This window comes from Stegostoma tigrinum, chromosome 34 (genome assembly GCF_030684315.1).
Source record: "Stegostoma tigrinum isolate sSteTig4 chromosome 34, sSteTig4.hap1, whole genome shotgun sequence".
Classification (NCBI taxonomy): Eukaryota; Metazoa; Chordata; class Chondrichthyes; order Orectolobiformes; family Stegostomatidae; genus Stegostoma; species Stegostoma tigrinum.
In genome coordinates, this window is record NC_081387.1 from 10,329,646 (window position 1) to 10,401,734 (window position 72,089).

General features: G+C 39.3%; 2 protein-coding genes across 2 annotated transcripts; both read left to right on the plus strand.

Annotated features, from left to right (window-relative positions):
- The first annotated feature begins 9,744 nt into the window (after positions 1-9,744).
- LOC132206203 (muscarinic acetylcholine receptor M2-like) lies at positions 9,745-20,724 on the plus strand. The gene is made up of 2 exons (XM_059639453.1): positions 9,745-9,855; positions 19,276-20,724. Exons 1-2 carry the CDS (start codon positions 9,774-9,776, stop codon positions 20,721-20,723), a joined length of 1,530 nt encoding a protein of 509 aa, XP_059495436.1. The 5' UTR covers positions 9,745-9,773; the 3' UTR covers position 20,724.
- A 21,506-nt stretch (positions 20,725-42,230) lies between these two features.
- On the plus strand, positions 42,231-43,652 carry LOC132206214 (muscarinic acetylcholine receptor M2-like). The gene has a single exon (XM_059639519.1). The coding sequence runs from the start codon at positions 42,231-42,233 to the stop codon at positions 43,650-43,652; it is 1,422 nt and encodes a 473-aa protein (XP_059495502.1).
- Positions 43,653-72,089: the final 28,437 nt, after the last annotated feature.

A 72,089-nucleotide genomic window follows, 5' to 3' on the forward strand; every position in this document is an offset into this window, starting at 1 on the left:
TCAGAGCATCATTCCCCAGCTTATCTCACATATCTCTCCATGTGATTGTATGGTATTGGTCATTCTGATTTTCCTCTGGAACTTAGTGTCAAGGAAGTGGGGAGGCAGAAGAGGACTTAGTCAGGCCAGGAGAATAAGGTAAGGTTTGGCAGATAACACACAATATGGGAAACAGCAAGACTACACACAACTTCAAGACAAAGCTCCTGTTATGCCTGCCACTGCTAAGGCTTTTATTTATTTTGATGCAACCACACCACATTTTTAGGCTCTCTGCACTGGCAACTTCTGCTCACAGGCATACATTTAAGAAAAAATCTAAGTGCAGGCAAAGCACATATTTCTTAAGGATATCACACATTTTAGCTTTTTGCCTTCCACTTCACAATCACTCTGACCAATGTTGTAACACCTCCAACCTTAAGAAAACAACCATCATTATGAAAATATGGATTTTCTTTTCTAAATCTCAGCAGTAATACCATGAAATACATAGTTCAGTGTTCAAAGCTTATATCTTTCATACAAATTCAAATATATATAAAACTGGACAGCACTGGTTGTATCTTATCTTCACATCGTCTTTAAACTCACAAAAATGCATCTGCAACAACATTTTATCCACCCTCCAACATGTACAATTTATAAGTTAAGAGCCTCTGAAATAAGACTCCAATGAAATAGTCTCATAATTTTGTCCTCAATTTAGTCTAAAAAAATGAAGATGTTTGTAGTCTGTATACACAATAGTCTCCAAAATGTTGTTTGTAACAACAACATTAAAGTTTTTGTTTTAAGGCCAAGATAAAACACTAAAATTCTTTTTCAAGAGTCATCTATTTTCTCTGATGAATATTAAGTTTCTTCAAAAAATATCCAAATGACTTTTCAGTCCTGCCATCATCCTCCTGCATCAACACAGCTCCATCCTCATTACCGTTGATATTGATTGTGGCTTTAAAGGCTTTTGATAAATTTGGTGTAGGTAACGCTGGTGCAATGGTTAATACTGCTTTTAAATCCTCAAATGGCTCTTAGCATTGTTCTGTCTACCGAAATATTGTGTTCTTCTTTCGCAAATCTGTCAGAGGCACCAACACACTACTAATTTTCATCATAAATTTCTGGTAGAATCCGTACAGTCCCAAAAATCAAAGTACTTCTTACCTTGAGGATGATCTAGGAAACTCGTTGATTGCCTTCATCTTTATGTCCCTTGGGGCCATCCTTCCATGTTCAATGTTATATCATAAGAACATCACTGATGCCTTCATGAATTCAGTTTTTGATTTAACCTGATTTGTCTCCTGCAGTCTTTCAAACAACTCTGCCAAATACATGTGATCTTTCCATGAATGGCTAACGATCATGACATCATCTAAATAGACAGCACCAATTAGTCAATCTTGCCACAACTCTGTTCATAAGCCTTTCAAATGTGACTTATGCATTCTTCACGAAAAAGGACATTGTTTTAAAATGATACAGCCCATTTGGAGTTACAAATGCAGTAACTTATTTTGCTCTCTCTGATAAAGGCACTTTTAAGTAACCATGGAATAAGTCCAACTTGATAATATAAGTAGATTGTCCAATTCTTTTTTGTACACAGTCTACTAGCCTTGGAATTGGGCATGAGTCTGATTTAGTAATGGTGTTGACCTTGCAATAATCTACGCAGAACCCTCGAGTGCCATCAGGCTTTGGAACCAACATGATTGGTAAACTCCATTCACTTTGACTCGGCTTGATTCTGCCTTCTTGCAGCATCACTTTCACTTTTGTCTGTGTCTGTGTGGCTTTGAGAGATTTAAGCCTGTCGGGGTGTTGTTTTGTAGGAACAGCATTCCCTACTTCAAACTCATGACATACCCAATGCAGGTTCTTTCTATCTGGCAGCTTTACCAGAAAATTCATCAAACTCAACTTCTTCTCCATCTGGTAGAGAAGACGATACTTTACTTTGAAGTGGTCTCCTACCAGTGTTAATGGTACCAATACATTATCCCAACTGGAAAATATTCAAATTTTAGGTTTCTTAACTGCTTCTTGCTCATAAGACGCTGATCCACCTTCAGACGTTGTCTCGCTAATTCACTGACTCTATTTAATATTTCTCCCACTTCAAACTCTGAGATCTCTGATTTCAGCCCTATCAACTTTTCATTAATTAATTTTAATTTATGCCCGAGTATTGACTTAAGTGGATTCAATCAAGTTATTTGGGAAAGCTGTAATGACGAAAATAAATAAATAAATACATGGGATACCTTTATTCCAAACATTACAGTCATCATGGCAATAAACCCTTAGCATAGTTAACAGGGTTAGATGCCACATTTCTAATGCTTCCTGGGATTCTGGATGGTGCTCAAGTGAAAGGGTTTGATTGTAAACTATCTATAACCTCCTTGAATAGCTTGGCAGAAAAAATGGACCCATGGTCTGAGTGAATCTCTCTGAGCAGGCCATAATGTGTAAAGAAAGCAACAAAATCTTCCACAACCCTTTTTTTGTCTTGACAGTCTGTAATGAATGGCCTCCAGAAATTTGGTAGACACATCCATTAGTTAACAAATATTGGTTCCCACTTTTGTTTTAGGGAGGGGACCTACACAGTTAAACATTACCAGCTTGAAAGGTTCTTCAAATGTAGGATATGGCAGCAAAAGTGCTGATTGTATTATTGCCTAAGGCTTTCTTGCTATCTTACATGTATGAATAAAATGACAAAATTCAACAACATCCTTTTGCAATCCAGGCAATCAAAGCACATTTGTATTATAGCCTGAGTTTTCCACACTCCTAAATGTCTTCCAATTGGTAATTTGTGTGCTGTCTGTATTACTTATTGTCTTTATGCTACCAGCAACACAATCTTGTACACTTCAGTCAATTTCTCCTTTGCACAATCTGCTGCGTTCTCCACTTTCAATTTAGGATTATGTCCTTGAGATAATAACACTTGGGAATACATTCTGATTTTTTTTCTGAGTAAGCTTTATGATATAGATCCTTTTCGAGCTAAATGCCTCTGCCCACTCCTTTACCTTTTTAGGCTCTTCCTTTCCCATTTTGTGCGGCAGGATGTCAGCTAACTGCACCTCAACTCCTTTGTCTTTCTCTTGCTTTAACCTTTCGCCATGGGAACTTGTCATCACACAGTCTGGAAAAATTCCAGGTTTACGCTAAAACTCCTTAGTTCCCAGGTTTTCGTTCGGCTTCTCTATTGGAAGGAATGTCACTCCTACTTTTGTTCCTGCAGGGTCATTTCCAAGAACAAACTGTATTCAGGGAATTAACATTCCTTCAATCACCAATAATACGGTGTGAAGCTAGATGAACACAGCAGGCCAAGCAGCATCAGAAGAGCAGAAAAGCTCGACATTTTGGGTCAGGATCCATCTTCAGAAATGGCGGAGGTGAAGGGAATCCTGAGATAAATAGGGAGACAGGGGGAGCCCACTTTCATTTCCACAGTCTTCATAGGGCTTCCCAACCTGACCCTACACAAGGGAATGCTAAATCCTTATCCATCTATTCCACAGATTACTGCTGTCTTGGCTAACATTACAGAAGGACTGCAAATGCTTTAATCTCTTACTATTAGAAACTGACCAGCTTCCGTATCTCTCAATAATGCAACTAGTTTGAGTTCTCCCCCTGTATTACTAAGTAAACCTTACCCACGGAGGTGAAGTATTTTTTAGAGATCAGATACAGTCTCATGACCCAGGCTGTGAACTCTCCCAAGTTTAGTCAATTTGTTAAGGCTAAAAGTGTACCCTTGTTCTGTCCTTCCAAACTTTTTTGGCAAACTTAGGAAGCATCTTCAAACTCCAAACATATTTTGCAATGTTAAGAGTAATTTCCCTCACTTTTAATTTATCCTACCACAAGTAACCAGAATTCAACAGATTTACTTTTCACCTAAGTTTAATTAAAGCTCTAGGACACCCTTCCCATGTTTGTCAAAATGTATCCAGATACCAGACTTGAGCCCCCAACTGTTTGTTACAATGGGAAATGGCTGAACCATTTTGATAATTCACAAAACACAAGCTCCAATCTTCGATGACACTATTAGAGGCTCCCTTCTAATAGTTGCACCCAAAATACCCAGAAAAACTCACCTTTCCACTTGTGATCTGTTAAAAGAATGGCTAATGGGAAGAAAATCCCTGATCTCCACTTTACATTTTTTTTCTTTATTCCCAACAGTGAACAAATTAACAGAATTACTAAGAAACTAAATGATTCCCCCCCCCCCCAGACTACTATGAGTCTACATTCTACTAGATTGCTGATTGAATAAAGACAAGTACCACTAAAGTCAACCCAATTTAAAAAAAACAATAAATTGTAACTTAATCTCTCCAAATTTGCACAGACTATCTTCTGGAATAATTTGTCCTCTCTGTTCTCTTAACAAACACCTTGCTCCCATGAATTCCCCTGTTGCAGAAGTATTATCTTTGTAATTTCTTCAAAGAGGACTTTGAGCTAAAATACTGTGGTACCTTTAATTAATTTGATGGGTTTTCTCTAAGAGCTGAATGGTGCTAAATCTGGCAGATGGCAGTTGCCTCTCTCTTTCAGATGGCAGTTGGCTCTCTCCAATTTTCTAAATTCACAAGAGAAAAGGAAGCAACAATCAAATTCCATTCCTAGATGGCACGGCAGAACGAGTAACGAATGGAGAATTCCAGTCCACAGTTTACAGGAAGGCAAAACACACTGACCAAATCTTCAATTTCCACAGCAGTGATTTCAACTTCTACGAACAAACTTGTGTAAGGACACTATTTAATGAGTCACAACCCACTGCAACACACCTGAACTTCGCAAGAAGGAGAAAGAGCGCCCATGTGAAGTCTTTGCTATCAGTGGATGCCCTACCAACTTCTTCGGCAGAAGCATACTAGATAGAGAACACAAAGGGGACACGGTATGACCTAATACACTGGCCACATTACTGCATGCCCATAACATATTGAAACTGACAAAGAGACTCCTATGACCACTGGAAATCAAGATAGCCCACTAACCCACAGTCACGCTGCAACAAACATCTACAGAGACCAAAGCCCCATACCCATGACATGCAGGTCTAATGTAATGTGCAAAATACTGTGCAGCAATTTCCATCAACGTTACATCAACCAGGCAGGAAGAAAACTAGCCATCAGGATACACGAACACTGGCTAGCAGCAAAACAACATGGCAAATTTTCCCTCATTTAAGTACATTTGGAAAAAGAAGGCCATTATTTTAAACAGGGAAACTTGACCACCCCAGCTCAAATCAATCACGGACATGCATGGGAATTCCCAGAGGCTGGTTCTCCACGAAATTATACAATCAATAAACATGTGGAATTTGACCCCCTGTACAAATCCTTGCAAAGAAGAAGTGGAAATGAGACAAAACAACTCCACACACTGTAACATGTATTTACTATCTGGAGAAGAACAACATTCCTTTATCAGAGGCCGCATTGATGAGATTACCTGTTAAGGTGACAAAATGCCTGAACGCTAATCAGCCAGTTCAGTGAGCAGAACAATCACCTCATGACCTTTTGAATTTGCCTGTGAGCTCTGGCCTCTCATTGGCACACACTCATTCGACCTGAAAATCAAACTGGTGCTTTAATTGATACACCATTCAGAAGGCAATATTCAAAACTCCATCTGAAAGTGTGTTGACTCGCAGAGAAATGCATATGGTGTTTACTCTATCTTCCAATGTGACCTTCTTTCAGCAATGCAAACTGCCCATCTTTTCTTAAAGCAAAAATGACTACGTCTGGTAGGCCTGTGATTATTAAGAATGCAGCACACATCACATGAATTTGTTCTGTTAACATTAAATTAAACAACGAACATCCAAATATTGTAAGATCTATTTTTTCAAACAAATATGCTTTGCTTTATTTTTCTGTTTGAAAGTGCTTTGAATAACTTTTTAAAAAGTCATGTATTTCTATTCTATCTTTTTTTGTTGCTCAAAATTGTATAAATTTTCATTTTCAATGTATTGTTTCCTCCATTCTGCTCAACAAAATCTAGCAACAAATGAAGTACCTGTCTTAAATCTTGTGCAAATATTTTCAGTTATGAACTATTGCACATATATTGCAATATTTTGCTGTCTTCTCAGCATTGATCGTCAGTCTTAATCCCTCTCAACTTGGTATCATCATAACATAAATATGTTACACTCCAAATTGCAAATCTACATTCAAGCTGTGACTAGTCACGATTTATGTACTGAACGATACTTTCAACCATTTTATGATTTTATCATCAATTTTCCAATGAAACTGTTATAAAAAAAACTTATATTTCGTATGTGATATATGACCTCTGCCGCTGTTTTCCGTTACTTTGCTAAAAGTTAATAAGGATAATCGAATGAGGTTTAATTAAAAAAAAAACATGCTTACTCTTCGTTTTTGTAACTTAATTTTCAGATATTCTTCTCTTTTGTACTTCAAAGAAGTCTTTTTTTTCAGTTGTTATTTTGGTGTTTTTTTTATTCCGTAACTAATGGTTAACTGCTAGATTTCTAATTCCATGGGCTTGGTCTCTCCTGCAAATCAGTCTAAGAATTGTATTAGTTTACCATCCATCCTCCTTTCTATACATTTACCAATGAAACAGTAATATGAATCATATTGTCATCATTAATTAACTTGTTTAAAAAAACGCTTAATAATATATTTATAAAACTCCTCATGATTCACTTAAAGCTGTTGAACTTTACTTTCATGGACCAAGGAAATTGCTCTCTTTCACCTTGCTTACCTTTTACAACACATACTATTTGGTTGAGTATAAATTTACTTGGGCTGCTGATAATCGTGCAAACTTGTGGTTACCTGTTTCAGCACCTGAATAAATTTCGAAATCAATTGTTATTTGTTCTAAATATCTGTTACCTTTAGCATTACTCTATAAAAAAAAGTAACAAAGGCTTCATAACTCTGAGTCATGATTAATTACTAAGCATGTTTCATTTAACCCTTCATTTAAATTTCCATTTGCACTCATTGTTCCATTCTTCATTCTTCTTTAATTCTTTCCAGCTCTAATGTCTTATCGCAGGCATTGTTGTATTTCTGATCATTTTAAAACATGTTAAACAGATCGTCTCTCATTCCGAGTTTCAACAATCTTTTCAGATTCCATTTCAGTGGCACTAATTCTTGTATCATCATTTGGACCTTATACATAATTTTAAACTGTTTGCAATTCTTGTGCGTTACTCTTCGCTAAAACATGTAATAGTTTCATTTTATTTTTTGTGATTTCCGAACTGCATTTAAATATGTCTCACGCGCAGCTCAATCGTCAGGGAATTCATGTTACTGTTCAATGAGAAATCATAATCTTCACTGCAGCATCAGAAATGTAGCTATTCTTTTTATTTTTTGGGGGGTGTGGTGGTCTTAAACATCGAATGCTCACGTGTGAACCACAATATTATCAGAACAAACAGACTATAAGAGCTAATATTTGAATGAGTATGAGACGCACGTCAACATGATGCATGGTATGCAAAACTCCTATTGTTTCTCGCTACAAATCATGTTATCCAGATCGTAATAAATGAGCATGCTGTTACTCGTTCTCTTTGTACTTTCTAATGTTCGATCCTTAAGATTTTTTTCAATGGAACATCGTGAGGAAAGAAGCTGCAAAGTCTATCTCATCAAGACTGGGGATCAAACAGATTGAATACCGCTTCCTCTGCCCCCTAACCAGAATCCCTTCATTCCCCCAAACTCACGCTACTGACCTTTGGTGAGAAAAATGACAATTCTTCAATACTTAGATTGCTCTTGTCTTTTTTTTTCACTTTATGGATAGCATCTACACCAAAAAGGAAAATCAAAAGGCTTTCTGCAGTGTACGTTGGGATGGAAAGAAAATGTTGGCCCGAGATGGTCAGATTACATAAAGGAATAAAAAAGTAATCAATTACTTGTTGAATAATTCATTTTATTTAAATTATAAATTTACCACAGGACAGAAATGTTTATGCATAGTTCAAGTATATTTTCGAGTATAATGTAGGTGGTCAAAACTTTAAAATGCATTAAGCAATGTTTACACATTCACTGCATAAAATGCCTCTGGACTTCATTTCTCAGCAATGTGTGTCTCAATATCCCTTACTCATCACACCTGTGATGGATAACAAGAACTTCATAATTGTATCAAATTCCCTCCACCATTTTCCTGTCTTTAAGATGTGCTCGACCCACTGCATTTCACCCGACTACCTAGTTAATGGTTCAAGCCAATCTGATACCCATTATGCAAGTGAAACTAAAGAGAATGTACAAATAAATCAACAAAGTAACGTCAGGTATACAACTGCAGCGATTGTACCCACATGGCTGTTGATGATTGGGGTTGTTCATCCGGGTAACCAGGAGGGCCGGGCCGTCCGATATAAGCAGGAGATTAACGACCTTCTCAATTCTGGTGGACTGATTGCGAGCTAGAGACAGTAAGGAATGCAGATACTTGGAAGCCGCTCATTGACTCTGAACTGGCCGGTGGCAGCCAGTGTATTATGCACACGTAAATGGAGGGGAACTTGGTGATGCGATACTGGCCTCTGTGCAGTTATTTCTACAATTTAGGATACCAAATATCAAACAACTTTAAAAAAAAGATGCACGATACCTGTGCAAAGGAATGGGAAACTTGACAACTAAAAATGAAGAGATGGACGTTTGCATGGAGAAACCAAGAACTGTTCCAGTCCAAACGTGAAAAACTGATGCAAAAAAACCCAAAAACACCAAGAAGTAATAAGTCAAATAAATAAAAACACGATTACATTTAAGATTGAATGCAAAGTTGAATCAAGAGTGTGTAATGTGAGTATGCGAAAGACCCAAGGTTGTAAAAAAAGTTGGCATCTGCCTTTTGACCACCGTACCTGTTTCAAAGAATTCAATGGAACATACACACCATTGTTCCACTGCCTCGTTATGCTTCTCAGCAAGCCCTCACTGATTGTATATTTTCTTATTTTATTTTGAGGCCCAAACATTTTTTGCTCTCACATTCTTAGATTTAAAAGATAACCACTTGGCTCTTTTCAGCCCGCCAGGCCAGTTCGCTAATCTTCCTTGTATTTTTGACATGTACTTTCACTAATAGCGCTCAACCATTTTTTGTTCATTCCGTATATTCAAGTCCAAGTAACGTTCAATTAAAATGATGATCAAGATGTGGACAAATGTCGAAGGTTTAGAATGCTAAGACAAAAGAGTTTTTTAAAGGGGAATTCTTAACTCTAGATCACAGGTCAATGAGTGTGCTGAGTGAGAGATTTTGAGACAGATGTAGCTGAGAAATGAAATCCAAAGGCATTTTATGTAATGAATGTGTAAATATTGTTTGGTGAATTTTAAAGCTTTGACGTCTTGTTTTATGCGTGAAAATACGTTTGAACTATGCAGAAACATTTATGTACCATGGTAAAAATATAACAACTGCACAAGTAGGACTTTGAAAAATATGTCTGGCACAAATTTCACTCAGCTAAAATACATGCTGTGAAATGTCAGATAGAAAGGGGTTAACTGATCGTACTTGCTCAGTGACGTAATTAGTTTTGGTCTCCACGGAACAAAACAGTGCGACTGGGAATTACACTCTCTATTGATAAGTTAGTAATGAAGTGTGTTTTACTTCTCAGTGTCAGCATAAGGATCAGCTCTGACACAGAAGTAAGCTGCAGCCCATAAATGAACCGTGGGGTTGCAAATCATTTCAACTTTGCAGTAGAAAAGGTTTACCGTCCTCGCCTTGCCATTGTTGGCGTTCCCGGTAAGTTAGTACAAACAGCTTCTACAACAAAACGGACCTCACTGAATATCTATTCCATTCGTTTCGAGACATTGAATCCAGAAAATAGGTTTATTCAGTGAAGACATTTTCGTCAGTATCTGCCAATGCTTCATTTTCATTGATTATTGATCGATATATAACATTGCATTCATTCTGAACTCAGTGAATGTTAAATCTCCAACTTTAACAGTTTCTCCAACTGATGATTCCTTGTGTCTGTCAAACAAAAATCACAGAAATCTAACACACATTAGAAATCGGAAACCCGATTCTGTCAGTTGCATGCAACAAGGCCCAGAATTTGATAATTGACCTGTGCAGATTTATTACAGAGACATGGTAAAACATTCTTGATTCAAGTCACTCCTTCATTTTCTCGATTATAGAGGAGAAAAAATATGAAGCGTACTCAAGCATCATTTTATACAAACAATTGCAATTCAGTGATCTGTTTTTGCAAATTTTGATTCATGACCAATGAGTTCTGTGCAACAGACATATGGATCCATCTCTCAGTCAATGCCACTGGTAATGTTTCCCCGGATCATGTTCTCCTCTATTACTCTAAACTGTCGTCTTTAACATTTGTTGCAAATCTCACCTCTTTTTGGTGGAACAGACCATAGCAACCATTCTTCTGATTCTCCCCCAATCAATTTTCCTGTGCATTAATTAATTACAAATATTATTTTTCGTGCAATTGTTTTCCCTACTGAACAATGGTCGTTACATTCAGCCCATAATACGGCCATAGGTGCAATTGGATATGGTTTCAATTTCGCTACCGTCCATCTGCAGGAGATGATAGAAATGCCACGGCAGACTTTTGTTTACAACCGACGATAGCGACTGTCGTGGGTATTTATATTAACTGAATTGGTGACTCTGGAAAGTTTGGTCTTAATTGTCACTAATGTAGTTAGCCGCTTTCATTAGCTTCAGATGATCACAATTTACAAGGCTGGCGTCTGCTTTTACCCTTCTCAGGCAAAAATGCCACGGTCAGAAATGCCTGTCTGCACTCAGACTGTAACAGTTTGTATCAATCTCTATTGGAAATTTCCACTTGCTTTTACTGATGTTGAGGACTTCCAGGTATCATTTGAATATATTCTCCAATCTGATTTTTGAATGCACTGTGATATCTGCATATGAATTACCTTCATCAATGGCATATCATTGCAAATAATTCGACCGTCAACAGTGTTCACGCGCCCAAATTAGTAACGTCTTCTTTGTCCCACTAATGACAGCCTAGTTTTTGTGTTAACCCCACAAAATCTATAGTGCTTCTCGATCTTGCATTTCCATGCAAAGCCAAAGTTGTGTAATAGAGAACAGATTTGAAAACTAATCGGCTTTTTCTTGCTTACGACAGGTTTTGCAGAATTTAATGCCATATAGCATAACGGTGGGGTTACTGACATCTTAACAACCTATGTTGTTCCTACAGGTGGTATTGCTTGTTTATTGACGTTTGCTTTCTTAATTGGTCTATGCTGAATTATCAAATAATAGACAGGAAATTTCACAAACATAAAAGCATTTTCTCTCTTTTCAAGTGTTGCTGTTGAATGAAATATATAAATGCCTGGTAAAACAGTACAGGTCTGGTAGCATCAGTGAGATGAAAACAGAGTTAATATTGCTCATCTAGTGACTCTTGTTTTTGATTCTGAGATACAAAATCTTGTCCCAAACTATTTATGGGTTGGATTGGTGAATGTGGAAAAACTGTGGGAAGATGATTCAAACACATTCAAGTCTTGCATCAGTTCAAATCATTCAGCAACATCAGGAGACTGACCTTTGATTTGAACATGACCACTTTTGTTTCATGCATATCATTTTTGTATCGAAATGTTTACTGTCAGTATCCTCAATCTTTCCGAGACAACGGAGTAGCAATAAATTTGCATTTAAAATGTGCTGAGCAGAGTAGCACTTAATTTTACCATCATTAATTGTATTTTAAGCAAATTCATATTGGTATAGTTATTAATTGATACTGTCAACATTATTTGAAATGAAATGTAAAGGTTAAAGGGTATATAATGCCCATATTTATATCTTCCTTGCAGTTAATGTATTGAAAGCTTTCAATAGCAATACTCGAGATAGGGTGGTCTTTCATTGTGTTACACGCTACCTGATGATCACAACAGGGGCATACATATTATTTGTTATTATTCACTTAATTTTGCAGCACATTTTTATTATTCATCAGATATATTTTGTTTTTCTGTACTCCATCATCGAAAATATCCGAGCAATCTTGCTTCATACAGCCACAGACTGTTCAATCTGATTCACTGAGTCCTTCATTATTGATCCATGGCCCAGCATTGTCTGAGACTGAAAGAGTACTTTTTGAATAGTTACTGAGCTGAAAGCTTCTTGAAGGATCTCCCCTAGCATTTTATGTCGCTATCCCGTTATACTTCTACCAAACAGAAGTATTAAAATAACGAATCTGAAAAAAAAGCCTGATGAAATAGCTGTGTTGTTTTTGTTCCAAGTGTCCTACACAGGATGATGGTTAAGTAATATAATTGTGATAGTGGAATGTTTGGGGATGGACTTGTGTTAATGCTATTAAAGACTGCAACAAATGTTAGGAAGCAATAATCACAGTTATAGAGTGGACAAATTATTGACTGTTGATATTTAATTGAGCAATATCTGATATGTTAGAATTGAGTAGTCATAGTAGGGTATTTGTTGATTAGTTGGCAATTACAGAGAAAGCAACGCTAGATGAACAATGTGTAGGACTGGATGAACACAGCAAGCCAGGCAGCATTAGAGGAGCAGGAAAGTTGACGTTTTGGGACTGGACTCTTCTTCAGATATTGGGGAGGGGAAAGGGACTCAAATAAATAAAAGGGGAGGTAACGATGGAAGGTGAATAGAGGAGCAGATGGGTGGAGAGAAGATGGACTGGTCAAGAAGGTGGTTTGGAACCAGTCAAGGTGAGTATGCGAAGGGAGTTGGGATGGGGCTTGGTCAGTTGGGAGAGAGGGGCACGTGGGTGGGAATGAAGATGGACAGGTCAAGGAGCCGGGGATGGGGCTACCAAGTAGGAAGAGGGGGTGGGGGTTGGTCAGTGAAGTGGGAAGAGCAGATTGGTGGGAGAAAAAATGAGCAGGTCAAGCTGGACTGGTCTTGGGATGAGGTTGGGGTGGGGAGATTTTGAAGCTTGTTAAGTGCATATTGAGACCATTTGGCTGCAGGGTTCCCAAGGGAAATGAGGTGATGTTTTTGTAGCCTTTGGTTGGCATCGTTGTGGCACTGGAGAAGGCCGAGGATAGACATGTCATCCAAGGAGTAAGAGGGGGATTTGAAATGGTTCGCGACTAGGAGGTGCAGTCATTTGTCATGAACCGAGCGTAGGTGTTCCACAAAGCAGTCTCCAAGCCTTTGTTTGGTTTCCCGGATGGAGAAGGCCTCATTGGGAACAGCGGATACAATGTGCCACATTAGGGATACGCAGGTGACCAGCCATTTGATATAGACGGTTTTCTTGGTGCCAGGGTTGAGGGTGAGGGGGGAAGCATAGAGGCATGTGAAGCACTTCCTGTGGTTGCAGGGTAAAGTGCCAGGGGTGGTGGTGCAAGTGGAGATTGTGGTGTGGATAAGGGCGTCACGAGAGAGCAGTCCCTCCAGAAAGCAGATAAGGGTGGGAAGGGAAAAAACGTCCATGTTAGTGGGGTCAGATTGCAGGTGACAGAAGAGGCGGAAGATGATGCATTGAATCCGGAGGTTGGTGGGGTGATACGCTCCCCCATTTCTGCAAAAGTGTCCACACCTGAAAAGTCAGCTTTCCTGCTGCTCTGATGCTGCCTGGCCTGCTGTGTTCATCCAATGCTATACCTTGTTACCTCAGACTCCAGCATTGGCAGTTCCTCCTATCTCAAGATGAACAATGTGTTTCGAAGTGAAATTTTGTTCTGCATGATCAGATCTCGACTGCTATGAATCACTGAAATAGGATCTGAATATAAACTTCTAAACTCCACTTCAAAAATTCATCAAACCACAATAGTATCTAGGTGACATTATCCTCCATTTGCTGTCACTCAAGCTTCTGGTTACTTACCTTTCTAATGTCCTGGTTATTCCATAAGCTATAACCTTGCTAAAAGTTTGCTCATTGGAACTGCGTCAACACCTTTCAAAAATTCCATTTGCAACACTTTATGTTGTATCATCAAAAGATCTCCAGAAAGTTGGTTAAAACGATTAACTCACGAAATCACCATGTTGAATTTCTTTAATCAACCATATTTGTCACTGTAACAATGAATTCTCTCGCAGTTTATTGTCTCCAGGCATTTTCATTTCCGAAAATATGATTGACTTGGATGTCCATGCATCCTCAGTTTAAATTTTGTGACCGATCTTTTACTATTCACTTACTTACAGAAGACTTTGTAATTGTCTGTTATCTGTTACACTGTTTTTTTTTGTTTAAATATACCCCATGTGCTTCTCATCCTTGAATTTTAACTACCTCTGCACATAGAATCCCTACACTGTCAAATAAAACTCTTTGGCCCAAGAAGGTCACAGTAAACCTCCGAAGAGCATCCCAGCCAGGTGCAGGTGCCTATGCTATCCCCACAACACTGTGTCTCCCATGGGCAATGCACCCAAATGACACATCCCTGGATAATTTAGCATGGCCAATCAACCTAATGTGGGCATCTTCGGTCTGTGGGAGAAAGGCCCATGCAGATACAGAAGTGAACATGCAAATTCCACATACACAGTTGCCTAATGGTGGATTTGAAGACGGGTCCCTAGCATTGTAAGGCAACACAGCTAACTACTGAGCCACTGTGTCCTCCAAACAGAACCTGAACAGGAACTTGAGCATGTTTTATCCAGTTTAGTTCTCAATCATACATTCTAACTGGAAGACTACATAAACACATTTATTGGTTTTGTCTTCATGTTAATATCTATTTCATTGTTACTTGTGGAGACTCAATTCATTTACTCTACTTTTCGTGTTTGAGAGAATTTATCTTGACAGTGTCAATGTTGCACCAAACTTTTGACTCAAGCCTATTTGACCAAGTAGTATTCTTGCCAAAATGTAAATGGTTCTCCAAATTGTTAGTTCAGCTATTTAACTTATTATTTTCAAAGCAACATTGATCTGCATTCCAGACCTTTTTCTTTTGGTGCTGGTATCCTTGTTGTATAGTCTGTCCTGCATCCCTCACTCATGCAAACTCGTGTGTTTTTTTTTGTTTTTGGCGAAGCCAACAGCAAGAGTAAATGTTGATACAAGGATATCTGCCTCAGTCCTTTGCAGGAGTAAAAAGTCAAACCAGTATTGGTGTAAAACCCGTTCAGTTCTCCAGGAGTCTGCAGCACTCTCTGCTGCGCCACAGTTTCACCCATGCTCTTGCGTGCCTGATGCTTCTAATTCTATTTTCACTTGCACATACTGTTGGCAATAAGTCGGGAAATACTACGTTTGCTTGCTGTTAGTTAGTTTTCCAATGGCTGCCGAAATTTTGATTGCAGGTCGACTTCAAACTTTGTACCTGGCAAATTGGCACAAATGTAGAATATGAGTGGTGGCTCTTTTTTGCTCCCCACTCCCCCACCCCCACCCCCACCACCTCCGACAAATGGTCTTTCAGTTATTCCAGTAGAGCACTGGAAGAAATTCCCACATTTTCTAGAGTAATCACAAAAAGTAATCAAGTTAAATAAAATGCGCAAACCTCCCGACCATTTTGGAACCACTTCATCAGAAAGCATGAACTAGATGTTTGTCTTTCATAATACTTATTTCTCACGCTAAATAAATGGGTTTTAGCTGCAGAAAAATAAACAACTATGGAATATCAATAAATAACTCTACTGTTTAAATTTCCAACTTTGTTGTGAAATTTCCAGACTCTTAAAGACAATAGACATAGACAAAAATTTTGAATCATTCGGACGGAAGTTGTGTCTATAGGATCCGTTACGAGATCCTTTTCCTGATAGGGTTTGCTTTCTGGTGATTTCACTTCCTCAGCTTTTGTTTGCTTTATCACGGGGGCAGTGTGAAAGCAGTTCACAGCCTTAGAATGTCTAGTGCTCATTTATTAAAATATACAGCTTAAAACAAGTGGCGAGGGAAACTGAATTGAAAGCCTTCAAGCTTCATTTCTTTTTCTGACAGAAAGATGGACCTAGCTCCCCTTCTGAGGTCTGAGGGACTTGCTGTACATTGTTCCCATCCAAAGGTTACTGAGCTTCCTTGGAACATTCACATAGTTGTTGGTGTGCAGAAGGCTGTTATCAGTGATAACTAGTCACCGCACCGCAAGCCAACCTCCTATTATGTTGCTAGCTGGATTCATTCTCTACACATGCTTCATATCAGCTTGACTGCAACTGGCCTACCAGCTGTCGAAAAAAAAAATTATGAAACTTGAAAGGGGTCAGAAAAAATTTACAAAGATATTTGTAATTTTGGAGAGTTTGAGCCAAAGGGAAAGGCTGAATGGGTTGGGGCTCTTTTCCCTTGAGCATCAGAGTCTAACGGTGACCTTATAGAATTTTAGAAATCATGAGGGACATGGATGGGATGAAGAGTCATGGTCACTTCTCCAGGATAGGGGAATCCAAAACTAGAGGGCATAGGTTTAAGATAAGAGTTGAATTATATAAAAAGGACATGAGGGGCAAATGTTGCATGCAGAGCGTGGTGTATGTATGGCACAAACTGCCAGAGGAAATACTGGAGGCTGGTACAATTTCGACATTTCAAAGGCTTCTGATAGAGACGTGAATATGAATGCATTACAGGGATATCGGCCAAATGCTGGCAAATGGGAATAGGTTTGTTTTGGGTGTCTCCTTATCATGGACGACTGGGATCAAAGAGACTGATTCCATGCTGTACATCTCTATGACTCCGTGATTATAAATCATCTTTCATGAACGATCAAAACAAAAAAAAAACGTTGTGCGTCCACCACTTGTAAAATGTCTTGGTAAAGTTCTTTTAATAGGTGCACCACTCTCCCATGCTTCTTCATTGTTTATGTTCTTAAATCGTTATTTTCACAATTCATGAAATTTGAAAAATATGGAGCGGGAAAAGGCAACTCAGCCACTTAAGTCCTCCTTCTCATTTGATTTGATCATGGTTGGTCTCATCTCAGTCTTCGTTCCACTTTCCTGCCTGGTTTTCTGTCAGAATATACAACATAATGACTAGAATATAAAATCAAAGCAACAACAACAACAAAAGAAATCTCTAACAGCCGCTTTATTTTGTATGTGAATACTTTCCAATGGAAGTCATGTGAGTACAGTTCCTGGCATAATATTCGAGCCAACCAGTGTACATGTTGAAAGTGTACAGAAGAAAATAGCGAGCCGTCATTTTGCATTACGTTAAATTAACTTTTCAGCACACGTTACTTATTGAAGCACCTCTTTAATCACCACTACAATGAATTTCCATTATGAAACAATTCAGAGATGCACCGCCTCATTCAATCGGGCGGTGTCTTTCTCAGTCCGATTTTCCATCGTTGTTGACCAGGTGCTTTAATAATCTCTCTCTTTTGTAGGGATGCATGAGCCTTTTAGTTTTAGGCGATACCTTGGCTTTTACTCTACAATTTAATTTAAAAGAATGATTACTAGCCGTATTCCCACGTTAAAAAAAGATATCCGGAAATATTCACTCAGCCTCTGGGCATGTTGCCCTCACAATATCCATGTCTTCTTTTGACGCATCAATTACAAAGACAGCAAGTAAAACTATCAAATCATTCCAACTTAAAATTCCATTACAGGGTGATTAAGGTCAACGTTTAGAAGTTACCCTTCCCATGGAAGCTGAAGCACAAGAAGCACAGGTGACAAATTTAACAAAAAGTTAATTTCTTTTCACAATAGTGATACCTACATGCTACGTTTTTAAAGAAAATGCAGTCAGACACACACATTGAGGAGGTCGATAATTCAAATCACGGGTTGTGGATTCTGCTGCAGAAAATTCTTCCCCTTTATTGTTAACATTGCCGATTCTTCCTTCAAACCAACTGTGAAGATTCTAATAATAAGGTATCAATGCACTGGTGTGAAGTGGTGAATCGATTCAAACCATAATTTCTTCATATAAAGATAACAATGTATAGCCTCCTCTGAAAGGTGTTTGACAGAATTCCAATAAATATTAAAAGCTGGAGTGAAGTATGTCAAGAATGTTGAAAATGCCGAATTACCACACAGTAATTACGGAGAGAAACAATACGATAATAGTAGGGTTTATTTTTCCTGGAAAATGCTTCAATTATTTCATGTCATTTCATAAATTACCAAACATCTCCTGCCACAGTAAACTGAACACGACTGCGGTGCAGCTACTCCGAATTCTTGGTAAGAATTGAAAACAAAAGCACAGGAAGACGTTGTGATGTAATGCTAATTCTGAAAGTTTAATATCACGTATTTGCTTGTACTCTAAAAGTAAGCTCAGTATGAGTAAACTTACAAAAGCTATGCTTCCAGCACGCACAGAAGAAATACACTAAAGCAAGCTGCTTGCATATTCAGTCCTAGCAGAAGTTCAATGAATGGCTATGTCATTTCTGACTCTGAGGATGCATTCCATACTAATAAATTTCAGTTTTTGCCATGAAGTAAAACATTGTCAGTCATGGATTCATACTGTCATCTCAAAACCTTTAAGAGCTATAATAGTTGGAATGAAAATAAAACTGATCCTATGTCTATAATAGTATTATGTTTGTTAGAGGTACATTTTGAAGTTTACAAAATCTGCTCAAGCAGCTCAATCTGAAATTGATCTCCTCTGTCAGAGATGAATCTCGTGGGTTCTTCTTTGCTGGGTTTTTTTTTCTTCTGACTGTTTTTTGTCAGGGAAGGATAACATTAATGCATTTGTTATTGCAATGTTTCTGAGGGTAATCTAGATAATCAGCACTTCTGCGAATTTATTGTTTTGCAAATCGACTGTAATCAAAAGCAAAAGAGTATAGAATTCTCGGTTTAAATTGTTTACTTATTTCAGGGATACTGACTTAGAGTTGTTTGATCAATAAAATTCTATCCTCAGATATGTTGACAATGTGATTCAGAAAATCCTCAATCAGTTTGGCACTTGGGATTAAATGTTTCATCGTACTTTGCTGTGTGAAAAGTGATCTATGAGACAAGTCAAAATGATAATTGCAGATCTCCTGGAAAATGTGTTCAAGTTTTTAAAAACTTTTAAAAAATATTTTCATTATGCTCCAGCCACTTAAGCTTCTATTAACTCCAATTTGTCTTATTATTTTAATATGTCTGACATCTGTTCCCTAATTATTGCTCTTCACGTTATAATTACTTTCTACATTTTGCTCTTGGCAGTGCTAATTACACATCAGAGTGAACGGATGTCACGCTCATGGGAGACAAATGAATTTCTCACTAATATAACTAACTGGCTTGATACTCAAAGTGGAAGTTCGTACAAAATGTTCGAAGTGATCATCATCGTGATTATTACTGGATCCATAAATTTGATGACCATTATTGGAAACATTCTGGTTATTATCTCTATCAAAACAAACAGACAGTTGCGAACTATTAACAATTACTTTCTTTTCAGCTTAGCTTGTGCTGATTTGATTCTTGGTGTGTTCACTATGAATGTATTCACCATTTACACCGCATTTGGTTACTGGCCTATGGGACCGATTTTGTGTGATTTATGGCTTGTTGTAGATTATGTTGTAAATACTGCATCTGGCATTAATCTTCTTATTATCAGTTTTGACCGGTACTTCTGTGTGACAAAACCCCTTAGTTACCCGGTAAGGAGGACACCTAAGATTGCAGGGATAATGATAGCATCTGCTTGGATCGTGTCATTTTTCCTCTGGGCACCTGCCATTGTTTTCTGGCAGTTCATTGTTGGCAAGAGGACTGTTCCTGAGGATGCGTGTTATCCTCAGCTCTTCTCAAATCCAGCCATCACTTTAGTCATTATTTCAGCTGTTTTCTATCTCCCTGTTACAATCATGGTGACTTTATATGCACGTATATCTTGTGCCAGCAAGAGTCGAATAAAGGGGACACAAAAAGTATCTGAACCAAGCGAGGGTTTTGGTTCTGCCAATCTATGGAAGGCCACAATGTTGAAACTGTGGAATAACAATGCATCAAATTCTTCTGATAGGTTGTTCCATGTCCAATCACAAAATGTCAAATTAACAGCTGGAATGGCAATTGAGAAAAGTGGGCAAGGGGAAAAGAAGGAGGTCTTCACTGAGTCAAATTCTCTTGGTTTTGCACCACCGACTCAAAAAAAGGAAGAAGCATTCGAAGAGAATGCAACGACATCTGCCACACAAAACCAGGTTGTGATGGACTCCGTGAGAGTTCCTTGTGTGAAAATAGTCAGCAGCCCTCAAATTAATGGCTGCATTGGCAGCGCGGTAGGTGTAACAATTGGTAGTAGCAACATGAATTGGCATCACCCAGAATTCAGAACAAATGGTAAGGTCATTACAATGATCAACAAACCTGCAATTATTAAGAAAGTAGCTGTGAACCGTGAAGAAACGGTAACTAGGACAATTCTAGCTATTATTCTGGCATTTATCATCACCTGGACTCCATACTTTGTTTTGGTGATAATTACTACCTTCTGTCCAACCTGCATCACCCACATCATTTGGAACATTGGAAACTGGATTATTTATATCAACAGTACTATCAACCCAGCTTGCTACGCACTGTGCAATGCCACATTCAAAAAAACCTTCAAACATCTTCTGTTCTGTCAGTACAAAAACATTAGCACAAAAAGGTAAAAACAGCAAAAAACGCAAATGTATGAACAAATTGCATTGACTGATCAAGTTCATGTTCATAAAAAAATCATTGTGTCAGGTTATCTATCAATTAGACGTTGATTATTACTAATGCAAACAGGCCGTTCGATTCAGAAGCAATAAATTTGGGGCGTCAGTTATCAATAAAGGCTCTGTTGAGCCATTTTATTATTCTTACATCAGATGTAAGCCTGTTTGCTTTTGTTGGATAAATGGGAACTAACGGTTACGTAGCCCAAAATGAATGAAGAATTCTTGATCAAATTCCTTCAAACAGAATGGTGAATCGAATGGGTCTAAAGGAAAATCATCGGTCCTATTTTTTTTTAAATTTCAGTTCAAATTCCAATACTTTACAGTGTTGACAAGCCAACCCCTTATCCCCAAAACAAAGACCCGAGCCTTTGGATTACTCACCCCGTGGTATTACTATGATGTCGCTTTCTATCCTGATCAAAACAACTTTCGGAAGAGGGACAGAGGCTCAAAAACTTCATTAAAAGATGCATAAACATGTTTCAGATTACTGCTCAGTTTTATAATATTGTACAATGTACAAAAGCACCCCTACACTGTATAAATGTTATTCAATTGCTTCCATTCATACCGCTTCCATGGAGCTTTCAGTGTATATCCTTCTTGGTGCCATTCTTAATTTTATTTTTGAGTCCATGAGATTCTGTGCAGGTTACTTCTTTAAAACAAAAATAAGCCTCAAACTGATTTGTTTGGAGAAGACTATTGGGGTGAGACATTTGTTAAATCACTTGCGAAGAAGGCAAAACTTTGTTTCAAGGTAGTAACGGTGAAATTGTTGCGCTTGATGAGAGAAATATCGGCTGTGACACCGAGCTGGAAAATGGAATTGTCATAAGTCGTTCAGCTTTCACTCGCTGAATTAGAAATTCAGTGAAGGAAATGACATGTGAAATGTGCTTTGTGAATTAGCTGCAACAACACTTATTCTTCTGCATACCTGCGAGATGTGGACTACCGTTTCTGACATGTAGAGCGGGTGGACATATTTGCAAACAAACTAAATCAGCACCAGCATGGGTCGCAAATGGAAGGGACAAAGCATCCAACACTGAAGTATTGCTTGTGTGTGTGTGTGTGTGTGTGTGTGTGTGTGTGTGTGTGTGTATGTGTGTGTGTGTGTGTGTGTGTCTGTGTGTCTGTGTACAGCAGGTAATGTAGATGTGGGTGGTAGGTTTGGTAATGATAAAACAGGCTGGGAGGACGTGCGGTTCCTGTGCTGGAGGACGGAAGGTCATAATGCGAATGGGGCTCTGGAAAACACGTCCTGTCCTCTCATCCCGCTTTATTTTTAGTAGCTTCAAATTTGGAGCAGCTTCTCGCTGTACTTGATCGGATCAAATTAGACCGCATTACAGGAAGCTAAAAGCAGTAGAATACCCTTTAAATAGTCCTGTTGTTTAAATCAGGAGGCTACTCGCATTTTTCCTTCAAGGAGAGTGGGAGCAACGGGTCGTGGTGTCTGGTGGTGAATTCTTTACAATAATTTGGAAATGGGGACAAGTGTTAAAACTCACAATTGACATTGAGATGAGTTGCAGAGAAAAACGGAGAGGATACTGAAAGTCTGCGGATGTGTATCGAAAAGTGAGTGGGCAATGCCTGGCAGATAGAGCCCAACGTTGCTAAATGTGAGGTCGTACGTGGACTGTTATTTCAATTAGAAAGAGTTTCAGCATGCTGATGTGCAGAGAGATCTAAGTGTCTTTGTCCATTAACCACAAAAACGGCTGGTTTGCAGTTGCTCAAGGTAGTTAAGAAGAAAAATGTAATATTCTCTGTCATAGCTGAGGGGATGAAGTTTACAAGCAAGGAGGGATGTGCTGTAGGTGTGCAGGTTGCTGCTGACAACACATCTGAAGTATTGTCTGCAGATTTGGTCTCCTGACTTGTGAAAGGACGTATTGGCACTGGTGCGGGTGCTGAGGAGATTCACTAGGTTGATTCTGGAGTTGGGAGGCTTGGCTGATGAGACTATATTTATTAGAATTTGAAATAATGAGTGAGGGAATTGTTCGAGTTTCTTGTTGCGTGGGGACAGCATTCAATGTGAAATTTGTGAGCCACATTGAAATGTTCGAAGCATATGAATTTAGCGCTGAACATTTCCAAGGCCGTCCTCTTTTGTCCCATGAGGCTGCCTCTGACATTCAAAGTAGGCAAAATTTAATGATGTTCCACCTATCATTTGGAAATGGCCGCTAAACCGCAGCATCTTCTCGCAGGTCGCTTGTTATCCCTAATCCTCCTGAGACTGTCACCACTATCCTCCATCCAACCAAAGCACTGTATGCCACCAAACATTTTCATGCCATCATTTTCAGCCTTCAATTCTCATTCTATTAGCTGCCATCGCTATTTCTGCTGGTATCCCTCCTGCCAATATTCACATGCAGGATTCACACTACCAAGTTTGCATGATCAATATGGTGGAGATGAGGATGGCTTTAAAGTTGTTGACAGGAAATACACTCGTGACGCTCTAATAAATCCTTGATTTTGAAACGTTGACGTTTACAAAACACTCCAGGTTCTGGAACCTGCATACTAGCACGCTGGGAGTATTTGACCGACCCAGTTGGAGCCAAGTTGCAACTGAGCACTGATCTAGTGAGATTATTTGCTCAGTTGTTTGATTCAAATGTCAAATATCTTTAATTCCATATATTATGTTAGACATGCAATCAATTTGTACGCCTGGAACTGCATCGACCTTAAACACTTTCTAGATATGCACAAATAAGTTGTTGTGTCCTTTGAAAGACTCTAAAAACCTGTGATAAAGTTAGAAGAAAATGAATGAAAATTTCTTATTTTCCTCTCTCATCATTTCGTCCAAAGAATCCCGAACTCTGCTCAAAGTCAAACTCAGTGGTTAGCCATACGGAACTGACTCATTTTTTATGCTCTGAGATAGCAAAGAACAACACAGAGGGGAAAAAAATGTAGACGTTCGCTTATTTAAGTAAGTATTGTCACCTTCTCTCAGTTCCATACCTTTCTGTAATTTAAATATATCCATCTAACCGGCTGCAAGTTAAAATTCAATAACTGACCTATAGTTACATATTTACATTAAAGTACGAGCAGTTTAGATACTTAGGAAATAAAATGTTCTTTTGCCAAAATTCAATGCAAAAATTAATTTTCCAGCATTTTGTTCCAAGTCACAGTCGATTCTATATATGTCAGTGAGAAAGACATTACTACAGAAAAGGCATGAATGAACATAGCAGAAGATGTCTGCTCATGAAACTCTGCAGTAAAATCGACTCTGGTTGATATATACAACACGTTTAAATGAATTGATAATATAAATGGGGTCACATCTGAGCCTGGAGTTAAAAGAAAAAAAATCCCATTTCTGTTTTACCGAGTGTATTCAATGGGAAGAGTAAGCTATGGTTGCATAAAGTCAGATCAAATGCAGTGTCAACTTCTTAGAATCCAGTCCACCCAGGTGAAGAGATATTCTTTTTATTCTCAGTTTAACTTTACAACAATTTTTACTTCTAAGTTTTTTCAAAACTATGCCTGCTGTCCATCCAATTTCATATCCATAACGCAAATAAAGTGCTGCCTCAATATTTTCGAGTGGCCATTCATCCCCACGTTTACTTCAACTGACTTTTCAACCACTGTGGGTATCACTCCCACCTGTGATCCAACTGTGTCATTTCTGAGGAAAAGCTTTATTCACGGAATAGAGGATTTCTCTTTGACTCCTACCACTACTTCACCACATTTCACTGGTCTCTCCAACCTCGCCTTATGTAATGGAACACCGCTCTTGACTGCATCAATTTCACATATCACCCCATTTTCTGTCACTACTCCCTATGAGTTAAATGTCTCCGCATCTCTCACCATCAAAGAATGACTTGTCCCGCTATCTCTTGAAATCTTAATTTCTTTCCCAGTTCCTCCTGTACACATGAATAAACCTTACCAAAACCAGCATATACATTAAACAGATCTAGACTTTGCTTCTAAACTAACCCATGACCAAGCATTCATTCTTTCGCAGATCATAAACTTCCCCTTACTGAGAAGAACCAGAGCCCAACATGCTGACGAGAACTGACATCAAATCCTTCACGGTGCGTGCAACTGATGAAATACCCCCAAGCTAACCCACGGTGTATATTATTCCAGACATCGACTGAAAGTGCCCCGAACAGCTTACACATACCCGCTACAATCAGAACATGCTGACCATCATCTCAATCCTCTTGCCACAAAACTAACCTAAAAGGACTCCAATTCCATATGTTGACTCAGCCAAACTGTATTTCCACATTCTGGCAGGGTGTCATGATTGATTCCCATAATTACCAATAATGACCACAATTCCCTCTACTGACCAAGACTGACTGCAACTCATCACACTTTGAGCAAAGCACACCATGCTGACAGGGAGTAAGCATTAAATCAAACACTTCGTGCAACTGAGTGATCACAATTCCAATTATACAGGGAGTTTCCATACTACCCCACACTGACTGCGAGAGACTATACACTCCATGCTGATCTACAATGACTAAACTTGACTACATTTGTCTGGTGCCTCCTTTTTTTTTACAGTCCAATGCTGATACACCTTGATGAATTGCCCATTTTACATCCACCTGAATATCATCAGAACATTCTGGGATATATTCAGATTCTTCCCTTGTGTGTTCATTTATATCCAACTGCTTTACATTTTTCATTTATCTATTGTACTACAGCTAACTTCTCTGAAATAAAAAACAATGCTTTTTCCTCCACCTGTCTCCACCATTTAGTCAACATAGCCTCTGATAACTGAATTTCAACTTTCTTACGGTTACTCACTGATTTCACATCCACATTTACACCTATGGCTTTGTAACAAGGATACCAGACTTATGGGAAAAATACTCGATATATTTCCTGCAGCACCTCAGATGTCGGATTCTCAACTGGCTTTTCAACCACTGTGGGTATCACTTCCACCTGTGATCCAACTATGTCATTGCTGAGGAAAAGCTTTATTCACGGAATAGAGGATTTCTCTTTCACTCCTACCACTACTTCACCACATTTCACTGGTCTCTCCAACCTCGCCTTATGTAATGGAACACTGCTCTTGTCATCATCAATTTCACATATCACCCCATTTTCTGTCACTGCTCCTTATGAATTAAATGTCTCCGCATCTCACACCATCAAAGATTGACTCGTTCCGCTATCTCTTGCAATCTTAATGTCATTCCTTGTTCCACCTGGGACATATGAATAAACCTTACCCAAACCAGCATGTACAGTAAACAGATCGAGACCTTGCTTCTAAACTAATCCATGACCAAGCATACATTCTTTTCCAGACCAATTACTTCCCCTGTGTTATCTTTAACCATTTAAATAAAAGCCATGGTTTTATTCTGTTTTCCCACATCCATTTTCTCAACGCCTTTGCTTTATTCTGTGACTTCATATGTTCGTCTTTAACACAGCGAAACCACCTGAAGCCCTAAACTTCTCTTCCATCCTCACACCTAAATCCCGCCCCAGTATGGTTCTCCTTCGTAACATATGGTAAACTGTTATTGCTTTTTTCACTGGGGACTCCTTTTCTGTTATCACCTGAGGACTTCTATTTTTTCTTAATTTTTATCTCTTACAAAATGAAATTAACGTCTGAAGCCAAATGTTGATTTAAGAACTGACTCATAATAATTTGCTATTTCTGCTGTTGATCTTGCAGGTTCAACTGTGCTCTCTTCTGCGTGAATTTTCATTATTTCAGGAAGTGAATTTTTGAACTCCTCCAAACTGACCATCCCCATGAAAGTGTTGTATGTCTGATATTTCATTGCCCTTATCTACTCGTCGAACGCACTTTGCCTGATCTTTCAAACTCTATGTACGTTTAATCAGGTTCCTTCTTGAAATTCCGAAAGCATTAGACATGCTCCTTGGATACCTCTTCTCATAGTGATGCTAACACATCACTAGCTCTATCTCCCAACTTTGTTTGAATCACCAATACTGACATGGCTGGTGGCAATTTCATTTGTTTAGATACTTTCTCAAGTTAAATAAAAAGGATTTTACGTTTTTCTCATCGAATTAGGCAAGGCGTGGACATTCTTAAACAGACTCCCAACAGAATTTTGTCTACGTTGTGTTTCCTATTCATCACTGTCCGCGTCATCACTACCGCCATTTTTATATTTGTATCTGCTATTTTTCGTTCACTTACACTTTTCAGTTCCAACTTCTGAAGTTGAAAGTTCTCCCTTTTTCCCTTCCTAAGTATTTCAATTGTAACTCAGACTGTTTCATTTCTTTTTACTATTTCAGCTGATTACATTCTTCTGCCCTTAGTTTTGCTGTAATTATCTCTTGCTCTTTTGTTTTCACATCTCCTCAACTTGCTTCATTTGCCATTCAATTTTTGAAATTGCCAGTTATTCTGATTGCATTTCTGGCAATGGGAAATTGTGAGCAATTATTGCAATTATCACCCTTTTCATTGTGGACTGAACGGAACTCAAATTCAGCTGCTCTGCCACTTCCCAAAGCCTTGCCATACTCATTTTATGCCAACCACGTCAAGTCAGTTCTCACTCACACAGGAAACTTGGGTTCTGATCAAACCATTATTAAAAACAACACACCTGACTAAACCAACGAAATTCAGAACTCCAACACTCACCACTTATTGCCTTTGAGTCCAAATATCGTGCACCCAACATGGATTTAGAGAATCTGAACTCGAAAGAGCCTCTAATCTGTTATGCACCAGACAAAAACCCCATCAAAATACATCAAGGTGATAGCCTAGACATGTAATTTTTATCTGACCTCATTGCAAGTTTTGAGGTACTGTGTTCGAAATGTGATTCCACCAGTCTACCATTACATTATGCAAAACACTCTAAATTGTGTCAAAACCATTGAATTACAACAGAAACATGGAAGTTGTTTTACTCTAGTTTTACTCTGTTGGCTAAGTTAATAAAACAATATACTATATATGTATATGTATTAACTGTTCCAGTTTAGCAGCATCCACAAAAAAACACCCTTGCCATGAACAAATTCAGCAAAATAGATTTTCCCTGGGGCAATCTCCAGTGTTGGAGATGTGAACACTGAAAGACGCAATAGAATATCAGACAGTTATGGTTGAAAAGGAAAATCTGGGACAGCTTCAATTCAGAAGACAAGACATACAACGCGGCAAAAGTAGTTCAAAGCCGAAGGATTCAGCAGCCTTAAAAAACTCCCTGACGATAAGTTTAAAACACAATAAGGTTGGAGAAAGTCTGGGGATGGCTTCAATTCAGAAGACAAAACATACAATGTGGGAAAAGTAATTCGAAGCTGAAGGAGTTGGCAGCCCTCATAAAAGCCCCGAGGATAAGATAATCAAAAAAATTAAGTGTTTAGAAGATGAAATATGAGAGTCATGCCATGTATTGCATGATTAAAAAAGAACAGTTTGTTTTTACTACGGAAAAGATAAAAAGTGAGACAATGATGGGCACTGGATAATTGGAAAATCAGGTTAGAGAAATTGACATGGAGAAGAATATAGGCAGTGGAACTGAGTAGATACGTCGCATTCATCTTCAGGTTGGAAGAAACCAATTGCAAAATATAACTTCAAGAGCAAATTTGAAAATAATTGTATCCTGAAGGAGAAGTTGTTAAGAAATTGAAATATCTGAAGGTGGATTGGTCACCCGGGTCAGATGGACTTCACACCAGGCTCCTGAAGGAAAGGAAAAGATGTTAGATTCATTGGTGGTGTACTTTCAAGAATCATTGGAGTTAGGTACCAGGACAGCAGAGTGGAAAATGGCTCATATGACAAACCTTTTGAAGCAGGAAGGCAGGCACAATACAGAAAAATGTAGGCCAGTTAGCCTGACCTCAGTTGCTGATAGGGTTTTGGAGTCCATAATGAAGGATGAGATTCCCGAGAACTTGGAAGAGCCTAGTAAAGTAGACCAGAGTCAGGACAGCTTCGTCAAGGGGAGGTGATGCCTGAAAAATCTCTTGCAGTTATTTTAGGAGATGACAAGCAAGTCAGACAAAGAGCAATGGAGATGATGTAATTGGATTTCCAGAGAGCTTTTGACAAAGGGCTGCGCAGGTGGCTGCTAAATAAAGTAAGAGTCCATCGAGTTAGGGAAAAAGGCACTGGCATAGATAGAGAATTGGCTGACTGGCAGAGAGCAGAGAGTAGGGATAATGGGGTCTGTTTTCAGATTGCAACTAGTGAAGTTCTGAAGGGTCAGTGTGTTGGGACCACAACGATTCAATTTATTCATTAACGTCTGAAAACGTCTGAAAGAAGCTGAGGAGAATTTAGCTAAGTTTTCAGATGACACAAAGGTAGGTGGAAGGATGTGTATTGTCGAGGAAGTGGGGAGGTAGAAGAGGAATTCGTCAGGTGAGGAGAATGTGCTAAGATTGAGCAGATAACACACAACTTCAAGACAAGACTACTGTTATGCCTGCCACTTCTAAGGCTTTTATTTATTTTGATGCAACTACACCACATTTTTAGGCCCTCTGCACTGGCAACTTCTGCTCACAGACATACATTTTTAAAAAATCTCAGTGCAGACAAAGCACAAATCTCTTATGTTTATCACACATTTTAACTTCTGCTTTCCACTTCACAATTACTCTGCCCAATTTTGTAACACCGCCAACCTTAAGAAAACAATCATAATTATGAAAAGGTGGATTTTTATTTTACTAAATCTGAGCAGTAATACCATGAAATACATAGTTCAGTGCTCTAAGCTTATATCTTTCATACAAATTCATATATCCATAAAACTGTACAGCATTGGTTGTATCTTATCTTCACATCGTCTTTAACCTCACAATAATGCATCTGCAAAAACATTTTTTCCACCCTCCAACCATTTGTCAAGTAAAAACCTCTAAAATAAAACTCCAATGATATAGTCTCATAATTTTATCCTCAATTTTATACAAAAAATTAAGAAGTTTGTAGTATGTCCACACAATAGTCTCCAAAATATTGTTTGTAACACGAACCTTAAAGTCTTCTAAGGCTAAGACAAAACACAAACATTGTTTTTCAAGAGTGGACTATTTTCTCTGGTGAATATTGAGCTTCTTCAAAAAATATCCAAATGACTGTTCGATCCCTCCATCATCCTTCTGCATCAACATAGCTCCATCCCATTGTCGTTGGCATTGATTGTGGCTTTAAAAGGTTTTGAGAAATTTGGTGTAGGTAACGCTGATGCAATGGTTAATACAGCTTTTAAATTCTCAAATGGCTCCTAGCATTGTTCTGCCTACCGAAATATTATGTTCTTCTTTCACAAATCAGTCAGTGGCACCACCACACTAATTTCATCATAAACTTCTGGTAGAATCCGCACAGTCCCAAAAATCAAAGTACTTCTTTCTTAGAGGATGATCTTGGAAATTCGTTGATTGCCTTCATCTTTATGTCCCTTGGGTTCATCCTTCCATGTTCGATGTTATATCATAAGAACATCACTTCTGCCCTCGTGAATTCAGTTTTTGATCTAACCTGATTTGTCTCCTGCAGTCTTTCAAACAACTCTGCCAAATACACGATGTGATCTTTCCGTGAATGGCTAACGATCATGATATCATCTAAATAGACAGCACCAATTATTCAATTTTGCCACAACTCTGTTCATAAGTTTTCCAATTGTGGCAGGCGCATTATTCATGAAAAAGGACATTGCTTTAAAATGATACAGCCCATTTGGAGTTACAAATGCGGAAACTTATTTTGCTCTCTCTGACAAAGGTACTTGTCAGTAACCACGGAATAATTCCAACTTGATAATAGAAGTTGATTGTCCATTTTTTTTCCCACACAGTCTTCTCGCCTTGGAATTGGGCATGAGCCCGATTTAGTGATGGTGTTGACCTTCCAATAATCTACGCAGAACTCTCGAGTACCATCAGGCTTTGGAACCAACACGATTGGTAAACTCCATTCACTTTGACTCGGCTTGATTCTGCCTTCTTGCAGCATCACTTTCACTTTTGTCTGTGTCTGTGTGGCTTGAAGAGATTTAAGCTGTCGGGATGATGTTTTGTAGGAACAACATTCCCTACTTCAACCTCATGATATACCCAATGCAGCTTCTTTCTATCTTGCGGCTTTACCAGATAATTCATCAAACTCAACTTCTTCTCCATCTGGTAGAGAACACTATAGCTTACTTTTAAGAGGTCTCCTACCAGTGGTAATGGTACCAATACTTTATGCCAACAGGCAAATACTCGAATTTTAGGTTTCTTATCTGCTTCTTGCTCCATAAGACTCTGTGCCACCTTCTGATGTTGTCGAGCTAATTCACTGACTCTATTTAATATTTCTCTCAGTACATTAATATAAATCAAATTGTCATCATTAACTTGTTAAAAAAACGCTTCATGATATATTTGTAACACTCCTCATTGTTCACTTCAAGCTGTTGAACTTTACTTGTGTGGACCAAGGGATTTGTTCTCTTTCACCTTGCGTACATTTTACAACACATACTTTTTGGTTGAGTATAAATTTACTTGGACTGCTGATAATCAAGCAATTTTGTAGTTACCTGTTACAGCACCCTAATAAATTTTGAAATCAATTGTTATTTGTTCTAAATATCTGTTACCTTTCGCATTACTCTACAAACAAAAAGTAACAAAGACTGCATAGTTCTGAGTCATGATTAATTTCAAAGTATGTTTCATTTAACTCTTCATTTAAATTTCCTGTTGCACTCATTGCTCCATTCTTCATTCTTCCATACGCTTTCCAGCCCGAATGTCGTTTTGCAGGCAATGTTGTATTTCTGATCATTTTCAAACACGCTAAACCGATCGTCTCTCATTCCGAGTTTCAACATTTTTTTTTCAGATTCCATTTCAGTGGCACTAATTTTTGTATCATCAAGATCTTCATATTTGGACCTTATGCATAATTTTAAACTGTTTGCAGTTCTTGTGTGTTACTCTTCGCGAATCATCATCGCCAGGGAATTCGCGTAACTTCTCAATGAGAAATCGTAATCTTCACTGCAGCATCAGATATTCAGCCATTCCTTTTTTTTAGTGGCGGGGGGGTCTTGGGGGTGGGGGTCTTAAATCTCTAATGCTCACGTGTGAACCACAATATTACCAGAACAAATAGAATATAAGAGCAAATATTTGAATGAGTATGCAACATACATCATCATGATGCATGTTATGTAAAACTCCCCTTGTTTCTAGCTACAAATCATGTTATCCAGATCGTCATAAATGAGAATGCTGTTACTCGTACTCTATATAATTTCTGATGTCGTATCATTAAGATTTTTTTTAATGGAACATCGTGGGGAAAGAAGCTGCAAAGTCTATCTCATCGAGATTGGGGATCAAACAGATTGAATCCTGCTTCCTCTGCCACCTGACCGGAATCCCCTCATTCCCCCAAAGACACGCTACTAATCTTTGGTGAGAAAAATGACACTATCCGTCAATATTTCGATTGCTCTTGTCTTATTCTTTTATTTCACTTTATGGATAGCATCTGCGCAAAAAGGGAAAATCAAAAGACTTTCTCCAGTTTACGTTGGGATGGAAAGAAAATGTTGGCCCGAGATGGTCAGATTACATAAAGGAATAACAAAAGTAATCAATTATTTGTTGAATAATTCATTTTATTTAAATTATCAATTTACCACAGGACAGAAATGTTTATGCATAGTTCAAGTATATTTTCGAGTGTAAAGTAGGTGAAGTCAAAACTTTAAAATGCATTAAGCAATGTTTACACATTCACTGCATAAAATGCCTCTGGACTTCATTTCTCAACTATGTGTGTCTCAATATCCCTTACTCATCACAATCCTTGACCTGTGATGGATAACAAGAACTTCATAATTGTATCAAATTCCCTTCACCATTTTCCTGTCTTTAAGATGTGCTCGACCCACTGCATTTCACCCGACTACCTAGTTAATGGTTCAGGCCAATCTGATACCCATTATGCAAGTGAAACTAAAGAGAATGTACAAATAAATCAACAAAGAAATGTCAGGTATACAACTGCAGCGATTGTACCCACATGGCTGTTGATGATTGGGGTTGTTCATCCGGGTAACCAGGAGGGCCGGGCCGTCCGATATAAGCAGGTGATTAACGACCTTCTCAATTCTGGTGGACTGATTGCGAGCTAGAGACAGTAAGGAATGCAGATACTGGAAGCCGCTCATTGACTCTGAACTGGCCGGTGGCAGCCAGTGTATTATGCACAAGTAAATGGAGGGAACTTGGTGATGCGATACTTGCCTCTGTGCAGTTATTTCTACAATTTAGGATACCAAATATCAAACAACATAAAAAAAAACATGCATGATACCTGTGCAAAGGAATGGGAAACTTGACAATTAAAAACGAAGAGATGGACGTTTGCATGGAGAAACCAAGAACTGTTCCAGTCCAAAAGTGAAAACTGATGCAAAAAAGGAAACAAAGAAACCAAGACGTAATAAGTCAGATAAGTAAAAACACGATTATATTTAAGATTGAATGCAAAGTTGAGTCAAGAGTGTGTAATGTGAGTATGCGAAAGGCCCCAGGTTAACATTTGGCATCTGCCTTTTGACCACCGTACCTGTTTCAAAAGAATTCAATGGAACATACGCACCATTGTTCCGCTGCCTTGTTATGCTTCTCAGCAACCCCTCACTGATTGTATAGTTTCTTCTTTTATTTTGAGGCCCAAACATTTTTAACTCTCGCGTTCCTGGACTTAAAAGAAAATCACTTGACTCCTTTCACACAACAGGCCAGTTCACTGAAGTTTCCTTGTATTTTTGACATGTACTTTCATGAATAGCGCGCAACCAATTTTCGTTCATTCCGTATATTCAAGTCCAGCTAACGTTTAAATAAAATGATGATCAAAATATGGACAAATGTCGAAGGTTTAGAATGCAAAGACAAAAGAGTTTTTAACGGAGAATTCTTAACTCTAGATCACAGGTCAAGGCGTGTGCTGAGTGCGAGGTATTGAGACAAGTGTGGCTGAGAAATGAAATCCAATGGCATTTTATGTGTAGTGAATATGTAAATATTGTTTGGTGAATTTTCAAGCTTTGACGTCTCATTTCATGCTAGAAAATACATTTGAACTATACAGAAACATTTATGCCTGCCATTTAAAAATATGCCTGGCACAAATTTCACTCAGCTAAAATATATGCTGTGAAATGTCAGATAGAAAGGGGTTCACTGAACTTTCTTGCTCAGTGACGTAATTAGTTTTGGTCTCCACGGAACAGAACGGTGCGACTGGGAATTACACTCTCTATTGATAAGTTAGTAATGAAGTGTGTTTTACTTCTCAGTGTCAGCATAAGGATCAACTCTGACACAGAAGTAAGCTGCAGCCCATAAATGAACTGTGGGGTTGCAAATCATTTCAACTTTGCAGTAGAAAAGGTTTACCGTCCTCTCCTTGCCGTTGTTGGCGTTCCCAGTAAGTTAGTACAAACAACTTCTACAACAAAACGGACCTCACTGAATATCTATTCCATTCGTTTCCAGACATTGAATCCAGAAAATAAGTTTATTCGGTGAAGGTATTTTTGTCAGTATCTGCCAATGCTTCATTTTCATTGATATTGATCGACATTGCATTCATTCTGAACTCAGTGAATGTTAAATCTCCAAATTTAACTCTTTCTCCAAATGATGATTCCCTGTGACTGTCAATCAAAAATCAGAAATCTAACACACATTAGAACTCGGAAACCCGATTCTGTCAGTTGCATACAATAAGGCCCAGAATTTGGTAATTGACCTGTGCAGATTTATTACAGATAGATGTTACAACATTCTTGACTTTAAGTCACTCCTTCAGTTTCTCGATTATAGAGGAAAAAAATATGAAGTATTCCCCAAGCCTTATTTGATACAACCAATTGCAATTCAGTGATCTGTTTTGCAAGTTTTGATTCGTGACCGGTGAGTTCTGTGCAGCCGACCTATGTTGATCCATCTCTCAGTCAATGCCACTGATTATGTTTCACTGGAACGCGTTCTCATTTATTCCTGCCAATTTGTCATCTTTAACATTTGTAAATTTCACCACTTTTCAGTGGAAAAGACCATAGCAACCATTCTTCTGATTCTCCCCCAATCAATTTTCCTGTGCATTAATTAATTTCAAATATTATTTTTCGTGCAATTGTTGTCCCCAACGAATAATAGTCGTTACATTCAGCACATAATACGGCCACAGGCACAATTGGATATGGTTTCAACTCGGCTACTATCCATCTGCAGGAGATGATGGAAATGCAAGCACAGACTTTTGTTTCCAGCCGACGATATCGACTGACGTGGGAATTTTAATTGACTGAGTTGTTGACTCTGCAACAGCAAATTCTGTCTTAATTGTCACTAATGTGGTGAGCCGCTTCCATTGACTTCAGATGATCACAATTTAAAAGGCTGGCGTCTGCTTTTGCCCTTCTGAGGCAAAGATGTCACAGTTACATATGTCTGTATGCTCACACTGCGACAGTTTATATCAATCATCTATTGGAAATTTCCACGTTGAGGACTTTCAGGTATCATTTGAATATATTCTCCAATCTGATTTTTGAATGCACTGTGATTCCTGGATCTGAATTACCTTCATCAATGGCATATCATTGCAAATACGTCGACCGTCAACAGTGTTCACGTGCCCAAATTTGCATCGCCTTCTTCGTCCCACTAACGCCAGCCTACTTTTTGCATTTACCCCACAAAATCTATATTGCTTCTCGATCTTGAATTACTATGCAAAACCAATGTTGTGCAATAGAGAATAGACTTGAAAACTAATTCGTTTCTTCTTGCTTTGAGACAGGTTTTGCAGAATTTAGTGATATATATTATAATGCTGGGGTTACTGACATCTTAACATCTATGTTGTTCCAACAGGTGGTTTTGCTTTTTATTTACGTTTGCTTTCTTAGTTGGTCTATGCTGAATTATCAGATAATCGACAGGAAATTTCATAAACGTAGAAGCATTTCCTCTCTTGACAAGTGTTGCTGTTGAAAGAAATATATAAATGCCTGGTAAAACAGCACAGGTCTAGTAGCATCAGTGAGAAGAAATCAGAGTTAATATTGCTAGTCTAGTGACTCTTGTTTTTGATTCTGAGATACAAAATCTTGTCCCAAACTATATATGGGTTGGATTGGTGAATGTGGAAAAAAGCTGTAGGAAGATGATTCAAACACATTCAAGTCTTGCATCAATTCAAATCATTCAGCAACATCAGGAGACTGACCTTTGATTTGAACATGCCCACTTTTGTTTTATGCATATCATTTTTGTATCGAAATGTTTACTGTCCGTATCCTCAATCTTTCCGTGACAACAGAGAACCAATAAATTAGCATTTAAAATGTGCTGAGCAGAGTAGCACTTAATTTTACCACCAATAATAGTATTTTAAGCAAACTCATATTGGTATAGTTATTAATTGATACTGTCAACATTATTTGAAATGAAATGCGAAGGTTAATGGGTATATAACGCTCATATTTATATCTTCCTTGCAGTTAATGTTTGATAGCTTTAATCCTATCTCGGAGAAAGGGTGGCCTTTCATTATGTTACATGTTACCTGACAACCACAACAGTGGCAAACATGTTATTTGCTATTATTCACTGAATTTTGAAGCACATTTCTATTATTCATCAGAAATATTTAGTTTTCCTACACTCCATCTGTATATAATATCTGAGCAATCCTGCTTCATGCAGCCACTGACTGTGCAATCTGATTCACTGCGTCCTTCGTCTTTGATTCATGGCCCATTGTTGTTAGAGACTGAAAGACATTCCAGTAAGAAGGCAGCTCCTGTACTTTTTGAATAGTTACTGAGCTGAAAGCTGCTTAAAGGATCTCACCTGGCATTTTATGTGGCTATCCCATTACACTTTGACCGAATAGACGTATTAAACTAACACATCTGGGGGGAAAAAACAATGTAGTTTGAAGTGCAGAATAAAACTTCACTATCAGATCTAGATTGCTATGAATCACTGAAGTATGATTTGAATATCGACTTCTAAACTCTACTTCAAACTTTCATCGAACTGGAGTAGTATCTAAATGACATTATCCTCCATTTGTTGTCACTCAAGCTTTTTGTTACTTACCTTTCTAATGTCCTGGTTATTCCATAAGCTATAACTTTGCTAAAAAGTTTGCTCATTAGAACTGCGTCAACACCTTTTCAAAACTCCATTTGCAACACTTTATGTTATATCCTCAAAAGATCTCCAGAAATTTAGTTAAAATGATTTACTCACAAGATGTCCATGTTGAATTTCTTTAATTAACCATATGTGTCACTGTAACGATGAACTCTTTCCCAGTGTATTGTCTCCAGACATTTTTGTTATGGAAAATAAGTTTGACTTGTCCATCCATACATCCTCAGCTTAAATTTTGTGACTGAACTTTTACTATTCGCTTACTTCCGGAAAACTTTCTATTTGTCTGTTATCTCTCTGTCGTTTTTATTTGTTTAAATATACCCCATGTGCTTCTCATGCTTGATTTTTAACTACCTCTGCACATAGAATCCCTACACTGTCAAATAAAACTCTTTGGCCCAAGAAGGTCACAGTAAACCTCCGAAGAGCATCCCAGCCAGGTCCAGCTGCCCCACCACAATGTGTCTCCCATGGGCAATGCACCCAAATGACACATCCCTGGATAATTTAGCACGGCCAATCAACCTAACGGGGGCATCTTCGGTCTGTGGGAGAAAGGCCCATGCAGATACAGAAGTGAACATGCAAATTCCACATACACAGTTGCCTAATGGTGGATTTGAAGATGGGTCCCTAGCATTGTAAGGCAACACAGCTAACTACTAAGCCACTGTGTCCCACAAGCAGAATCTGAGCAGAAACTTGAGCATGTTTTCTCTGTTTTAGTTCTCAACCATGTGTTCTAACTGGTTGACTACATAAGCACATTTATTGGTTTTGTCTTCATGTTAATATCTATTTCATTGTTACTTGTGGAGACTCAATTCATTTGCTCTACTTTTCGTGTTTGAGAGAATTTATCTTGACAGTGTCAATGTTGCACCAAACTTTTGACTCAAGCCTATTTGACCAAGTAGTATTCTTGCCAAAATGTAAATGGTTCTCCAAATTTTTAGTTCAGCTATTTAACTTATTATTTTCAAAGCAATATTTATCTGCATTCCGGACCTTTTTCTTTTGGTGCTGGTATCCTTGTTGTATAGTCTGTCCTGCATCCCTCACTCATGCAAACTCGCGTTTTTTTTTGTTTTTGGCGAAGCCAACAGCAATAGTAAATGTTGATGCAAGGAAATCTGCGTCAGTCCTTTGCAGGAGTAAAAAGTCGAACCTGTATTGGTGTCACCTTCACCAGAATTCGTTTAGTTCTCCAGGAGTCTACAGCACTCTCTGCTGCACCACAGTTTCACCTTCGCTCTCGTGTGCCTTATGCTAGTAATTCTATATTTACTTGCATGTATTTTTGGCAGTAAGTTAGGAATTACAGCATTTGATTGCTGCTTGTTGGTTTTCCAATGGCTCCCTAAATTTTGATTGCAAGTCAGCTTCAAACTTTCTACCTAGCAAATTGGCACAAATGTAGAATATGAACTGTGGCGCTGTTTAGCTCCGACCGCGCCTCCCGCACCGCCCCGACCCCAACAAATGTGTTTCAGTTATTATAGTAGAGCACTGGAAGCAATTCCCACATTTTCTACAGTCATCACAACAAAGTAATCGAGTTAAATAAAATGCACAAACCTCCTTAATCAGTTTGGAAGCACTTCAACAGAAAGCATGAACTAGGTGTTTGTATTTCATAATACTTATTTCTCATAGGAAATAAATGGGTTTTAGCTGCAGAAAAAAAACAATCGAATATCAATAAATAACTCTACTGGTTAAATTTCCAACTTTGTTGTGAAATTTCCAGACTCTCAAAGACAATAGACGTAGACAAAAATCTTGATTCATTCGGATGGAAGTTGTGTCTGTTGGATCCATCATGTTATCCTTTTCCTGATAGGGTTTGCTTTCTGGTGATTTCACTTCCTCAGCTTTTGTTTGCTTTCTCACAGGGGCAGTGTGAAAGCAGTTCACAGACTTAGAATGTCTAGTGCTTGTTTATTAAAATATACAGCTTAAAACAAGTGGCGAGGGAAACTGAATTGAATACCTTCAAGCTTCATTTTGTTTTATTTTCTGACAGAAAGATGGACAATACCTCCCCTTCCGAGGTCTGAGAGACTTGCTGTACATTGTTCTCATCCAAATGCTACTGAGCTGCCTTGGAACATTCACGTAGTTGTTGGTGTGCAGAAGTTAACAGTGATCACTAGTCACCGCACCACAAAACAACCTGCTGTATCTTCCTAGCTGGATTCAGTCTCTACACATGCTTCATATCAGCTTGCCAACAACTGGTCTACCAGCTATAGGAAAAACAGTGTGAAACTTGAAAGGGGTCAGAAAAGATTTACAAAGATGTTTGTAAGGTTGGAGAGTTTGAGCCAAAGGGAAAGACTGAATGGATTGGGGGTCTTTCCCCTCGAGCATCAGAGTCTGAGGGGTGGCCTGATAGAATTTTACAAATCATGAGGGGCATGGATAGAATGAAGAATCACGGTCACTTCTCAGGATAGGAGAATCCAAAGTGAGAGGGTATAGGTTTAAGATAAGAGTTGAAATATATAAAAGGGACATGAGGGGCAAATGTTTCATGCAGAGTGTGGTGTATGTATGGAACAAACTGCCAGAGGAAGTATTGGAGGTTGGTACAATTTCAACATCTGAAAGAAAAAAACGTTGTGCGTCCACCACTTGCAAAAAGTCTTGGTAAAGTTCTTTTAATAGGCACACCACTGTCGCAAGGTTCTTCGTTGTTTATGTTCTTAAAATCATTATTTTCCCAATTCATAAAATTTTTAAAAATATACATATTCGGAGCAGGAAAAGTCAACTCAACCACTTAAGACCTCCTTCTCATTTGATTTGATCATGGTTGGTCTCATCTCAGTCTCCGTTCCACTTTCCTGCCTGGTCTTCAATCAGAATATACAACACAATGACTAGAATCTCAAATCAAAGCAACAACAACAGAAAAAGAAATCTCGAACAGCTGCTTTATTTTGTATGTGAATACTTTCTAATGGAAGCAATGTGAATAGAGTTCCTGGCATAATTTTTGAGCCAACCAGTGTACATGTTGAAAGTGTACAGAAGAAAATAACGAACCATCATTTTGCATTACACTAAACTAACTTCTCTGTACACATTACTTATTGAAGCGACTCTTAATCACCACTACAATGAATTTCCATTTTGAAACAATTCAGACATGTACTCAGAGCCTCATTCAATCGGATGGTGTCTTTCTCAGGCCGAGCTTCCATCCTTGCTGACCAGGCGCTTTAATAATCTCTTTCTTTTGTAGCGATGCGTGAGCCATTTAGTTTTAATTTCTAGGACTGCAATCGACAGTTTAAGTGATTGATAGCCAAGAGACCATTATCCTGTTCTTACGCCTTTTTTTAAGTTCCAGGTGATACTTTGACTTTTACTCTAAAATTTAATTTAAAACAATAATTACGAGGGCATTCCCACCTTAAAAAACAAGATATCCAGAAATACTCACTCAGCCTCTGGGCATGTTGCCCTCCCAATAACCATGTCTTCTAAGTGACGCATCAATTACAAAGACAGCAAGTAAAACTATCAAATCATTCCAACTTAAAATTCCATTACAGGGTGATTAAGGCCAACGTTTAGATGTTACCCCTCTCGTGGAAGCTAAAGCGCAAGAAGCACGGACGACAAATTTAACAAAAAGTTACATTTCTTTTCACAATAGTGATACCGACATGCTACGTTTTTAAAGAAAATGCAATAAGGCACACACATTGAGGAGGACGATAATTCAAATCACGGGTTGTGGATTCTGCTGCAGAAAATTCTTCCCCTTTATTGTTAATATTACCGATTTTGCCTTCAAACCAACAGTGAAGTTTCTAATACTGAGTTATCAATAGACTGGTCTGAAGTGGTGAATCGAGTCAAAGCATCATTTCTTCATAGAAAGGTAACAATGTATAGCCTCCTCTGAAATGTGTGTGACACAATATCCAATAAATATTAAAAACTGGAGTGAAGTATGTCAACAATGTTGAAAATACTGAGTTACCACACAGTAATTACAGAGAGAAACAGTACGATAATAGTTTTTTTTCTGGAAAATACTGCAATTATTTCATGTCATTTCATAAATTACCTAACATCTCCTGCCACAGTAAACTGAACATAACTGTGGTGCAACTAATCTGGGTAAGAATTGAAAACAAAAGCTAAGGAAGATGTTGAGACTTCGTGCTAATTCTAGAAGTTAAATATCACGTATTTGTTTGGACTCTAAAAGTAAGATCAGTATGAGTAAACTTATAAAACCTGTGCTCCCAACAAGCTAGCTATGCTTCCAGCACGCACAAAAGAAATAAACTCAAGTGAGCTGCTTGTATATTCAGTCCAAGCAGAAGTTCAATGGATGACTATGTCATTGCCAACTCTGAGGATGCATTCCATACTTTTAAATTTCAGCTTTCTTCATGAAGTAAAACATTGTCAGTCATGGATTCATACTGTAATCTCAAAACTTTTAAGAGCCATAATAGTTGGAAAGAAAATAAAACTGATCCAGTGAGTATAATAGTATTATGTTTGTCAGAGATACCTTTTGAAGTTTGCACAACCTGAACAAGAGGCTCGATCTGAAATTCATCTCCTCTGTCAGAGATAAATCTCGTGGGCTCTTCTTTGCAGCTGTTTGTTTTTGTCTCTTTTCACCGTTTTGTTTTGTCAGGGAAGGATAACATGAATGCATTTGTTATTGCAATTTTTCTCAGGGTAATCTAGATTTTCAGCATTTCTGCGAATTTAATGTCTTGAAAATCGAGCATAATCAAAAGCAAAGGAGGAGAGTATTCTCGTTTTAAATTGTTTCCTTCTTTCAGGCATGACTTACTTAGAATTCTTTGGTCAATAGAATTATATCCTCAGATATGCCGACAATGTGATTCATAAAATCCCCAATCAATTTGGCACTTGGGGTTAACTGTTCGATTATAATTTGCAGAGCGAAAAGTGACCTATGAGATAAATCAAAATGATAATCGCAGCCTGCTGGAAATTGTGTTAAAGTTTTTAAAAGCTTTGAAGAAATCTTTTCATTATCATCCAGCCACTTAAGCTGCAATTAACTCAAAGGTGTCTTATTATTTTAATATGTCTGACATCTGTTCCCTAATTATTGCTCTTCACGTTATAATTACTTTCCACATTTTGCTCTTGGCAGTGCTAATTACACATCAAAGTGAAAGGATGTCACGCTCATGGGAGACAAATGAATTTCTCACTAATATAACTAACTTGCTTGATACTCAAAGTGGAAGTTTATACAAAATATTCGAAGTGATCATCATCGTGATTATTACTGGATCCATAAATTTGATGACCATTATTGGAAACATTTTGGTTATTATCTCTATCAAAACAAACAGACAGTTGCGAACTATTAACAATTACTTTCTTTTCATCTTAGTTTGTGCTGATTTGATTCTTGGTGTGTTCATTATGAATGTATTCACCATTTACACCGCATTTGGTTACTGGCCTATGGGACCGATTTTGTGTGATTTATGGCTTGTTGTAGATTATGTTGTAAATACTGCATCTGGCATTAATCTTCTTATTATCAGTTTTGACTGGTACTTCTGTGTGACAAAACCCCTTAGTTACCCGGTAAGGAAGACACGTAAGATTGCAGGGATAATGATAGCATCTGCTTGGGTCGTGTCATTTTTCCTCTGGGCACCTGCCATTGTTCTGTGGCAGTTCATTGTCAACAAGAGAACTGTTCCTGAGGGTGAGTGTTACCCACAGCTCTTCTCAAATGCAGCTATCACTTTATTCATTATTTCAGCTGTTTTCTATCTCCCTGTTACAATCATGGTGACTTTATATGCACGTATATCTTGTGCCAGCAAGAGTCGAATAAAGGGGACTCAAAAAGCATCTGAACCAAACAAGGGTTTTGGTTCTCCCACTCGATGGAAGGCCACAATGTTGAAACCATGTAATAACAAAGCAACGAATTCTTCTGATAGGTTGTTCCATGCCCAAACACAAAATGTCAAATTAACAGCTGGAATGGCAATTGAGAAAAGGGGGCAAGGGGAAAAGAAGGAGGTCTTCACTGAGTCAAATTCTCTTGGTTTTGCACCACCGACTCAAAAAAAGGAAGAAGCATTCGAAGAGAATGCAACGACATCTGCCACACAAAGCCAGGTTGTGATGGACTCCGTGAGAGTTCCTTGTGTGAACATCGTCAGCAGCCCTCAAATTAATGGCTGCATTGGCAGCGCGGTAGGTGTAACAATTGGTAGTAGCAACATGAATTGGCATCACCCAGAATTCAGAACAAATGGTAAGGTCATTACAATGATCAAGAAACCTGCAATTATTACGAAAGTAGCTGTGAACCGTGAGGAAACGGTAACTAGGACAATCCTGGCTATAATTCTGGCATTTATCATCACCTGGACTCCATACTTTGTTTTGGTGATCATTACTACCTTCTGTCCAACCTGCATCACCCACATCATTTGGAACATTGGAAACTGGATTATTTATATCAACAGTACTATCAACCCAGCTTGCTACGCACTGTGCAATGCCACATTCAAAAAAACCTTCAAACATCTTCTGTTCTGTCAGTACAAAAACATTGGCACAAAAAGATAAGGACAGCCAAAACCCAAATGTACGAACAAATTGCATTGACTGATCAAGTTCACATTCATAAAAATAATTCATTGCGTCAGGTTATCTATCAATTAGACATTGATTATTACTAACCCTTACAGGCCGTTCGAATCAGAAGCAATAAATTTGGGCCGTCAGCTATTAATAAAGTCTCTGTTAAGCTGTTTGATAGTTCTTACATCGGAGGTGAGCCTGTTTGTTTTTGTTGGATAAATGGGAACCAACGGTTACGTAGACCAAAATGTATGAAAAATTCTTGATCAAATTCCTTCAAACAGAATGGTGAATCGAATGGGAAAATCATCGGTCCTATTTTTTTTTTAAATTTCAGTTCAAATTTCAATACTTTACAATGTTGACAAACCAACCCCTTATCCCCAAAACAAAGACTTGAGCCTTTGGATTACTCATCTCGTGGTATTACTATGATGTCATTTTCTAACCTAGTCTAAACAACTTTCAGAAGCGGGATTGAGGCTCAAAAACTTCATTAAAAGAAGCATAAACGTGTTTCAGACTACTGCTCAGTTTTATAATATTGTACAATATACAAAAAAACACCCCTACACTGTATAAATATTATTCACCTGCTTCCATTCAGACCACTTCCATGGTGCTTTCAGTATATATCCTTCTTGGTGCCTTTCTTAATTTTATTTTTGAGTCCGTGAGATTCTCGCAGGTTGTGTCTCTTTTTAGAGAAAACAAAAGCTTCTAACTGATTTGTTTGGAGAAGACTGTTGGGATGAGAGATTTGTTGAATCGCTTGTGAGGAAGGCAGAACTTTGTTTCAAGGTGGTAGCGGTGAGATTGTTCCGCTGATGAGAGAACACCGAGCTGGAAAATGGAATTGTCATAAGTCGTTCATCGTTCACTCGCTGAATCAGGAATTCAGTGAAGGAAATGGCATGTGAAAAGTGCTTTGTGAATTAGCTGCAACAGCACTTATTCTGCTGCATACCTGCGAGACGTGGACTACCGTTTCTGACACGTAGAACGGGTGGACATATTTGCAAACAAACTAAATCAGCACCAGCATGGGTCGCAAATGAAAAAGAGAAAGCATCCAACACTAAAGTATTGCTTGTGTGTGTATCTGAGTGTGTGTGTGTGTGCGCGCGCGTGCGTGTGTGTGTGTGTGTGTGTCTGTGTGTGTGTGTGTGTGTGTGTGTGTGTGTCTGTGTCGGTGTACAGTGGGTAGTTGTGGGTGGTTGATTTAGTAATGATAAAACAGGCTGGGAGGAGCTGAGGGTCCTGTGCTGGGGGACGGAACGTAGTGATGTGAATGGGGCTCTGGAAAACACGTTGTGTCCTCCCATCCCGCTTCATATTTACTAGCTTTAAATTTGGAGCAGCTTCTCGCTGTACTTGATCAGATCAAATTTGACGGCATTACAGGAAGCTAAAACCAGTCGAATACCATTTAAATAGCCGTATTCTTCAAATCAGGGGGCTACTCGAATTTTTTTCTTCAAGGACAGTGGGAGCAACGGGTCGTGGTGTCTGATGGTGAATTCTTCACAATAATTTGGAGATGGGGACGAGTATTAAAGCTCACAATTGACGTTAAGATGAGTTGCAGAGCAAAATGTAGAGGATACTGGAAGTCTGCGGATGTATATAGAAAAGTGAGTGAGCAATGTCTGGCAGATAGAGCCCAAGTTGCTAAGTGTGAGGTCATACATGGGCTATTATTTAAATTAGAAAGCATTTCAGTATGCTGATGTGCAGAGAGATCTGAGTGTCTTTGTCCACCAACCACAAAAACGGTAGATTTGCAGTTGCTGAAGGTGATTAAGAAGAAAAATGTAATATTCTCTGTCATGACTGAAGGGATGAAGTTGACAAACAGAGGGGATGTGCTGCAGGTGTGCAGGTTGCTGTTGAGGACACACCTGAAGTATTGTCTACAGATTTGGTCTCCTGACTTGTGAAAGGAGGTATTGGCACTGGTGTGGGTGCTGAGGAGTTTAACTAGGTTGATTCTGGAGTTGGGAGGCCTGGATGATGAGCAGACTGTATTTATTAGAATTTGAAATGTTGGCTGAGGGATCTTTCTAGAAACATGTAAAATTATGCAGGGGACAGATAACACAGAGGCAGGTAGGGACCATAGCTTCAAAGTAAGGAAGAACAGATTTAGGACTGAGTTGAGCATGAGCTTCTTGCAAAGGATTGTGAGTCTCTGGAATTCCCTGCCTCGCTGTGAAGCAGTTTGATGTCATCCCCGTTGAATGTGCTCAAGGCAACGATGCCATATTCCTTTCCCTGTTCGCTACAGTCCTTTAAAACAACTCTAAAGTGCTCTGTTAATATGTTCTTGTTCCATGGTCGTTCACAGCCGCGCTGCAGTTCATTGCTGAGTGTGGGAGTTTCCTGTGAGTATTGGGAAAATCGAGGTGCTGACTTTGACGCCATAGCTAATGCCAGCGCGGTTGATGCACAAAATTGTTCGAGTTTCTTGTTGCCTGGGGGCAGCATTCAATGTGAAATGTGTGAGTCACACTTGAAATGTTCGAGGCATATGAATTTGGCGCTGAGCATTTCCAAGGCAGTTCTCTTTTGTCCCATGAGGCTGCCTCTGACATTTAAAGTAGACAAAACTTAATGATGTTCCGCCTATCATTTGGAAATGGCCGCTAAACCGCAGCATCTTCTCGCAGGTCGCTTGTTATCCCTAATCCTCCTGAGACTGGCACCTCTATCCTCCATCCAACCAAAGCACTGTATGCCACCAAATATATTCATGCCATCATTTTCCACCTTCATTCTCATCCTATTACCTGCCATCGCTATTTCTGCTAGTATCCCTCCTGCCAGTATTCACATGGAGGATTCACACTACCAAGTTTGCATGATCAATGTGGAAGAAATGAGGATTACTTTAAAGTCGTTGACAGGAAACACACTCGTGATGCTTTAATAAATCCTTGATTTTGAAACATTGACGTTTACAAAATGCTCCAGGTTCTGGAACCTGCATACTCGCACGCTGGGAGTACTTAACTCACCCATTTGGAGCCACCTTGCAGCGGACCACTGATCAAGTCAGATGCGCCAAAGAGTCTATCCTGTTAGGCTTAATCTTTTAAATAATTTCCTCAGTTGTTTAATTCAAATATCAAATATCTTTAATTTCATATATTATGTTAGATATGCAATCAATTTGTACACCTGGAACTATATCGACCTTAAACACTTCATAGATATGCACCAATAAGTTGTGTCCTTTGAAAGACTCTAAAAACCTGTGGTAATATTAGAAGAAAATGAATGAAAATTTCTTATTTTCCTCTCTAATCATTTAGTCCAAAGAATCCCAGAACTCTGCTCAAAGTCAAAGTCGGCGCTAAGCCACACAGAACTGCTTCAATTTTTATCCACTCAGTTAGCAAAGCACAACACAGAGGGGAGAAAAGCGTAGACGTTTGCTTCTTTAAATAAATAGTGTCACCTTCTCTCAGTTCCATATCTTTCTATAGTTTACATGTACCCATCTCACCCGCTGGAATTTAAAATTCAGTTCCATGTTCACGATGAAATACGAGCAATTTCGATACTTAGAAAATAAAATGTTCTTTTGCTCAAATTCAATGCAAAAATTCATTTTCCAGCATTTTGTTCCGAGTTACAGTCGATTCTAGATATGTCAGTGAACAAGACAGAAAAAGCATGAATGAACATAGCGTGAGAACAGATGTCTGCTCATGTAACTCTGCAGTAAAATCGACTCTGGTTGATCTATGCAACACGTTTAAATGAAGTGATCATATAAATGGGGTCGCATCTGAGCCTGGAGTTAGAAGAAAAAAAATCTCACTTCTGTTTTACTGAGTGTATTCAATGGGAAGAGTAAGCTATGATTGTATAAAGTCAGATCAAAAACAGCGTCAACCTCTTAGAATCCAATCCTCCCAGGAGAAGAGATATTCCCTTTATTCTCAGTTTAACTTGACAACAATTTTTACTTTTATGTTTATTTAAAGATATGTCTGCTGTCCATCTCATTTCATATCCATAACGCAAGTAAAGTGCTGTCTCAATATTTTCGAGTGGCCATTAATCCCCACGTTTACTGGGAGAACCAGAGCCCAATATGCTGACGAGAACTGACATCAAATCCTTCACGATGCCTGAAAGTGATGAAATACCCTCAAGCTAACCCACAGTGTATATTATTCCGGACATCGACTGAAAGTGCCCCGAACAGTTTACGCATACCTGTTACAATCATAACATGCTGACTATCATCTCAATCCGTTGGCCACAAAACTAACCTGAAATGACTCCAATTCCATAAATTGACTCAGCCAAACTGTAATTCTACATTCTGGCAGAGTGTGATGATTGATTCCCATAACTACCAATTATGACCACAAATCCCTCTTCTGACCAAGACTGACTGCAACTCATCACACTCTGAACATGACCAAAGCACACCATGCTGACAGGGAGTAAGCATTGAATCAAACACTTCCTGCAACTGAGTGATCACAATTCCAATTATACAGGGAGTTTCCATACTACCCCACACTGACTGCGAGAGACTATACACTCCATGCTGATCTACAATGACTAAACTTCACTACATTTGTCTGGCAATAGTGAAAGTTCCTCACACTTGTTGATAGACAATACAGTTTCCTTCAATGCACAACTTCTTTAATTTCTGTCACATCTTTCAGATCGAAGTTATGGTCCTGGGTAACTGTGTGGTTCTTGGTTACAACCCAATGTGGAGCTGGAGGAACACAGCAGGCTAGGCAGCGTCAGCGGAACAGGAAAGCTGACATTTCGGTTCGGGATCCGCTTTCAAAACTTTTATGAAGAAGGGTCGCTTCTCTGCTTCTTGGTCATATCTGTCTGTTTGTTGTGTACGTGGTACATTCCAAGCATGACCCCCAAACCAATTCCCCCTTCCTCCAGTATGTCAATGAAATCCTTGCTGATGCTCGCTCTCTCATGTTGAACTGCGAAAAATATCGTCAATTTCTCGTCCAAATTATACAATGTTCTGACATTTACCTGGCCCATCTCAGACGCGTTCATTCCATTCTCAACAAATGTTCCCATTTCTGGGAACAGTCTTCCTCTCCCTCCCAACAACAAAAGAGTCCCCCAGTCCTCACCTCCCACCCAAACAGCCTCAACATCCAAAGGATTGTGAGCCACAACTGTTTTCCAAAACAAACAAAATGCCGTGAACAGACACATACTCCTGTCCTTTCCCTCGTCAGGGTTCGCAGAATCCCTGCAGTGTGGAAACAGGCCCTTCGACCCAACAAGCCCACACTGGACCTCAGAGTAACCCACCCAGATGCATCCCCCTGTAACCCAACTAATCTTCACCTCCCTGAACACTATGGGCAATTTAACATGGCCAATCTGCACATCTTTGGACTGTGGGAGGAAACCGGAGCATCTGGAGGAAACCCACGCAGACGTGGAGAGAATGTGCAAACTCCTCACAGACAGACGCCCAAGGCTGGAATCGAATTCAGGTCCCTGGTGCTGTGAAGCAGCAGTGATATCCATTGAGCCACTGTGCCACCCACAAAGTTCCACAAAAACAGTTGTTTCTAGGACATGTGCGCAACACTTCCCCATGCAATAGCAAAAAATGCAACACTTGCCCATTTACCTCCTACCTCTTGATCATCCAGAGTCCCAGACACACATTCCGGGTGAATCAAAGATTTACCTGCACTTCAATCAATTTATTCCAATGTATTTGCTGTTATTGTGTGGTCCCCTCTACAGTGGGAATAGAAAAAGCTGACTAGTGACTGTTTTGTAGAACACCAACGTTTTATCCATAAAAATGACACTAAGCTTCCTGCTGTCTTCTGCATCAACATACCACCGAGCTACCTGGCCAACATTTCATCTGAGGCCTGCTGCAATGTTTCAGTGAGCCTTAGCTCAAACTCATTTTTCTCTGGGGATCCTGCAGCCCGTTTAATTTAACATTGTGTTTGGTTATTTTAGAGCTTGATTCCAATTTTTCACGATTTTACCCCAACAAACACATTGGTTCAATTTTGACATTGTTTGTTTTCAGCACAGATCATTCATTCTCTTCTATTCTCAGCTCTTATTATCACTTATTATTCCACATTCATACTGAATACGCCATTTATTGCGTATGCCCAATCATTGTGGTTGAGAAAGTGAGCATTTGTTACTCTCCCTTAATTTCCCTTGAGAAGCAACATGCTCTCAGCAAAAACACCTTTACATTAATTTAGACCAATATCACTCAGCTCCTGATCTCATTGCAGACCGAATTCATACAAACTGCAAATAACTGAAATAAAGAGATGAGCTAAAGTTGTCTTTTTTGCCTCCAACAAGACGGAATGTATCGGTAAATCATAGCACAATTCCTGTAGGCAATAATGTTGAGGAGTGTCTCCACTATTTTTCAGCCATATATGTAGTATATAGAATGACGATTGTCATTATTCAAATGTAAATATTTCCATCTCAGAAAGAAAAATCACCAACGCAGGGCTTGGCAGAATATCCAGAGGTTCATCGAAGTTTGCATGCTGAAACAATGACTTTCCCGATAGAACAACAACTAAAACCTCGAGGTTTGATCATATTTTCAAAGTATAAATCGTGCTTCATCTGATTTAGTGAAAAACATGTCTATTGGGAGTGCAATCTGCATAGGATTCAGACTAGATCTACTATGCAGCAATAGATTTGAGTACTTGTGTCCAATGTAAGTAACATTCCCAGCTAGAGAGATTCTCCTTTTGATATTCAACAACGATGTTATTATTGATTATTTAGCTATCAAAATTGTACTGCTCAATCATTGTTGGATCAATTGCATTCATGATCATGAGTGCAAAAACTGATCAAATGTACTGGATTCATTGAGGACTTCTTTTTCACACTTGGAGGCTGACATTACTTTTTGATGTTGTACTAAAATAAATGTTGCATCCATTCAATGGATTTAGTATTTTGTCAAACTGGAATGAATTGAGACAGCATTGAGAGGAATACCTTCTTCAATTAATTAATTTGGCTACAACACATAAAGCGGGCATACAACTCATAAAGTGGGCAATAGAGAAAGCTTGAGGCAACAGTCCAAATATTGAACTTGATTGCACACAAATAAAGATCTTGAGTGGACCTGATAATGTTTGAAGGATTGACATTGCTGTAGAGCAAATATGTATTTCATTTTCTCATTAGTCAAATAAGCAAATCATATTTTTCATGCTCTTGTGTTTTCATATATCAACCCAAAAGTGCCATATATTCTATCAGAAAGCATTGCAAAATCAGCTGGCATCATTTGTTTGTTGGTACATTTTTGTTTTGAAATGAGCTCAACCAAATGTCTTTGTAGTGTTAAGGTCTCTATGGGCATATCACCATTCATAAGTAATGGCTCAGTTAAAGTATCATATAAGAATTTAATTTAGGGATTCTGCCTGCAGCATGAAGAAATAGGTTGTTTTACAAAAAGACATAAAGAACTATTTCACGCCATCAGAACAATATATTACATGATTCTTGCTCTGGTTTGTGTTCTTGGTAAGTGGTCATGGAGTGTGAGAAGTCTAAATCTGTGACTGTGCTTGTTTTTTTCTCTTTTTTTTGCTTCATTTCTTTGCACCAGTAATGTTAGATTCAGAACTAACAGTGGCCATGAACAGACGCACACTCAGTGCTTTCCTCGATTGTCTCTATGATTAAATGTTACTTCCTCAACTGACAAGGAGATAGAAAAAAAACATTTGTAGCTTACAAATTATTGAAGGATCAACTTAGTTCTTTCTAAAGGAGTATGTACAACTGAAACAGACATCAAAGGCAACTCTCATATATGAAAATTTGCTGGGTGCATATTTCACTGTTGAATTACAATGTGTGTGGGTTATCAAACGAGTGAAGCAAGGTAGTCATTTTTAAAAAGAGGTAAATTATTGTATTTTGGATATATTCATTAAGGTATAATTTAAATAATTTCTCTTTTCAGTGAAGACAACATGCAGAAACACTGTTGAACATATGAAATCCATTCATAATCTTCCAGATTGGTGTTAGGCTTTCCTTCAAACCTGATAACAGTAAAGAAAGAATAGCCAAATGTTCTTCCTTCTTATACCATTATAATCTCTAGTTCTAGTCTGGTTTCAGAACCATATTCCATATGAATTGATGCGCAGAAATCTGATATTGAATTATGTTCTAAAGCTTTAGAAATTAATCTGATTGCTTCACAGCGTATTGCTATGTGCGCTTTTACACTTTGTATGTGCCCTCTTAATGCACAGGACATTTTATTGTGAGTCACATATACAGTTACAAAATTTTAAGGAATAGTATAAATTGCTTGCTGGCATACAAGGATGACATTTGGGCGATGGTCAACTGCGTAAAGGAGTTTAAAGGATAAATGTTGCAATGATGTTCTTCAATTGGACTTTGTTGGAATAAGAACAACAGATATTGACAGTGTTGGAAGAATTGATCAGGTCATTTTAAGACAGCAAGCAATGAAGTAACACATGTTCTCCCAAATGGTATTTAAATCTGAAATTCCACCATTTCATTGCATAACTGCGGGAACACTGACAGTTAGACGTTTCAAACAACTGATAATCATCACAATTTCACTCAAATTCCCACTAATATTCCCTGTTGTGCCTCATTCAACATCAAATCTGAAAGAAAATATTTAATGTCTTTGAAGTGACTTTCAAAAAGTACTCCGCTGACCTGAACACAAAAGGAAAACAGAATACAGGAAGTTTTCTCACTTATTCATTTTCTCTTTGCCTTTTGATCCTTCACAGCTAATTTATTGGCGATTGTGATTCTCTCCCAGGGAAGGTGCGGCCTCTCTAGTTGCACTACTCGCTACCTGCAGGCCATGGCCACAGTGGATATGCTGGTCATCATCTTTGACATCATACTGTTTAGACTCTGTTTTTACTATTTTCCTCATTCCTTCCTCGAAATCAACCCTGTGTGTAGTATTATCATTGTCCTGCTTTATGCAGCAACTGACTGCTCTGTCTGGTTCACAGTCACTTTCTCATGTGATCGATTTGTGGCTGTTTGCTGCCAAAAATTGAGACAAAAATATTGTACAGAAAAAATGGCAGTTGTGATACTATCAACAACATGTATTCTGTTTTGTTTAAGAAACATCACCTTGTACTTTAGATTTGAGCCTGGAGAGATAATTGACAATGTCCCCTGGTTCTGTAAAGACAAACAAAGTTATTATACTGATCCTGGATGGATAAGATTTAATTGGTTTGAGACTATTCTAACTCCATTGATTCCATATGGAATAATCTTGTTGCTCAATACCTTGACTGTAAGACATGTACTAATGGTCAGTCATGGATGTAAAGAGCTAAAATGTCAGAGTAAGGGAGAGAGTTCCAGTGATCCAGAGATGGAAAGCAGAAGGAAGTCTTTGATTTTACTCTTCACCATGTCTGGCAACTTTATAATTTTATGGCTTTTATATGTTTTAAAAGTCTTATATTATGAAATGTCAGGCATCAATTCAAAAAATTACAGGAATTCTTTATATGTCTTTGAGGAAGTTGGAGTAATGCTATTGGAATTGAGCTTCTGTACTAATACATTTCTTTATGGAATGACTCAGCCCAAGTTCAGACAGAAGTTGAAGATAATGATGAAATATCGAGCCACAGTGATGCTTCCAATAAGCAATACATAAAACAACTGAGAGCAGTAACAAGGCGGTTTCAAATGTTACCAGTCCATCAGTTTCATAGTTAGCATAAATGTACACCAACTGGTTTACAACAGCAATCAATGTTTTTGCTCAATGAAATATATCTGTAACATGAGAAGATTAAGTAGAAAAGAAAATCCACATCCACTCACAAGAAGCATTGTTTCTTCATGTTCATTATTTAAGTGACAAAAATAGATGACAAAGATAACTTGAATATTCACCAGCACCACAGTAATGTCAACCTTCTAATGAAGGTCACACATGCTCAAATAAAAAAGTTTACATTTCATTTTAACCATTGGCGATTTATTTGTGCAGTCTATACGTGGATCTACAAACCACAAACAGGATGAAAATGAGTGGTCAAAATCATATTGTCCTATGTAGGTAGAGCCTATAATAGAGTGTTTGTAGAATTTGGTTGGGGGATGGATTAGAGCTGGATATACTGTTACAACCACTCGACTTTCCTAAGATGAAAGCATAATGTTATGGTTGGTGGTATTGTGAGATAACAAGAAAATGTGCTGGAGCATCTCAACACATCAGGCAGCATCTTCTAAGAGAAAAGCATGATTAACTTTTCAAGCTCAATATGATTCTTTTTTCAGAATTGTTTTAACGAGAAAGGAAAGGGGATTGCATACTTGTAATTAAGTCAACCATTATCCAAAAGCTCGCATCAATTTTTAAGGATATCCAAAGTGGATATTCGGATACTAATGATCATTCATCATCCTCCATATTGAGTTGTGAACCAGAAATCATGCCTCATGAGGACACTTATGTTTTCTTTTAAGGATTTTGTTAGCAATATTGATAAAGGGAAGCCAATTAGTGTAGTAAACTTCAAAGCTCCTTGGAAGGCTTGGTTAGAATGGAATGTGCTGACATGGATTAAGGATCAGCTACTTACAAGACAAAAAAGAGAATAGGATTATAAATCTAATTTTAAGATATGCAGATTGTGAATCCTGATCTATTATGAGGGTCAGTGCTTTGACATCAATGAACACAAAGTTAATGTGTAATTTAGATTGTCGATTCACTACACTACTCCCAAGTTAACCAATCATTCAAAATGAGATGAGAAAGTATGACTTTAGGAAGATGTAAAGTGTCTGAGAGAGAATTTAACTCATGGTCAATACATGACAAATGAAATACAATGTGGAAAAATGATAGGCAAGTCACCTTGATGTATGGAACATTTTTAAAGCATCAGAAGTTAGAGAATACGTCTTCATTAATTAGAGCTCAGGTAAGCGGTCAATACAAAACTGCCAATGCATTTTAACATTTATTGCAAGAGGGTTTGAGGATAGGTGGAGTCCAATTGGACAGAATCTTAGCTAGATGGTGAATAGAGTATTATGTGCAGTTTTACAACTGACATTAGTGATGGTCATATTTTGATAGAGTCAGTGCGACTAATTTTCATAAATTATGTTTCTTTTCAGAAAACAAGACTGCCCTACAAAGAAAAATTGGGAAACTTGCTTGTATGCTCTCTAGTTTCAAATAATGGGAACTGATCTCGATGAAATCTAAGAAGAATATGTGCACAGTTTAAACAAAGTGGTGCATTTAAGGTGTTTGCAATTTTTCATGAGTGTAGAATCAGGCAAACCCTTCCAAGAAAAGGGAGAAGCCATGTGTGGCTGAGCTAAGGAGAAATCCTTTGAATCAAGGTGTTGTGGATATTTTGGATTCTCTATTCCAGAGATCTGTGCAAGTCGAATGTCTGAGTATCCATAAAATAGATGTTGATGCATTTTCAGACAGGAATAATGCCCATTGATTTTGGAAATTATGGGGAAAGAACATTTACATGGAACAAAATCCATGATTGTACTGAATGGCGAGGCAGGAACTATGGGCTGAACAGTTGATTTGTATTCCTATGTTCCTCAGACGAATTAGGTTGATTCCTTTTTGCTTAAGAGTTGAGCAGCTCCATGGTGACTCACGTGGTAGGGTAACTTTTTATTTGGATATACTTTTTGACATGCACTCTCCATATCAATTAAGCATAAACTTGGATTTTCTATTAGAAACAACCTCTGGTACTTCTCTTCATTCAAACTCTCTGAGCACTTACTTCATCTTTACCACTGACCTATTAAATTATGTAATGGACTGGATAAAATTCCTCAATTTTTTTTAAGAAGGTAACCTTGACCCAAATATTTTCTTACATTGAAGCAGTTGTCCAGATGCACTTTGACTTGTCAAACTACTTGTGTTTTCAGCATAACACAATATATTAAAAAGCTACAGTTAAGTTACAACAAAAGAAAGAAAGAAATTAGAATAACATAACTTTCTTGGAAATCTTAACAGAATAAGAGATACAGTAACTATAACTAACTAAGTATTCCAATGTTACAACATCCCATAAACAAACCGCATGGCTAAAGTGCAAAGCCAGAAATTAGTTTTTCTCACATGCAATGTCCACAGTGGGAAGAGACGCCCCAACTTCTCATTGTAGCCGAGAAGGGGAAAATAACTTTCAATTGTTAAAGAGTCCAGCAGCTCCTGCTCAATATAAAAGCTAAAAATAAAACTGGAAATCCAGGTCTGTGAGAGCTGGTCACTGCCATCCAGGCTACCTCTGTTGTTCCAACGTTAAACAAGACCCATGGACTCATAAGTTGTTTGCATTACGAAAGGCCACTTATCACCTCTCAGACAATCTCTTTCTTAAAACAAAGTAGTTCAAAATACACCTCTTAATGCCACAGAATCATTTGAACCTCTCCCCTTAAAAAAAGCCATCAATATACAAAGCTTCATTTTAAAATGCTTAGTCTTGAGCTATTAGGATACTAAGACACATATACAATACATTGAATCTAGGCATGCAAACATTCACTACTGCAGCCTACCTAATCCTCTCCATTAGTTCTCGCAATTGCATGGTGCCATCATTCCTCATCAGAGTCATGACAACAGACTGGCAATTCTCTCATCTAGCATATGTATAATTTTCAAATTTTCAAATCATCTAAAATTTTTGTCAATAAATTTCGCCAAAAACTTTCAGGGTTTAGGATCAGTACATACAATTGTCTCAGACATATTACTGGCAATATAAATGTTGAAATGTGGTAACGCCCAGCAACAATTTTCTGGAAAATACCCAGTAGATCTCTTTTGTATCTTCTCATCATCTTTTTTGTAAGAGCACAGCAGGTACACCCACATCAATAACCACAGTGAATGGCCTGGCATAATTGGGTGTGTTGAATACTGGGGCAGTTGTTAAGACAGCTTTCATGCTGTGAAATGCCTTTTGGCACTCGGTCATCCACTGACATTTTCTGTACATCTTCAATAAGTCAGTCAGTGGAGCAAACACACTATTAAAATCTGATATGAGCCTCTGATAAAATCCAAGAAATTGTTACATCACCATCTTTGCCGATGATATGAGGACACTCCTCAGCAGCCTTTTTTTGCATCTCATGAGACCATCTTTTCATTTCGCATAACATGGCTGAGGACTTGGGCTTTTGCCAACTTGCTCTTAGCCAGTTTTATCACCAAACATACTTCCCAAAGTTGATGAAACAATACCATTTGATACTGCAAATGTTCCTTTGGTACGACTAAAAATCAGCAGTCGTCAATATATAACAAACAGTTGGATCGTCCCAAAAGTACTCTAATGGTTAGTCTTCAAAATGTGGCTGGCACATTTTTCATACTAAGTGGCATGACTGAGATAGTATAGCCCATTGCAATGTCACAAAGGCCATAAATGTCTTCACTCTTTTGGATAAATGTACCTGCCAGCATGCTTTGAGTACATCCACTTTAGCCCATAAACTGCCTTCCCCCAGCTTATCAATACAATCTTACAAACATGGAATAGAATATGAAATGTAAACAGTGTCGCGGAGATCAAAACTGCTGTCAGAGAGATTGACAGAACTGATGGTGAAGATATAGACCTGGAAGTAAGGTGAGTTGATTGATTCAGTATTCATTGGTCCTGACATGTTTCTGAAGCTGTGGAATTTATCTGGTTCATCCAGTTCATTCCATGGTAAATTCTAACTCACTAAGCTGTTGATAGCGTGCGGTCAAGTATAAGTGGTGGATTTGAATGTTAAATATACCAATATTTGAATATTGCCTTTTTTGAAGAATGTCATTTTTTGGCACTTAGATGATGCAAACACCACTTGCTTACTGCCAACACACACCTGGATATTGTATGGATATGATTATTTTTAAACACTAATGATTTCAGCATCTGACAATTTATGAATGATCACAGTCTAGAATATTTTTGGGCCAAGATGATTATATTTTTTACATTGATAGGTAAATACCTGGAAATGCTCAAACATCATGTACAGCTGTATTGGAAGCTCTGACAAATTCCAAAAGGAATGGAATGCAAAGGAAATTGAAATGTCAACACCACACTCAGCTTTGTCCACTCGAAAAATTTGTGCTCATACTCATCTGGGCACAGCTTTCCAAATCGAGAAAGAACTTTTAAAAAGTCTAGCTTAACATAAAATGGACAATATGATATTCTGTTATCATATATTTCAGGCAACACTGCAGAGACAAGTATAAATGAACTTGTGATAACAAGGTGTAGAGCTGGATGGACACAGCAGTCAAAGCAGCATCAGAGGAGCAGTAAAGTTGACGTTTCAGGTCTAGACCCTTGTTCAGAAATGGAGGAGGGGTGGGGATTTTGAAATAAATAGGGAGAAAGTGGGAGGCAGATAGAAGATGGATAAAAGAGAAGATAGATGGAGAGGAGACAGACAGATCAAGGAGGCAGGGTTGGATCCGGTAAAGGTGTGGGTAGGTGGGGAGTTAGGGAGGCGATATGTCAGTCCAGGGAAGGTGGACAGGTCAAGAAGTTGGGATGATGTTAGTAGTTAAGAGATGGGGGTTGGGCTTGATGTGGTAGGAGTGGATAGGTGGGAGGACAGGTTAGGAAGGCTGGGATGGTTTTGGGATGCGGTTGGGGGCGGCTTAGATTTTGAAGCTTGTGAAGTCCACATTGATACCATTGGGCTGTAGGGTTCCCAAGTGAAATATGAGATGCTGTTCCTGCAACCTTCAGGTGGCATTGTTGTGGCAGGAGGCCCAGGATGGGCATGTCATTCAAGGAGTGGGAGGGGGAGTTGAAATGGTTTGTGACTGGGAGGTGTAGTTGTTTATTGTGAACCGAGTGTAGGTGTTCCACAAAGTGATCCCCAAGCCTCTGCTTAGTTTCCCCGATGTGGAGGAGGCCACAAAGGAAACAGCGGATACAGTATACCACATTAGTAGATGTGCAGGTGAACATCTGTTTGATGTGGAAGGTCTTCTTAAGGCCTGGGATAGGGATGAGGGGGGAGGCGTAGGGGCTGTGGTTGCAGGGAAAAGTGCAGGGAGTGGTGAGACTGGTGGGGAGTGTAGAGCAGACAAGGGAGTCATGGAGAGAGTGGTCCCTCCAGAAAGCAGATAACGGTAGGGCAGGGAAAATACCTTTGGTGGTGGGGTCGAGTTGCAGATGTCGGAAGTGTCAGTGGATGATGTGTTGGATCCGAAGGTTGGTGGGATGGTACGTGAGGATGAGAGGGATTCTGTTTTGGTTGTTATTGCGGGGAGGGATGAGTTACAGGAAATGCGAGAGTAGCATCCAGCCCTGCCGGGTCTTCACCATCCCCCCCAGACGTCCCCCTCACTGAGGGAGAATTGTTAGTCTTCAGTAAAGGGTTCAACATGTCCCCCTCCACACAAACATCAATGAATACACTCATGCTTGGACGTTGAACAGATTTTCTGCTGCCCCCGCCTCCGCGTTACTTCTTCAATCATGAGCCTAACCCTCGCTCCACTGACCTCTTCTTCCACCTCCAACACGCATCTGCTTCCGGTATGCCCTACCATCCAGGGCTCCTACCTTCCCTCAAACTCTCCATCCCCAACTGCCATCGCAACATCCATTGCCTTGACCTCTCCATCCCTCTCAGTTAATCCAACCTCTCTCCCACAGAACGTGCAGCCCTCCGCTCCCTCCACTCCAATCCCAACCTCACCATAAAACCCAGTTGCAATATGGCGCACTGACATCTACATCGCCAAGGCCGGGTGCCAACTCTCTGACACCTCCTCCTACCACTCCTTGATAATGACCCCACCCGTGACCACTAAAATATCACCTCCCAAACCATCCACAATGTCATAAACTCAGGTGGCCTCCCACCCACAGCCTCCAAACTCATCATTCCACAACCCTGTACCGCCCGCTTCTATGTCCTTCCCAAAATCCACAAACCTGACTGCCCTCATTGACCCATTGTTTCTGCCTGCTCCTGCCCCACCAAACCCATTTCCATTTACTTCAACTCCATTTTCTCCCCCTTGGCCCAGGAACTTCCCACCTAAGTCCATGACACTGTCCACACCTTCCACCTCCTCCAAAACTTCTGATTCCGTGGTCTCCAATACCTCACCTTCACCATGGACATCTAGTCCCTGTACATTTGCATTCCCCATGCAGATGACCTAATGGCCCTCCGCTTCTTCCTGTCTCCTTCAATTCCTCCCACTTCCGACAGACAAAGTGAGTGGCCATGGGTACCCACATGGGCCCAAGCTATGCCTGCCTCTTTGTAGGATACATGGAACAATCCCTCTTCTGAAGTTACACTGGCCCTGTCCCTCACCTCTTCCTACATTATATAAATGACTGTATTGGCGTTGCCTAGCGCTCCCATGACGAGCTCAAACACTTCATCAACACCTTCCACCCCAACCTTCAGTTCACCTGCACCAACTCCGATACCTCCCTTTCCTTCCTGGACCTCTCTATTTCCATCTCTGGCAGCCACCTACAAATTGATATTCATTTCAAGCCTACCGATGCCTACAGTACACCTCCTCTCACCCACCTTCCTGCAAAAAGGCCATCCACAACACACCGATGGTGGTGTTAATAGCTTCAGACTTCAGAACAAGCTGGGCCTATGGAAAATTGTTCCCTGTAGTGATAATTAACTTGGATCTGATGTTATAGTGTGGCATATGTGGAAACTGAAGATCTGAGAGTAAAATAATCCTTTGTGGAATATGGTCTGTTGCAATCATGAATATTATGACATGTTAATTTCGTTGAATGTTTTGATGCTAGAAATAATAAAAGTAAATGCAGATTATCACAGCATGTGAGTTCTTATTGACAGTGAGTGCATGAAGATCAAATGGATTTTGCATTTCCTTTTTATTATCCAAGATATTAGATATCACTTTATTTTAAGCTGGGAATGTATCTCATTCTACATTCGTTTCTTTTGTTTCTTGTGCACCAGTATTCTACAGTTTGTGAAATAAGTTCTTACACAAAACTGTCATATTGCCTACAGTGTATGTATGCAATGAAGCTGCTAGAATGGCTATGAGTTTGCTGCAGTAATTGACAAGATGAGAAAAGAGTTGAGTCAAGAGAATTTTTGAGTTTTTATAGCATTTTTAAAATTCTGATGAAAATGAAAACATACTAAAGAACTGTGGATGCTGGAAAACAGTCAAAAAAGGCAGAAATTGTCTGAAAAACTTGCCCGATCTGAAACGTTAACTCTGCTTTCAGTCCAGATGCTGGTGGAACTGGTGCACTTTATTCAGCAATCTCTGATTTGATTCTGAATGGTAAAAACAACCAATGTTTATTCACCTTCAGATATTGCATATCTTGATCTATCTTTTGATTGTTCTGCTTATGCTGTTTGGCATGCAGAATGACATGTGGTGTGCCTTTCCCAGGTTTTTTTTTAAATTTTTGACGGTTGTTGCTCCTGTCATTTACTTCTATGCATTTTTTTAGCACGGCTGATTGCCTAGCTTGGTGGAGTGGCGAATGCAACAGGCCATGAGGTTACATATTGTAATTAAGGGCATTTCTTCCACTTTTGATGACACACAGTGCCTCGTGAATCCCCTCTCATGAGGTTGTCAAACCATTCAGCATTTACCCTATTCACCCACATGTTCGATTCCAATGCAACATTCTGGAGTGTATCATCAACAAGAAGGCAGAACTCCTTTTCCACCAGGGCTCTGCCCTGCATAAACTTACCAAAACATTCAGAAAGTAATACCTTGAGATTGGATAAGGTGAAATGATGACATTTCTACCTCATTTTTCGTCACTCATCACTTGTAACAGGCCCACTCTGGCAATTAATTTCTTTAGGATTCAGTTTGGTCACTAGTTTTGCTACCAGGCCACTGTTGAAAATGGACATAAGGGACAGGGACCACAGGAGTGGATACCTGTCAATGATACCAATTTAGAAGGTGTGGGAAGTCAAAAACAGCAAGCAATGAACCGATCAGCCAGCAGCTTTCTTATTTCAGAACAGTATTGGAAATGTTACGGAGAAAGTAAAAGCAGAACGTTGGAAAATCTAATCTCAACAAGGTTTGCAAAAAGGGAAATCATGTCTGACTAGTTTATTAGAGCATTTTGCAAAGAATGTTTGATCTGACTGGATAGAGGGGAACAAGTAAATGTGTTGTATTTGCCATTTGGCTAGTTTCATCAAAAAAAGTTAACTTATATGACCCCACAGTGTTGGAGGTAATGCATTGACTGGGATACTGATTTGGCTAATCCACATGAAACAGTAAATTTGGATAAGGGAGCAGTGAATGGAACACAGCTGTTTCCATTTTATGTTACTGATTTCAGGAAGGACGTGAATGTATTTTCTCCAAATTTGGAATGATACAAAAATTGCTGGAAAGGCGGCTTGCAACAGAGCTATAACACAATACGGAGAGCTATTGATCAATTATATAAGTGGGTGAAAGTTTTTTCAAAAGAAATACAATGTGAAAAAGTATGAAGTTGTTCACTTTGAAAGAGAGAGCTGAAGAGAGGTATTCTTTTAATGGGAACAAAATACTGCAGGAAGCTGCAACACGAACGTTGTGATCCTATTGCATGAAACAGAATAATTGCACACAAGTGCAGCAAGTAATTAAAAAGGCCTGAGGAATGCTGGCCTTTATTTCCCGGGGTTTAGAGTAGAAGAGTAAGAATGTCTTGCTGCAATTTCTAAGTGCTGGAGTATTGTGAGTAGTTTTGGCATCCTTTTACTAGAAAAAAATATTTTTTGAGACAGTTTAGATAAGGCTCACGAGAATGATACGCAGTATGGAGGGATTAGATTAGATTAGAGTAGATTCCCTATGGTGTGGAAACAGGCCCTTCGGCCCAACAAGTCCACACCGTCCCTTGAATCATCCCACCCACACCCATTCCCCTATAACCCACACACCCCTGAACACTACGGGCAATTTAGCATGGCCAATCCACCTAGCCTGTATATACTTGGACTGTGGGAGGAAACCAGAACACCCGGAGGAAACACACACACGACGGGGAGAATGTGCAAACTTCACACAGTCTTATGAGCAAAAGTTAAAAAAAAGGGACTCCACTTTCAAATTTCGAAGAAGAAGAGTGATTTCATTGAAAACTACTGAATTCTTAAGGGGGTTGGCAGGATAAATTTTGAGAGGATGTATCCCGTCATGGGAGAGCCCAGGACAAGACAGCATGGTCTCAGAATTCAGTGGTGCCTCAGTAAAACGGAGATGAGAACAAATTTCTTTTCTCAGATGACTGTGAGTCTTTGGAAGTCCTTACTACAGAGAGCTGGGGGGAGACGATGTAGGCTCTTTGTGAATACTTAAGTCTGAGATTGAGATATTTTTGATTAGTAAGGGAGTCAAGGTTATTGAGAAAGAGAAAGGAAGTGAGTTTGAGGAATGTCAAATCAGTCATGATCCTATTGAAAGGTAGACCACCTCAAGTGGCTGAATGGTTTGATAAGGTCTCGTTCAAATTTACTGCCTAAATGTGGATGTTGTGTTTTATGATCATTGTGCCTTTTCTTTGACAATTCATCATTCAGTTCACTCATTTACTTGTTCATTTTTCTAGTAGTTAGAATCATTCATTTCTAACAGACCAACAAGTACATTGAATGCAGATCAAATCCAATTCAAATTCAATGTGATGCTTTCTCAAGCACACACCCATCCCCGTTAATCTGACTCTGTGGAAACAATATCAATATATCTTCTTGTGTTAACAGAAAAGAAGATGCTTGAAGGTTTTCTCAAAGCTATCATTACAGACTGAAAAGCAGGTGGGGCAAACAGTACTGTTGATGTAACAAAACTTGTATCAAATGTTCCATAATGTGCTGGGGACATATCTTCAACAAAAGGTGCTAATTAGCATCAAGTAGTGGTATGACGTCGACGTGGCAATAAATGCCAGGCGAATAGCCATGATGGTCCGAGTTACTCTTGTCTATCGAGGTTCTGTTTGTTTCTTCTTCTTGGCAAGAGTTATTGGTCATTTTACTGATAGCATGGATGTTCTGCATCACTCCCACTCCTGCTTCAGCTGCTGGTATCTGTAACCACTCCTATCCTAATACCAAACTTGGCATTTCTTTGAGATTTACTAACTTTTTTGTAAGCAAGTTTACCAAATTCTACCTCGAACTAATACTTTATTTCAAGGAGTTTGCAGTTTCTAAATGACCCTTCGTTTTGATAGTATCACTCGCAGTGAATTTGAATCACTGGAAAGCCCACTCAACATTCCTTGGCCAAAATTATCTGTTGACAATTCACCAGATGCTTTGTCAGTTTGCAAGTGGATGTTAGACAACGAATTGGCAGCATGTATTATGTTGGCCTGATCCAGATTATTACTGTTGCCCTACAGTGGAGTAAGAGTAACGGCACCTTATCTTGATTCAAATTTTTGATTACTTTCCTTTATTTGATTCTTGCTTGACTTTTTACAGGAACAAAATTATCATGCTGAAAACAAAGAGAACGCATCTAACTATCACAGTGTTAAATGTGTCAGTGGGATTGGAGAGGAATTGTGTATAACATGCACCTTCGCAACCTGTTCACTCCCGACCATCAACTGCAACAAAGGAACAGCTAGAAGAAACAAGAAAAACGACAGCAGCCAAGTATCTGTGATGATCAATTTTGCCACATTAGCTGTTCTCACTGGCTAGTTCAGGGACTTTCTCAGGCAGAAATAGTGATCAAAGCTGATGACAAGCTCGAGACATTACTTACAAGATAATCCAAAGTGATCCATTAATCACGTACCACGGGACGCTTTGGCCAATAACCAACTAAAACATAAACGGCGCTATATAAATCATAACGAATGTGTCAATAATCAAACCTGAACAAAATTGAATTAAAATGAAATAATTAATGATATCTTGCAATTGTTTATTTACTTTGATAGAAATCATGACCAGAATATTTTCTGCAATGGCCAGCAAGCTTAAATACCTGTACATGGTCACTAGGTCTACTTTGACCGCTTTGGAAGAACTCTGCCTTTCTTTGTCATAGAGGACCGTGAGGTAGCTGAAATATCCATTTCTCTCTGTATCATGTTACTATGGAGTCTAGCTGCACTTATGAAACTGAAATATAAAAAGGGGGAAATGGAAATAAATACAATAGGGGACAGATTGCAGATGTGTTGCTGTTACAAAAGGATAAGCTGCCACTAATAGTAGTTGCATCAGCAAGAAAGCCAGTTACTTCTGAAAATATTGAATCTTTACGGTGAGGGGAGACGGGGGGTGGGGGTGCATTCCAGCTTGGATAGGAATTAGCTCAACTACCAATTATCGTGCAATATATACAAATAAATAGTTATTAATTTATATCAAACTAAAATAAGACATTGATGAGTGATGTTGCAAGTTTCTCTGCCGGGCTTTTTTTTTAAATTTCGATGCGCCAACGTGTCTGTTATATTGTCTCGGTAGTGTGAAAGCATTAATGTATAGTAGAGGAGAATAATATGACTCCTTTGACTCGTTCAATTTAATTTTCATTTTGACCACATGTTCACATGGTTATGGGCCATCAAAATCAGATGGGGGAGCTTTGGAACAAGAATCTGTGCAACTGTGTCTTCAGTAAATCACAGAAACAACAACCTAATAAGCTCCAAACAATTGTGAAATAGAGGTTTCACCTCTGGAATGGAGAAAAGAAACTGAGACTGAACTAATACACGTCTATCTTTGGCATGTCATAACAGATAGCTATGTGCTGATTAATTATATATAGCTTGCACCTCTTAGCAAGAATATCGGGTACAGAGAGAAAGCTATGAGGCTACAACATGAACAAATAGATTACGACGGAGAAAGTGGGTCAAAGAGAAATCTATGAAATATAGATAGAGCAATATCAGGATGAAACAATGTTTTCAATGTCCAGAGCGGAGTGAGACAGACCAGACGAGGAAATAATGGAACCCTTAAATATGTTTTAAATGTCTTTGGCGAAATATGCACACACTAAAATAACCGTAAAATCAAGTGAACCGTAAACTAATTGACGATGCTGCAACTTCAAGACTTTTCATCTCATTCAACATATTCACTATCATATCGTCATAGAATCTCTGCAGTGTGGAAGCAGACCATTCTGCCCATCGAGTCAACACTGTCTCTCCGAAAGGGGTCCCACCGCATACTGTAACCCTGCACTTCCCTGTCCAGTCTGTTACACTAATCGTTTACATTTGCCTCGCCATTTCTGATGTTCTGAAACAGGTGACACTGTTGCAGCACTGGAGTTGCCTGTTGGACCGGTTGGCGTTAAAACATGTTTATCCATTAAAGCATTTAACAGCGCAATTAGAGCAAATGGAAACCCGACTTGGTGTATAACAAACATCAGGTGTGGTCCTCAACTGATGCTAATCTGTTAACATAAAATACTATATGATACCACATAGACAACTCAGTATATCTACTATTCGCAGACACACAGCAGCAGATCTCACTGTGCAGTATTGACTTATCAGCTTCTGGCAACAGGTGGCCACAGTTCGATCAAAATTGAAAGCAACAGTGAATGAGACTAAACGTTCTGTGGTGTTCAGTAGTACTGTGTGGATTTTACACATGGGGATGGAGTACAAGTGAATAGGATATTTCTGATATACAACGAGAATAAACTTCATTATCAGCAATTGAGAATTAAAACCAGTAGTTTTGCCAATTCCATGGTCATACAGCTGCCTGTAATACATATGGAGTGGTTGCATATTTCACAAGATAAGAATATGAATGTCATTATGTTAATTGTAAAGAAAAGAAAGCATGGAAAAATATTAGGCTGGGGATAGAATGTATTAATTTCAATGAATTTATCTTGAAAGTTGAAAAACGTGATGTGATATATTAAATTAAAATTACCCTTTTTGTTACCTTTTACTCTATCCTGCAGATTTACATGGTCACTGCAGAAGTGAAAGGAATGCAAGTGCATAATGGCTCATCTCTGAAACTTGGCACCTTATCAAGAATTAAAGCCAAGTCTTGATCAGAAAATATCTATCTGTCAATGATTGTCATCGGTTGCATAGACAGGAAAAAAAAAGTCATCTTAATGAGCACCTATTGCAAGTTTATGTCAAGTTGTCAGACATAATTACAGCAATAAAGTGTACATTTTGGACAAAATGTTTGGTGTTCACCTGGGATCAGCACAAAAGCTCAACAATGTCAGCAGCAAGTAAACACTGGTAGCTTGGATTTTGACCAATACATACATCAATTATTCTCAGCACATGCATTAAAATAGCTGTCATAAAATTTGGGTGGGCTACGAATCATCATGAATTCACATCAAGTTGTAGTACTGTAGAGCAGAACTGTGTGGCGGTAGGGCCTCAACATAGAACAGAGAACATTACAGCACAGTACAGGCCCTTCAGCCCTCGATGTTGTGCCGACTTGTCATACTGATCTCAAGCCCATCTAACCTACACTATTCCACGTATGTCCATATGCTTATCCAATGACGACTTAAATGTACCTAAAGTTGGTGAATCTACTACCATTGCAGGCAAAGCGTTCCATTCCCTTACTACTCTCTGAGTAAAGAAACTACCTCTGACATCTGTCCTATATCTTTCACCCCTCAATTTAAACCTATGCACCCTCGTGCTTGCCGTCACCATCCTAGGAAAAGGGCTCACCTTATCCACCCTATCTAACCCTCTGATTATTTTATATGTCTCAATTAAGTCACCTCTCAACCTTCTTCTCTCTAATGAAAACAGCCTCAAGTCCCTCAGTCTTTCCTCATAAGACCTTCCCTCCAGACCAGGCAACATCCTAGTAAATCTCCTCTGCACCCTTTCCAAATCTTCCACACCTTTCTTATAATGCGGTGACCAAAACTGTACACAATACTCCAAGTGCGGCCACACCAGGGTTTTGTACAGCTTCAAGATAACTTCTTGGTTCCGGAAATCGATCCCTCTATTAATAAAAGCTAAAACACTGTATGCCTTCTTAACAGCCCTGTCAACCTGGGTGGCAACTTTCAAGGATCTGTGTACATGGACACCGGGATCTCTCTGCTCATCTACACTACTAAGAATCTTACCATTAGCCCTGTACTTTGCCTTCCAGTTACTCCTACCAAAGTGCTTCACCTCACACTTGTCTGCATTGAACTCCTTTTGCCACCTCTCAGCCCAGCTCTGCAACTTATCTATGTCTCTCTGCAACCTACAGCATCCTTCGTCACTATCCACATCTCCACCGACCTTAGTGTCGTCTGCAAATTTACTAACCCATCCTTCAACGCCCTCATCCAGGTCATTTATAAAAATGACAAACAGCAGTGGACCCAACACCGACCCTTGTGGTACATCACTAGTAACCGGTCTCCAGCACGAACATTTCCCATCAACTACCACCCTCTGTCTTCTTTCAGCAAGCCAATATCCGATTCAAACTGCTATATCTCCCACAATCCCATTCCTCCGCATTTTGTACAACAGCATATTGTGGGGAACCTTATCGAATGCCTTTCTGAAATCCATGTACACCACATCAACCGGTTTACTCTCATCTACCGGTTTGGTCACCTTCTCACAGAACTCAATAAGGTTTGTGAGGCACGACCTTCCCTTCATAAAACCGTGCTAACTATCCCTAATCAATTTATTCTTTTCTAGATGATTACAAATCCTATACCTTATAACCTTTTCCAACACTTTACCAACAACTGAGGTAAGGCTCACTGGTCTATAATTACCAGGGTTGTCTCTACTCCCCTTTTTGAGCAGGGGAACCACATTTGCTATCCTCCAGTCATCTGGCACTATTCCTGTAGACAATGACGAGTTAAAGATCAATGCCAAAGGCTCGGCAATCTCCTCCCTGGCTTCCCAGAGGATCCGAGGATAAATCCCATCCGGCCCAGGGGACTTATCTATCTTCACCCTCTGAAGGATTTCTAATACCTCTTCCTTGTGAACCTAAATCCCACCTAGTCTAATAGCCTGTATCTCAGTATTCTCCTCGACAACATTGTCGTTTTCTAGAGTGAATACTGTTGAAAAATATTCATTTAGCGCTTCACCTATCTCATCTGGCTCCACACACAACTTACCACTACTATCCTTGATTGGGCCTAATCTTACTTTCGTCATTCTTTCATTCCTTATATACCTATAGAAAGCCTAAGGGCTTACCCTGATCCTATCCGCCAACAACTTCTCATGTCTCCTCCCGGCTCTTCTGAGCTCTCTCTTTAGGTCTTTCCTGGCTACCTCGTAGCCCCCAAGTGCCCTAACTGAGCCTTCACATCTCATCCTAACATAAGCTGTCTTCTTCCTCTTGACCAGAGATTCCACCTCCTTCATAAACCATGGCTCCAGCACTCTACAGCTTCCTCCCTGCCTGACAGGCACATACTTATCTACGACACACAGGAGCTTTCCCTTGAATAAGCTCCACATTTCTAATGTGCCCATCCCCTGCAGTTTCCTTCCCCATCCTATGCTCCCTAACTCTTGCCTAATCTCATCGTAATTGCCTTTCCCCCAGCTATAACTCTTGCCCAGTGGTATACACCTATCCCTTTCCATCACAAAAGTAAACATAACAGAATTGTGATTGCTATCACCAAAGTGCTCACCTATTTCCAAATCTAACACCTGGCCGGGCTCATTACCCAGTACCAAATGTAATATGGCTTCGCCCCTTGTTAGCCTATCTACATACTGTGTCAGGAAGCCCTCCTACACACACTGGACAAAAACTGACCCATCTGTAGTACTCGAACTATAGTGTTCCCAGTCAATATTTGGAAAGTTGAAGTCCCCCATGACAACTACCCTGTCTCTCTCCTATCAAGAATCATCTTTGCTATCCTTTCCTCTACATCTCTGGAACTATTCGGAGGCCTATAGAAAACTCCCAACAGGGTGACCTCTCCTTTCCTGTTTCTAACCTCAGCCCATACTACCTCAGTTGACGAGTCCCCAAACATCCTTTCTGCAACTGTAATACTGTCCTTGACTAACAATGCCACACCTCTGCCCCTTTTACCATCTTCTCTGTTTTTACTGTAACGTCTAAATCCCAGAAACTGCAACAACCATTCCTGTCCCTGCTCTATCCATGTCTCCGAAATGACCACAACATCGAAGTCACAGGTACTAACCCATGCTGCAAGTTCACCCACCTTATCCCAGACGCTCCTGGCATTGAAGTAGACACATTTCAAACCAACTTCTTGCTTGCCATCTTGCGTCCCTGAAACTTTATTTCGGACCACCCTACTCTCAACTTTTTCTATAGTCGAACTACAATTTTGGTGCCCATCCCCCTTCTGAATTAGTTTAAACCCACCCGAACATCCTTAGCAAATTTCCCCCCCCCAGGATATCGGTGCCCCTCTGGTTCAGGTGAAGACCATCTTGCTTGTAGAGGTCCCAGCTACCCCAGAAAGAGCCCCAATTATCCAAGAATCCAAACCCTCCCTCCTGTGAAGTAATTTGTGCCAGGCACAACAGGATTCAACTTTTTTCAAAACCATAATGAGAAATGGTGGAGCTGATAATCAACAACTTGCATCAACTTGACTTTGGTAAGTAAGCCCAGAATGGAGGTAGTTCAATGATTAAAACCGAAGGTTGAGTTTACTGACTTTAGGACAATTTGACCAGTCATGGTGCAGAGTATGGTTTATAAAAGTAATGGCTGTTTTTAGAAACTTATCAGGTAGTCCAATCTAAGCGAGAAGAGGGCAGTAAATCTCTTTGAAGTCAGTGAATAAATAATTAAGCTTTCATAGTTCCACTCCTTTCGAGCTGCTGGCCGCAACTAACGTTGTGTGTAATCTCCTGACTGACAGCAAAAGTAAAACGAAAGACATTGAAAGGAGTTCCTTGCAAACAGACGGGGACAAGCTTTCTGTGACACAATTTGATTCCATAGATACGGATATTATTTATAGAAGCCGAACAAGCATTTCCAACTGAATCTGTTCAATCGAATAGATATATCATCATAGGATATATTTCACCACGTGTGAGAGGGGTATGTACAGGGTCTCTGTATTAAACACTTCCAACAATCCACTGGCATGCCTTCCGTCTCGTAAGACGACTGTCTGTGCTTTCTCTCTCAACACTTGTGCTCAGCATTGCCCAGTGCAATTTCAGAACCCCATTCAATTTTCTTTCACAGTTGCTGTAAACAAAGCAAATGGGATGGGAAGGTGCAGAATTTACACGCTTCCATTTTGAGCGCCAATCTCCCCGCACCAGCATTCTGTTTATGTATGCAATCCTCTCCTACATTGAAAGAGCATGCTGGCAGGAAGTTTCGTCATGAACCATAGTTCTTTCAATCTGATGAACTAGTTTTCCTCTCCAGCCTGGCAGGCAGTGGCTTGCATTTGCTTTGATTTGACTGCTCATGCAACATTGTGTGAGCAGGGACTGAGATCTTCAGGATCAGTGTCTGCCTTCCGGAGAGACCACTCTCTCCATGACGCCCTTGTCCACTCCACACTCCCTTCCAACCGCACCAGACCCGGCACCTTCCTCTGCAACCGCAAGAAGTGCTACACCTGCCTCCACGCCTCCTCTCTCACCCCCATCTCAGGCCCCAAGATGACTTTCCATACTAAGCAGATGTTTATCTCCACATCTGCCAATGTGGTATACTGCATCCACTGTACCCGGTGTGGCTACCTCTACATTGGGGAAACCAAACGGAGGTTTGAGGACCGCTTTGCAGAACACCTCCGCTCGGTTCGCAATAAACAACTGCACCTCCCAGTCATGAATGATTTCAACTCCCCCTCCCATTCTTTAGACGACATGTCCATCCTGAGCCTCCTGCAGTGCCACAATGATGCCACCCAAAGGTTGCAGGAACAGCAACTCATATTCCGTTTGTGAACCCTGCAGCCCAATGATATCAATGTGGACTTCACAAGCTTCAAAATCTCCCCTTCCCCCACTCAATCCCAAAAACAGCCCAGCTCGTCCCCGCCTCCCTAATCTGCTCTTCTTCTCACTTACCCCCTCCTCCCACCTCAAGCCGCACCTCCATTTCCCACCTACTAACCTCATCCCGCCTCCTTGACCTGTCCATCCTCTCCGGACTGACCTATCCTCTCCCCACCTATACTCTCCTCTCCACCTATCTTCTCCTCTATCCATCTTATGTCCACCTCCCCCACTTTCCCTATTTATTTCAGAACCCTCTCCCCATCCCCCTCTCTGATGAAGGGTCTAGGCCCGAAATGTCAGT

Bases quoted from the DNA above. Each gene is read 5' to 3' on its own strand.
- LOC132206203 (XM_059639453.1), top strand. From the start codon at position 9,774: ATGAACCGTGGGGTTGCAAATCATTTCAACTTTGCAGTAGAAAAGGTT. The intron at 9,856-19,275 runs GTAAGTTAGTAC...TGCTCTTGGCAG, and splicing joins TGCCATTGTTGGCGTTCCCG to TGCTAATTACACATCAGAGT.
- LOC132206214 (XM_059639519.1), top strand. From the start codon at position 42,231: ATGTCACGCTCATGGGAGACAAATGAATTTCTCACTAATATAACTAAC.